General features: G+C 36.5%; 2 protein-coding genes across 4 annotated transcripts in view; one reads left to right on the forward strand and one right to left on the reverse strand.

Moving 5' to 3' along the window:
• Positions 1 to 316: 316 nt before the first annotated feature.
• On the reverse strand, positions 317 to 59,277 carry ATAD2 (ATPase family AAA domain containing 2). The gene is made up of 28 exons (XM_063079830.1): positions 59,110 to 59,277; positions 48,081 to 48,229; positions 40,125 to 40,174; positions 39,047 to 39,212; positions 38,497 to 38,599; positions 38,157 to 38,244; positions 36,752 to 36,997; positions 36,026 to 36,143; positions 30,523 to 30,630; positions 28,331 to 28,439; positions 27,955 to 28,070; positions 27,011 to 27,185; positions 26,002 to 26,090; positions 20,894 to 21,053; positions 19,778 to 19,868; positions 18,775 to 19,089; positions 18,304 to 18,436; positions 17,505 to 17,691; positions 16,634 to 16,819; positions 10,968 to 11,103; positions 9,775 to 9,971; positions 9,045 to 9,204; positions 6,916 to 7,038; positions 6,645 to 6,788; positions 5,600 to 5,995; positions 3,744 to 3,877; positions 1,361 to 1,489; positions 317 to 361 (listed from the first exon to the last, which is right to left on the reverse strand). The coding sequence occupies exons 1-28, from the start codon at positions 59,275 to 59,277 to the stop codon at positions 317 to 319; spliced, it is 4,221 nt and encodes a 1,406-aa protein (XP_062935900.1).
• An 11,003-nt stretch (positions 59,278 to 70,280) lies between these two features.
• The window catches only part of NTAQ1 (N-terminal glutamine amidase 1), a 16,827-nt gene continuing 15,018 nt past the window's right edge, over positions 70,281 to 72,089 (forward strand). For 2 of the 3 annotated variants that reach the window (XM_063079910.1, XM_063079908.1), the window contains exon 1: positions 70,281 to 70,464. In XM_063079910.1, the coding sequence (XP_062935980.1) occupies positions 70,382 to 70,464 (83 nt within the window). In that variant the 5' untranslated portion in view covers positions 70,281 to 70,381. Of the gene's footprint in view, positions 70,465 to 71,645; positions 71,812 to 72,089 lie in introns of all 3 variants that reach the window. The other variant, XM_063079909.1, reaches the window with a different exon arrangement.

The following is a 72,089-nucleotide window of genomic DNA, read 5'->3' on the forward strand; positions in this document are numbered from 1 at the left end:
AAAAAATTTCAATGTCACTTATTACTCTTAAGTGCCATAAAACTTAGTTCTCAAAATAACTTTATTAAGAGTTGGCCAAACTTCAACTACTATTATTACAGTGCTATGTTCAAGCAAACTTCCAATATTTATCAGTTATTTTATACATGTAATTTATGTTACACATGTACATAAATACCAGAAAAGTTTAAATACTTTTACTATTCTAATCTTTTTCTTAAAGATGCAGGATTCCATATTGCTTCAGTTATGTGGACATGACAAAAGTGAATTAAATAGGAACTGAATAATATAAAGAACACTCGATACCATGGCATCATGATCTGGAACAAGCGAAGTTTTCTACCTCTTGCTCCATTTTCTAGATAAAGGGTAGGAAGTGAAAACAGTAAGTTTCAATATGGAAAAAGCTAAATGTTATTTCATTACTTTTTAAAAAAATAAACAACCTTAAGGACATATACATATCTGATAGTGAAAATTAAAATTCAGTTCAGTATTTAAGACTATCATATAAACTGATTTCACTGACGGGACTTTGTTACTTAAATGCTTTTGAAATGAGTCTGAGGGGCCTGCCCGTGGCTCACTTGAGAGAGTGTGGTGCTGATGACACCAAGGCCACGGGTTCGGATCCCTATGTAGGGATGGCCGGTTAGCTCACTTGGGAGAGTGTGGTGCTGACAACACCAAGTCAAGTGTTAAGATCCCCTTACCGGTCATCTTTAAAAAAAAAAAGGTAAGAAATGAGTCTGAGGTGCATTCACTTATGTTAAATTCAAATAGTCATAATCAAGGTACTGGTGTACTTATAAACATCAATATTTAATACTTTGTAGGTACCAGTATTATATATACCTTATAGGTACCATAGTATACTTTAATAAGCATATTAAATATTATATATATTATATACCAATGGGTATATAACAAGTACCATTTTATACTTTGTAGGTACTGGTAATATATATATGCACGTACCATCCAACATCTGTTTTTAAAATCAGCACACTAACATCTTCTGTAAAGCGAGATTAAGTGAAAACAAATAGGCCCATCTTAAAAGGAACTACATATCTTCATTACTACACACAAAAATAATTTTCATAGTTTACAGATACTATAATTCCACTGTTTATTAGAGACACAATCTAATGAAGTTACAGATTTAAAAAATACTAAACTTAGTTGTACCTAGAAGTAATTCATTATCTACATGTTAAAAAATGGTCTTTAAATTCTTATAATCAATCATTTTCTTATATAGATTAAATCTTACATAAGTGATATACGCCTCAGCAATCTTATATAAGTGATATATTATGTGACGAGAGCATTAAAAAAAATTTCAATTATTTACCTGAATAAGTGTGGTTTTATCATAGTCTCTGCGATGCTGATAAATACACTGGCAGATTACTGCATACAAATTTTCCAATTGAAATATATTGTACTTTTCACCTTTTTTAACAACAGTCTTCAAAAGATTCTAAAAGAAAAATGTGAGTGTTTACATATATGAGACAGAAATTCCGTGAAACAGGATATTTGATTTTGCAGGTTTTGAGAATTGTTATCTCTGCCAAGAGAGAGGGCAGACCAAGCCATCTGATGAGTCATGGCAGCCTCTGGACATGGCTCTGACATTTAGCTGTAGTTAACTTTATCATCATTCTGTGATCTGTCTCTGCCCTGGTTAACTCGCATTCAAAAAACTATAACTGAGGAGGTTGCCAGTTTCAATTCTAGCCATAAAACTTCAAAGACAAATTAACAAAAAACCTTAAATTAGATTAACAGGAAAAAAAGCAATGTTTTTTTTTTTTTTTTTTTTGCAGGGTATTTTATGGCAGTATAAGTATATTATAATTGATTCCATTATGTGAAACTAAAAAAGATACTATATAAAAATGGTGAACTACCTCACTTCAGGGTTCTTCTTCTAATAAAAAATTTTTTCCGGGCTGGCCCCGTGGCTCACTCGGGAGAGTGCAGCGCTGGTAGCACCGAGGCCACGGGTTCGGATCCTATATAGGGATGGCTGGTGCGCTCACTGGCTGAGCGTGGTGCAGACCACACCATGCCAAGGGTTGCGATCCCCTTACCAGTCAAAAAAAAAAAATTTTTGTTTTCCATCTGCTCAGAGTTTCTTCTCATGACTAAAATGGTGGATTCACTGGATTTCTATAATTCTTCAATTCTGTCCCTACCAGACAGACTTGAATGGCATACCAGAATATGCCATTACCTTATAATTAACAAGAACATGCCATTACAGTTAAGTAAAAATCACCTAAAATGGTCATAGGTAATGGTCATAAAAACAATTTATGGAACCAATGATTTAGACCAGAATGTTAAAAACTATAAAGCAACACATTCGTTACCTCCAACTACTGCCTTTATGCAAATTATTCTGTAGCAAGTTTATCCTCTTATAAAAGGTCATTATTGCATGCCTAATGGATACACTGCATTACGACACAGTCCCTCTTTTGGTGGGTTGTTATGAGAAAAAGTACAAGTTGAAATAGTCTCAAGAAAAGGCTTTCTATAATTAACTCTAAATGATGTACCTGTATATTATATACAGTATACAAACAGAGCAGAACAAAGCTGTAAAAGTTATAAAAACTGATTAAGTAGAGCAATAATTTCTACTCCTAACTCCAAACAACATAGTGAACTATATACAAAGTTCCTATTTCAGTATTAGGAATACCATTGTCATGGTCATAAGATTTATAAGGGCTTTTGGTTTCACACATATTTTTAAAAAGACTTTTTCAGAGACTTAAATTTTTTTTGGAGGAAGTGCTCCAGGAATATTGCTGCTTCCTTCTCTAACAAGTATAAACATCAAGTTCTTAATAGCTCTGACACATTCAAAAGAAAAAGGTTTTCTTGAGCTAATGGCTGCTAGCAGGTTCAGCTTCTACTTAGAGCAGATTTTTCTAAAATGTTAAAACTCTTATCTATGTAAATAGCTTACCTTTGATAAATGTATACAGCTCTATACATCAAAAATCTCAATGTTCTCAGACTTGGTATGTGGCCAAAATAAAACAGGTAAATTGGAATTAGGACATAATTTTTTTTCTTCTGAAGGGTAAGGGCAAAAAATCAGTCTTATTTCGGATATGTTAAGGCAACTGTAACACAGTTAAGTTGTTAGTTGGGGAGATAAGATTGTTGTTTAGGGGTATCAGCACAGAGAGTTCCAGATGTAGGATCACCCTTACAAAGGTGATGGCTACTCCGAGGGTACAAAAAATGGTCAAGAAAAACGCTGAGGAGCTTATAACAGTAGTTAAAGTTAAGCATAGTTAATGATACAACAGTCAAAGAAGGAGAGTTACCAATAGTTGTCAAATGTTACAGATATGGCAGAAAAAAACTCAATCTAACAAAGGCAAGTATTATTAGCTATTGGGATGTCATTTTATTAGAGTGGTGAAGATGAAAACCCAAGTGAGGGGAATGGGTAGAAAAAAAAGAAGCAGGAACAGATAACCTGAATCACTCTGCTATTTCCCTCTGGTTCCTACCACAGATCCTCAAATATAATTCCTAATTTCGGACAGGGGAAGGAAAAGAGCAGTGCAGTAAAGGGAAGCTGGGAGGAAAAAAAGTTCTAGTTTCTCACGTAATTTCTATGTAGCCAGCCTGCCTCTAGTCCACAATCCAGTGTTTGGGGATTACTAATCTGCACAGTGAAAGCATTATGACTTCAATTTACATACATTTAGTCGCTCATGGTCCACAACAAGAGAGGGTGTAGGCTCAGAAAGAATTGCCAAAGCCTTTTCAACACTGATGAGCTGCTGTTGCTCTACTTGTGAACGTCTAGCTCGAGTCATTCGCAGAACACACATTTCTAGAATGAAAAATTAAATAACTATTATTTGGTCCACAGACATTATAATGCCTAAAATAAATAATAGGCAGATTAGATAACAGTGCATATTTACTAAGGATGCAAACACCAATTCTGGCTTAACTCTTTCTGTTAAAAGATTAAGACACTGCCACTTACACTCAAAAATTAAGGGCAGTTTAAGAAGTATTTCTCAAATCGAGAGTTTCAAGGGGATCCTCAACAGATTAGACTGTCTTCTACCTAGGTACAAGATTCACAGAATTCAAAAGCTAGAAGTAACCTCAATAACCTAGAACAAGGGTTGCAACCTACAACTCATTGGTGAAATGTGGCCAACCACTGTAAATAAGGTTTTATTAGAACACACTGACATCCACTTTATCTACTGTCAATGTGGTTTTCCTAGAGGGTTAAATAGTTGTGACAGAGACCTGATGGTCCCTGCCTAAAGTATTTACTATCTGGTATGTGGACCTTCAAATTATTCTAGATTAGGAATTAGCAAACTTTTTCTTTAATCACTGATAGATGAGAAAAATGATACCAAGAAAGGTGAGGAGACTTTTCTAAGGTCAAATATCTAATTGTTGTAAGACCCAGGACAAAAACCCAGATCTGATATCTAAGCAAGTGTCTAAATAGTGTCCTTTTAAAAAAGATAATGATGAAAGAAAAATAAAACTCTGACCCCAAACAAAACATACTAAATTATACAGCCAGAAGATTAACATTTACTGCATTCACATTAGAATGGCTATATCTGGGCTGGCTGGTTAGCTCACTTGGGAGAGCATGGTGCTGATAACACCAAGGTCAAGGGTTCAGATCCCCATACCGGCCAGCCACCAAAAAAATAAAGGAAGAAGAAAAAAAAAAAAAGAATGGCTAATGGCTATATCCTAGTCTATTATTGTTATGATTATTCAAACATACTAGAACTCATTTCAAGGAAGCCCTTGAAAAAAACTTAGTGTATAAGCTACTGAAGAAAACCAGTTTCATTAACTTGTAAGTACTTGTTTTTGATCAAAATAAATTTTTGACCCTGTTGCCCACCTTTTTGCTTTGCATGACTAAATAATGTTTGGCTTTCCCAAAAAACATACAAATCTACTGCCAAAGGTTCAAGAAGATCCAAAAGAAGACAATACTAACTGGAAAATTGGGGGAGCAGGATCATGGAGTAAATATAAATAATCTTGGACTTAACCTACAATCAGGGATAAAAGAATGATGGGGATGGGTAAGAGTTGTTCCTTATCACTCAGCAAGAATCAGAGCAAACTGCTTATCTTGCTTAAAAATGAAAGGGTATCCTGCCAGCTTCTTAAAGCTGTATAGCCAGGCCCCAGGCTACATGCTTCAGATGGATTATTTTATTCAGCCCTCAAAATATCTCATTATCCAGCAACTATCTACCCCAATTTTGCAGATGAATAAACAAATTGGTAGGTTAAGTATCTTGCCTGAGGTCACATGCTACTAAGTCATGGACTGCAGGATCAAATCCAGGTCTGTTTGATGCCAAAGTGTACTTTTAACAATAGTGATTTATTAGCTCAATAGTAAGTAAAGATAGTGCTGTTTTTTTTTTCTAATTAACTAACTCGTGCTCTGAAAGACAAGCAAAAAGCAATAAATTGAGATATAATCAGTAATTTTGGAACTTTGGGCAAAACATCTTTTAAAATTAGTAACTTGCTTTTAATTGAGACTTACCTTTTGCTTCATTTTCATCAGAAATAGCTACTATCTGAGAGCTAGAAGTATCTCCATTGCAAACAATCTTATCTTTTCTCAATTCTATACATGCTGTTGTCTTCCTAGATCCTTCAAGTTCATTCTCAATATTACAAGTATTTGAATTATTATTTCTCCATTCTAATTTGCTCTCAGAGAAATTTTGCTGCTTCTCATTTTCTTCCATTGAAGACTCTCCTGTGTTTCCAGTCTCATTATGGTCTACACTTGTATCTTGAGTTTCTTCTGTATCACTCTCAGTTTTGTCATCTGCAGCATTTTGGCTATGATCCTTTGCCTGGGAAATCTTCCTTCGCTTTGCTATGGTGCCTAAGTACCATTTCGACTTCTTGCGAATTCTTCTCTTCAACTGAGCTTCAAAGAATTTAAAGAAAAATGATGAAGGAATATTTGACAATTTTCTAAATTCTAAGAAAGATGGAAAAAAACCCTGAAATATGAGAGGATAAAGAGTTTGAGAAACCACAGTATGGCTGGAATACAGAAGTAGACAGAAAAAAGTAGAGAAGTGGGCAAGGCCTAGAACACAAAAGGACCTGTCATTCTAAGGAGTTTAGACTTAACCATGAATAACTTTTTAAAAGTATTAAATAATTTTAAGGAGGATAATGACATGATCTGTCTGATGCATAATTTAGGAAGATCCCTTTGGCAGCAGTATGAGAAATTAACTACAAGAATGGCAAGACTTAAAATAGCTTACACTTATTATTGAGTGCTTACCATATACCACGAACTACACGTAAATCACACTGCAGTAGTACTAGGAGAGGGGTAAAACCTAGATAGCAGAAATGACAACAGGAGAATGGAGAACAGATTTGAAAGATATTAAGGAAGGAACTAACTTACATTCATTTCAAGAATGCAAAGCTGTCTTAATACATGCAAAATCAATGTAATTAATGCATTAATATAAATTAAGCAAACCGAGGAAGAAAAAAATGGCATTAGAAGAGAATAAAGGTTACAATTTCATAAGTGAAATTACCCAAGTACTTACTAGGAGTGCTGCAAGCCATGGGAGTACTGGGAGTCTTTAGCTTTTCATTCTGCTCTGGATCTGATTTTTTATCACCAGCAAGGGTGGAATTTTGCTTTGGCATCACATGGTAGTAAGATGGGGCATATTTGGAGGAGCTACAACCTTATAAGTAGACATGTGGAATGTCAAAAAGGATTTCAAGATTTCAGAACCACATGAATGACTAATTAAAAGGACTCAATACATGACATCTGAAGCATCTTTTTCTGATGCCAAATCATTTTCCTACCTCTTTTCTTTCTAGATTCCTGAATTTCTTCACAAAGTTGCTCAAAGTCCTCATCAAGTTCTTCTTTAATTATTGCATAGGCAGTATCTCTTAAAGCACAGGCTCTATGCCTAATAAGACGATCTGAGAAATGAGTAAAAGAAAAATAATTCTTAATTTCCCCCTTTTAATAAGTTACCAAAAAATAAACTCAATGTATTGGGCTAAGACAGTAGTTATTACAATTCCTTTTTACTTTTACTGTGAATAGTAAAAGTTACTAGAATTGTGTTAGTTTGTTTTTGGTGCTTATCTAATGTTTTGGACATCTGATTCAATATGGCAGAGTAAACCTAAACAATGTTATTGTTCTGCCCTATTCAGGTCCCTTTGAAATATCAGAAAAAAATGTAAGAATCAATCAATCAATAGCAAGACTAAACAACAACAACAACAACAAAAAAGGGAAGGCTATTAGTGTCATTAGTGAAGCAGGAATGTGAAAGAATTTTGGAAGAGATATAGAGGATGTTACTGTATTGACAGAAAAACTAAACAAAGATGATGAAACAGCAACCCTAAATCCTAAGCTCAGAGTATAAGTGCTGCAAACTGAAATATGCTGTGAGGCAAAATGCAGGTATAATAAATAAAGGCAAGATCCCTTGAACTGCCAGATTTAGGGCAAGAGGCTTCAATACTCACTCCCAGGTTATGGCTGACATGAATAACTACAACATTGTATAGGATATTACAGGGGGCTTCTAACATGGCATTTGGGCCTGAAGAAAGGCAGGACAAAGTCTAAGCAGTGGTTCCCAAAGTGTGGTTCCTGGGCCCAGTAGCATCAGTATCATCTGGGAACTTGCTAGAAATGCAAATCCTCAGGCCCCATACCCTATACCTACAGAATCAGAAACCCTAGAGATGGGGCCCAGTGATCTGTAGCTTAAAAAGTCCTTTAGGCGATTCTGATGCCTACTGAAGTTTGAACACCACTGGTCTAATGTAATTTTACATTGCCACAATAAACAGAAAGAAAAGCAACAGTAGCAGCATGATTGCACTGGAACAGAAAAGGCCCTGTCTCTAGGGTAACTGTTTCCTTCTTCCTACAATTAAGGGGTGTTCCCAGCTTGCTAGCTTGTTTCCGACTGCTTACCTCCAGAATGCTGAACTACAGGGAAAAGCCTAGGAAGGTGGGGTAAAGGACTAGGAGGGAGAGACCGATGAGCTTTTCAATTGTTGAAGAAACTCCCAGAAGTTCCCCATGCTAATCAATCTAATTTATAAGCACCACCAATTTAAAAACAGAAAGCCAATGTAATGGAGAATTAATGAAGGAAACAGAACTATTTAAAAAATGTATTTTTTATCCACTGAGAGAGTTAATAAGAACTCTGCATCTATAAAACAATAATAGGAAGCTAGGAAAAAAGAATCACCTGAGAAAACATTTCTTAGAAATGAAGTTGCAGTAAAAGACATCGTTAAAGATCCTTTACTTTATAAACTTTTATTTGTTAATAGAGGAGGTAGGTGAGACTAGAAAGGGCATACACATACAAAAAGGTCTGGAAAGATATCCCCAAACTTAAGTGTCCACCTTTGAAGAAAGAAAATGGGGGACTTAGATTTTTAAAATATTACTATTAGTAACTGTTATACTATATTTTTGTAATATAAACTGTAATGGTCTTAACTAAGAAAATATTTTTAAACCTATTTTATTAGTGTCTATTTTTCCACTTTGAGAAAGAGCACTGACACACAAAGTAAACAAGATATTTTGTGTCTCATTAGAGAGTATATCATATACTTGTTAATAAACAGGGATTTTGGACTGAAAGAGCCCTGCATTCAAATTCTGCCTCTGCCTCTTCCTGGCAGCATGACCCAAGTTTTGTTTAGTTTTTTTTTTTTTTTTTGGCGCTGGGCCCTGAGCAAGGTTTTTAACCTCTCTACACTTCACTTTCCTTATCTGTAAAGTGGAGGCTAGAAGGGGGGAGGTGGGGCAGAGAAGGTTGTTGTGAGGATTAAATGGCATTGTGAATGTAAAATGTTTATTATATAGCACCTGACATAAAAATCAACTCTAAGTGTTAGCAGCCCCCACTCCACCCCCTGAAAAAAAATTCATTAATGCTCACCTCCAGGATCTCTATCTGGATTGTACTCTAAAGCATTACTACAGATTAGATCAATATCTCTCAAATAGTCTTTCACAGTCAGGTACTTGTGTAGATCAATTTTACTGATTACAGATGAAAGGTCCATTGGTTGCTTTATTACAGTGACATAATCAGGAACCTAAAATTCAAGATGACCGAATCACTAAATTAACTCTAAACATAAAAAACATATGAGTCAAGTTTCTCTGCCAGGGAATATAGGGGATAGATAATAAATACATATAGATAATAATAACATATTACTGTGAAACCTTTGATTATATCTAAGGCTGTTTGTGTTTTGTATTTATTCCTATTCTTGCTCAGCTATATTCTCCAGTAACATCCTATATCTCTTTCCTTATCCAACTGCCACCCATCCTTTGATATCAACTTAAGACCTGGCTCTCTATCTCAATTCCAACCATGTAGGTCACAGTAGCATCATGTGGCATTAGGACATTCTCACATTGCTTCTAGAATGTTTGGGTTGGGTGAACAGTTAATTGTCGATTCTCTGTATGAAAGGAAAATGTGTTACATAGCTCTTAAAGTCTCTATGTGCTTAGGACACTAAATTAGTACATCTTTCCATACAGAGAAAACAAGTTCAAAGTATAGACAGGGAACCATATAAACTATCTGAATATTCTCTGACTTTGAAGCATTATGGCTCAGAACACAATTGATCCAAAGATTAAATTAATACCTCATCAGGGTCAACAGGCTTAGTAAACACTCGGAATCGCTTGTCGATAGCAAGCCTATGTGTGACATTTCTTAAGAAAATCCTCAGTTCTCTAAATGTATTTTCTTCTTGTTCTTCTAGTCGTTTCACTTCTTCTTCTGTCAACGGTCTTGGCTCAGGTGGTGGTGCTACTGGGAGTACCTCTAAGGCCTGTAAAACTTCACATGAACGGATGATTTTACTTACTATTCCTTCATAATATTGAGGGTAACAGATGATTCAGTGCAAACACTGCCTGGCTTTGACGGGTTATCTTTCCTACATTTGCCAAGAATCCAAGAATTTGGAATACAAAAGTTCTGTCATAATTTCTACTCTTACATCCCCTCTAGAAATGATTGGTAACTTGTAATTTAGAATGTTAATTCCTAAAAGTCATGACCTCTGTTCCATCTTCAGATAATTTAAGAGGCTACTAAAACTTTGAAAATGCATCATTTCCAGGACAAGAATATTCTAACTATAAAAAAGTCTTCTTTACTAGTCAATTTTTGAACTAATAAAAAATTGTGATGTGTTTCAAATACAACAAAAATTTAATTTTGTTTAAACAGATATACAATGAGTACTCAGGATAAAAAAAGGAGTATGCCAATAAGCTGGCAATCTACTAAGGGAGTAAGACACATAATTATATCACTGTAATGTCATATTAGTAATACAAAAAAAGCACAATAGGTCATAAAGATAGAAACAATTAATTTTGCCTACATAAGCTAGGAATGACTTCATAATGAAGAAAAAAATAAAATGATTTATACTAGAAGGACAGTAGTTCTTTAGGTAGAGATGGGAGACAGATAAAAGCATTACTGACAGAGATCAGGCATTAACAAAACTGTGAAAGGGTAAAATGTGTTTTAGATGGTTTAAAGAGAGAGTGCTTTAAGAAAAGAGATTGGGGGCAGGGGTTGGGGAGGTGACACAAATGCCAAAAATGAGCTAGGAAAGACAGATTGGGCTATACAATGAAAGGCCTTAAGAACTTTAGTCCATTTTAATGAGAAGCACAGAGATTTTTAAGCAGTAGATGCATCGACCTCCTGACTGAAGTTTTGAATTTGCATTATCAGATAGATGTCAATGCCATTAACAGATATTTTACACCAACTGTCTCAAAATTATTATATATTAATATTGATATAGGAACTAACCTGCTTTTTTTTTTGATATAGGAGGCTTAGCAGCTTGTTTTAGAATTAAGTCCTCAAAAAATTTTGTCCGTTCTTCTTTACCAGGTAACTGGACATTAAAAATCTCTCCATAATCACGAATAAACAACTCTTGTACCTTAAAAAAAAAGAGCAATATTTCGTGTGTGTATATATATATATATGCAGTGTATATATATATACATATAGCATACACAATGCACATATCAATCATTTAATACAACAGAAGGTTATTATACAATTTTTTTTTTTTTTAAAAGATGATTGGTAAGGGGATCTTAACCCTTGACTTGGTGTTGTCAGACTCACGCTCTCCCAAGTGAGCTAACTGGCCATCCCTATATAGAGATCCGAACCCATGGCCTTGGTGTTATCAGCACCACACTCTCCCCCAAGTGAGCCACAGGCCAGCCCTATTATACACATATTTTTAAAAATTGTATAAAATAAAGAAATCATTTTTTAAAACAAGTCTTTTAAGTATACTGGATTTATGTATAAACCATGTATGCAATATATTAGAAACTAAAAAACATGGGATTACTTTTAAAACTCATGAATCCAAACTTCAATTAATATAGTAACCAACATGACAATATTTTATTTAAAAGGTTTGTTGAGATCAAGTAATTCACTTTCACAAGCCAAAGTGAGATGTGAAATATGAGAATAAGTGGTTGTTCAATAAAAATAAACAAATGTTGACAAGGATATGGAGAAATTTGGAAGCCTTGTGGTTTGCTGGTAGGAATGTAAAATGGTACAGCCACCATGGAAAACAGTATGGTGGTTTCTCAAAAAGTTAAACATAGAGTCAGTAACATGACCCAGCAATTCTTTTTCTAGGTATATATCCCAAAGAACTGAAAACAAATACTCAAACAGGCACTTGCACACCAATAATCATAGCAGTACTATTCACAAAAGCCAATAGGTGAAGAACGACCCAAATGTCCAACACCAGAAGAATGGATAGACAAAATGTGGTATATACATATAATGAAATATTATTCAGCCTGAAAAAGAATAACATCTGAACACATTGTACATGAGTGAAACTTGAAAACATTATGTTAAGTGCAGTAAGATAGACACAAAAAACCAAGTATTTTATGATTCTACTTACATGAGGTACCTAGAATAGATAAATTAATAGACGCAAAGGGAGTTATTGTTTAATAGGTATAGAAATTCTGCTTGGGATAAAAAAGTTCTGGAAATAGAGAGTGGTGATGATTGCTCAACATTGTGAATGTACTTAATGCCACTAAATGGCATGCTTAAAAATGATAAATTCTGTTATGTATATTTTACTGCAAAAAAAAAAAAAAAAAAAAAAAAAAAAAGCAAAACAAGATTCCAAAAGGATGTTTCAAGACAAACTTCTAGAACTTTCCCAGTATAATAATTATTATTATTTATTATTGGATAATGTTTATAACCAGTATATTTCTTGTGTACTTTGTTCAGGGTGTCTTTGATGTAGAGAAGTTCACATTTACGACTTTCGCATTTCCTGACTTGCACAGTTTTCTATGCTCCAAGATTATTGCTATGGTTGGAATATTTGTGTCCCCCTGAAAATTCACATTGAAACTTAATTCTCAATACAACAGTATCAAGAGGTGGGGACCTTTAGGAGGTAATTAGGCCATGAGAGATCTACCCTCATGAACAGGATTAGTTTCCTATAAAAGGGCTGGCAGGAACTAGGGAAGACCCTTTTTGCCCTTGCACCATTTGAGGACAGTGTTCGACACTTCTGCCATGAGAGGACACAGCAACAAGGCACTACCTTGGAAGCAGAGAGCAGCCCTCACCAGACACAGAACCTGCTGGTGCCTTGATCTTGAACTTCTCAGCCCCCAGAACTGTGAGAAATACATTTTCCACTGTGGATATACATTTCCACATATAAATTACCCAGTCTAAGGTATTTTGTTATAGTAGCATAAATAAACTAAGACACTTATGAAAATGTTTTTCTCTAGTACTTTTTGATATAAAAAATTTCCTCCTGTTGTTCCAATATAATTTAAGAAATGACTATATTTCTGCTAATTCATTTACTAAATTACAGTGTATACAAAGGTCTACTAATGCACTGTATAATCCATTAATTTATCCATTCTGGCTCAAATTCCAGTTTTAATTACTGTAGCTTTATGGTAGTATGCTTTGATATTTTGTGGACCAAGAACCTCATTGTTTTTTTTCAAAATTTTCTTAGAAATTCAAGAACCTTTTTCTTCTACTTTAAATTTTAGAACCCACTTACATTTTACAGAGATAGTCCTGTGCCTATTCCCCTCACTGTACAGTTGGGGGTAATGGGACACTTTACCCAGTTTACAATTGTATGCTTAGGAAATACTGCCCTAAGAAAAAAAAGAAGCTATCCTTTAAGAAAAGATCTTTTAGCACAGAATTCCTATATTCTCAATAAAGTTTCTCCAGATAAAAATGATTATATTTTTTCAATCCCTCTTCATTCATATAAAGAAAGTTCAGCTAGTTTGTTTTACTTGTTATGAATAGTATAAACTCATTATCTTTATTCCAAACTTCAAAATGATTAACAAAGTATTAACTGACAGTAAGCACAATAAGCCAATGTTATAATATGGCTACTAAATAGTAATTCTTCTTTACTCTGTGTTAATCAGAACATTGCTAAAGTACTTCATTCATTCTGCTGTGGTCTTTAAAAAGAAACAGAAAAAAATATTCAGTAGAGTGACTAGAATTTTGAAGAAATTTCAAATAGGTGTAATGTGTAGCAGAGCTCATTATTAACACACTTCATGTCCTCTTCGTTTGGCACAATGCTATCTCGTATTTCCTAGCCTCCCTTGCAGTGACATATGGCTATGTAACTGAGTTTTAGCCAAAAGAATGTGAGAAGAAATGATACACAGCACTTCCAGATCAGACGCACGCAAGGGCCAATTCTTTCAGCTGGCTGGAATGAAAGCAACTTTGAAAGTGACATGATGAAAAGGAGTGCTGTGGTCTAAATGTATGTTCCCTCCAAAGCTCATGTGGGAGCTTGATTCCCAATGTGGGAAGTGTTGAAAGATGGGGCCTTTAAGAGGTGATTAAATTGTATGGACTACGTTCTCATGAATGGATTAATCCATTAAGAGAGTAATGGGTTATTGGTTTAATAGGTTATCATGGGTATGGATTGGCTGTATAATGAGAGCACATGAAAGTGCTATAGCCGTTTTTGCCATGTGATACCCTGCATTGCCTTGGGACTCTGTGAGAGCACCCATGAAGGAGAAGGCCCTCACCTGATGTGTCCCCTGAACATCAGACTTCTCAGCCTACAAAACTGTAAAAAATAAATTTCTTTTTTTTTGTAAATTGCCCAGCTTCAGGCATTATGTTATAAGTGACAGAAAACAGACTAGCACAATAAGAAAGTCTCTCTTAGCCTGAATGTCTGAATGACTGCATGGTGAAGGGTAGACCCGCCTGTCTAGTCACTTGCCTAGTATTGTTAAGTGTGTTAAGACATAAACTTCTATTTCATTAATAACCTTAATGAACACATCATATCATACAAGAAATGATTAGTATGAAGAAGCCTGGCTCAGAGTACAGAGATAGAAAGGAACATTATATTTTTTGTGTGTGTGTGTGTGTGTGTGTGTGTGTGTGTGTGTGTGTGTGTGTATAAATACATCAAATATACAAAGAGTTGTCATGATCAAGACATACTAGACCTGTTCCCTATGCTATCTGGGAAACAAATAGAGATTAAAAAATGGAAGCCTCTCAAAATAAGTTTGATTTTTAGGAATCAGAGCTAACAAGCAGAACTGCAGAGTGTTTCAAGGTCGGATATCCACATAAAGGAGAGACTGTAAGGGAGAGTCCTGAACTAGATAACTAACTAAACTAGAAATCTTTAAGGACCCTCCTCACCCAAAGAGTCTACAATATAAACTTTATATTTATTTCTTGGCTTATTCAACTTTGTTTCATCATCAACTATTAAAACAGAGCCATCAGGGACATAATCTTGTCCTCCTCAACCTCATTTCTTCCTACATTGCCCCTTACTTACTTTCCTCTAGCCACCCTGACCTTCTTGTAATTTTTCTAAAAAGCCAGACACAGTTCTGCCTCAGGGACTCTGCACTTGCTTTTTCCTCTGTCAGGAGGTTTTGCTTCACAGATACCCAAATGATTCACTACCTTACCTTTTTCAGGTCTCTGCTCAAATGTCATCATCTTGCTGAGGCCTTACCTAGTCTATTTTTAACATTGTAATCCTACCCACACTCTTTTGGCACTACTTAGCTAAATTTTTCTCAGTCATAATAATTACTATTATATATTTTTAAAATTTATTTATGTCTCTCTCCCCCTCAGCTAATATGGTAACCCTATATATGTAAGGAGGATAAAGTTTTTGTCTATATTGCTCACTATATTTTCTAGATTCCCAGTGCCTAGAACCATGCCTGACACAGAGTAAGCACTCAAAAAAATATTTCTTTAGGAAGTATTTGAATTGATCTTCCTACTAATGTTTTAAAAACTGTGCAAACCAATTTTGTCAAAGGTAAGGAAAAAAGCACTTATTAAACCATTCATTAAAAGAAAATACACAGAAGTTCCCAATGTGTTTATTATGTATGCCGTGGATCAGAGGTGGGGAAAAAAAGTCCCTGACCTCACGTACTATACATTCTAACAGAAGAGACAGAGTCAAGCAAATCAATACATAATGGCACGTAGCAATAAAAATAAAGTAGGGAAAGGGAAAAAAAGAGTGATGGATAAAGGAGCTATAATTGAGAAACTGATCAAGAAAGACCTCTCTGATGTAATACTTGAGCAGAGACCTGACAAAAACAAAGGATCACACCAGCAAGTATGTAGGGAAGAGTATTCCAGATAGAAGAAGCATGAACTTTTTGTTCACTATTGATAGTTATCTAAATTGGCACAAACTTAAAGGAGAATAATTTGGAACTACTAAAAATGTTAAACATATACTCTTTGATGCAGCTACAGCTATTCCATTTCTGGGAATCAATACTAGAAAAATCCACATAGTAATGCTCATACAAATTAAAACATAAGGATGCCTACTATAGCAGTTCAATAGAAAAAAAATGGAAAACAACTAAAACACCTATCAACAGGGATATGAATAAATAAATTGTGCTACATCAAGCCAATGGAAAATGCCATGAGGCTCTTAAAAGGAAACTTAAGTACTGACAAATATACAAGACATACTGATAAGTGGATAAAGCAAATTGCATAATAATATGCATCACATAATTCCATTTTTGTAAGAGAAAAAAATTATAATGCATTCTTACTATATACATACACATATACACATACCATCTTAACCAATGAGCACATCCACCAAGTAGTTAACAATGGTATCTTTCATTAGAAAACTTTTCTTTATCATTTTATTCACCTTCTATAGCACTTGAATTTTTATAAAAGTTATTACTACTTTGGTACAAACAACTCTCTTTTTATTTTTTTTTGCAGTTGGTACAGGGATCCAAACCTGTTACCTTGGTGTTATAAGGCTGCACTCTAACCAACTGTGCTAACCAGCCAGCCCTAACTCTCTTTTTAAAGTATAATAATTTCCCCCCATAAATTACCTCTTCAGGCAGAGCAGAATGGGGTTTGTCAGAAGTTGCAAGTAGTAAAACTGGAGCAAATGAAGGAATATTCTGTAATAATGTGGTAAATGTGGCTTTGAGTGTTGGTCCAACTATTTCCCACCACAAGTGAATATGTGGAACATACACTATACTTGGTGCTGTTCTCTTAGCTTCACGAATCATCTAGCAGAGGGGGAAAAAATCATATTCAGTTAGAGAGTTGGCACATTAGTAATGCTAGTTCTATTAGTCTGAAACAATGTTTAACCTCCTGGAATTATCATATAAAGCCCACAAGTTTTTTAAATGCTTTCCCGAAATCCCACAACCTTGTTTTTAAGTGTTTCGCAAAAGTCTAATTTTTTAGAAAACATAACTACTTTAAGCAACTAGAAAACAGCTCAAGAAATCTAAAAGACTTGTTGTGGTAACCAAGGTTAAACAAAAATAAAAATATAAAATACTTTACATAAAAAAATTAAATATAAAAAATAGCAAAAACAGAAACCACAGAATATCTGAATGACTACTAAGGAGCAGTTACTATTTTGAGTACTTTACTCATCTAATTCTCACAACAGCCTTCTGGGGTAAATACTGTTATCATCTCCATTCTGCAAATGAGGAAAAAGGGACAGAGAGATATAATAACTTTCCTAAGGTCACATAAACATTAAATTATGGCCCTGGGATTTAAACCCATATTCTTTAATAACTAAGCAATTCTGCATAGTTCCATCTTAGAAACCTGAAGTTAGAAATCAGAAAGACAAAAAAACACAATGCAAAAAGAATGCAGCAATTCCAGATTTTGTCTCTGAAGACTGCTTTGTCTTATAACTTATTTGTTTGGGCAACAATGAATTACCTGAGCACATGTTTCTTCAGGAGATGTAGTGCTGACTCCAAAAAGAACAGGAATATCTAATGTATATACAGTAAATTTTTCCAAAGCATGGATGACAGCTGGTGCCAGGTGAGAACCCTGCCCAAATCCTGGTTCTCCCACTATCAATATTCTCGGTCGAAAAGACATAGGTTGGTAATAAGCATTTCTGAAAGAAATGATTAAGAAGATATGTTTAAAAAAAAAAAAAGCTTAAATGTTTCCCCCAAGTTATCAATTATGAACTTTCACAGGTCAAAAGTCTATATGGCCAGTCAATCATAAAAACACGGTTCAAACAGTTTCTGGAAACAACTGAGCCCCCATAGATTTTTTATTTTTAAAAGATGACCAGTAAGGGGATCTTAAACCTTGGCTTGGTGTTGTCAGCACCATGCTCAGCCAGTGAGCGAACCAGCCATCCCTATGTAGGATCCAAACCTGTGGCTTTGGTGTTATTAGCACCACACTCTCCCGAGTGAGCCATGGGCAGGCCCTGCCCATAGATTTTTAGAAATACTTTTTTTTTTGGTGGCTGGCCAGTATGGGGATTCAAATCCTTGACCTTAGTGACCCTTACATCCAAACCCTTGGCCCCACACTCTAAATGAATACTTTTTATAGTGAAATTTCTACTATAGTGACAACTGTAACAAAAAAATTTGATATTTTAACTTAAATAACAAGCAGATTAACTAGCATCTTTTATCTTTTCAACAACAAATTCATTTATTTTTAGCTATTTACACACCAAAAAAGTTCATTTGCAAGGAAAATATACCTATTCAAATGAAGAAAATTAAAATTTTCTTTTGCCTTATTAAAGGATTTCTGAGAAATCCCATTTTCATAAACTGATGGAACATCGTCATCACTATATGCCAAGTCACTTTCTAGCAGAGGACAAGAAATATCTACAAAATAAAAAAATTACACATTATTAACTTTTTTGATTGCAATATAAGTCTTCATGTAATGCTTCAGTTAGCAAATTGGCATACTTCAACAAAAATTTTTTAAGCATCAAAATATTTGTGTAGATATGAGTAACAAAGTAAATATAAAAATGCATTCCAAACTTAAAAGAGATTAAGGGTAATCTGTGAAGTAAATTTCCTTCATATATCCCAGGTTAAAGCACAACCATTGTTTTTAAGATTCTTTTACAAAGAAACATTTCTGGGATATATAAAACATGTTTCATTTTACTAATTATGAAAACGAATTTTAAATGGTCAATCAAGTTTTATACCTGAGTCTAATGCTTTATTTGTTCTGATTTTCGCATGTGGAAATACTTTGTGCAGGGCTTCTAAGATCTTGTGAACAGTGCTTTGAAGGAGTGGTTTCACGATGGTGGACAAAGCCTGCCCAGGTGATGTTACAGCTCTTTGGGAGGCCGGTATCATCTTTTGCATAGCTACCTCAAAATCCTTAGCTGAGATATTAATTGAAGAGAGATCCAACTGTAGTTTCTCACTAGTTGTATAGATCTGTGGATAGCGTCGACGTAGAGCACATAAAGCAGCTTCAGTGCATATTGACTTAATATCTGCACCACAGTATCCTGATCAAAGCACAGGAAAAAATGACCAACCAAACAAAAAAATCCTATTAGCATGACCATGCTTGAAAGAAGATTAAAAGTCAGCCTAGCAATATAGTAACAAAATATTTAGGAGTAATAAGACTAAAATCTCTCATTTATCCAGTAAACTTACATAGTAGCAATAACTAACAACAAATAAATCAACTTTTGTGAGTGAAATAAGCAAGCACTACGTATAGCATAGGTGTCAAAAGCAAGAGTTTTAAAATCAGATAGACTAGGTTCAACTTCCAGTTTGTCATTACCAGCTGTATGATCTTTGGAGAATCACTTACGCTCTCCAGCCATTTCTGCATCTCTAAAATGGAGATAATGCCACCTACTTCACAGGACTAATGTGAAAATTACATGAAATTATATATACATATATATATGTAAAATGCTTAACAGGATGACTAGGAAAACATAAACGATCAGTAGAGGAGAGCACTATTACCACCCACATTGCTCTCAAATTCCCCCGATGGATGGCCAACTTGTCAAATGTCTCTATGTATGACTTTGTGAGAAGAAAACATGCCACAAATAAGAGCTGAGAAACACATATAACCTTGTATTTCTTTAAACATAACCTTGCAAGACTACAACTTTTTCCATCTCTGAAATGAATATAATATTTCTTTTAACTGCTTAAAACAATGTTTACCAACACAGTTTTCTGCTAGCTCTTCCAGAAATATGTCCAGTGGTTTGGGATTCCAATCTCTTGTGTGAATCTTTAGAATCTCTTTTCGTGCCTATGAATAAAAACGATTTTTTTATGACCATAAAAATAGTGCTATTCAGATTAGAATAATTTCAATTTAAAAACTTTTGCTTATCTAAAATTTAAAGTAATCAATACCTAATATAAACAGAAATATGAAACAGAAAATGAGAAAAAAAGATGTATTTGTAAGAGATTAAAAAAACTTAGTTTCACTGTTAAACAGATTTGCATTTATAGAACAAGTTATATTTATCATAATTGTAAATGAGAGAAATTAAATTACTAAAGTAGTTCATTCTGGTGAATATTAAGACCTATTTTTTAAGAATACTGATAGCTCTACCCATATTTTCTTGCTTGATTCTTAAAAGATTAAGGGGCTTTAAAATAACTGGGTCGGATTATATGATGGTATTCATCAAAAAGCCAAGGCTAACAAATTGGCTAAGAATTGATTGTTCATTAAGCTGCATATTCTAAAGCAAAACTGACAACATCCAAAATCTGTACTCAAATTGGAAGAATATGCCACCAGAAGACCCACAAGCCCCCAAGCCAGGGTGGGTGGGGGGCTGAGGGCCTCAGCCATGCCCAGCTGATGTTGGCATCCAGCTTGACAATGACCTACCTGCCCTTAGAAGCCCCCCAGGCTCCTGAGCTGGCGCGGGGGAAGCTGAGTGCCTCAGCCACGCCCACACTCTCCACAACCAGGCCAGCAAAGGAGCTGGCCCCCTACCTCCACCTTCATTTCTCTGCCCCCCTACCTACTCCTCCCACTGCTCTGCAACATCTTTGAATGTAAAATAATAATAAATTTTTTTAAATTTTAAAAACAAACAAAAAATTGGAAGAATAGTAAGAGTAATTTTAGGGAGGCATTATTATATTTAAAGAAAAAAATAAAAAATTATCCCCTACTTCTTCACTATCAACTATCACCTGGTAAGATTATGATACAAAATTCAAGAAGCTTCAATTTTTTACTGTACTAAGACTTGTTAATAATAAAAAGCAACATATTTTGTCAAAATTTAAGTGATGTTAAATTCTTACATCTTTATCAGGTAGGCTAAAAAGGAACTCCCTGTCAAAGCGACCAGGCCTTCGTAAAGCAGGGTCTATAGAATCCAGTCTGTTGGTAGCGCCAATCACCACAATTTCTCCTCTGCTGTCCAATCCATCCATAAGAGCTAGCAGGGTGGAAACGATAGAACTAAATTTAAAAATAAGAAAGAAGAGATTAATACTCTATAGACATAGAATATATTATTCAATAATAATTCTTCTTTTGGTAAGATCTTATGCATTAAACATGTGAGCAGATTTTCTCAGGGCACCTCACTACTTTCAATGGATTAAAATCTGGGCTGCCTGCTTAGCTCAGTTGGTTAGGGTGCAGTGTTATAACACCAAGGTCAAGAGTTCAGATACCCATACCTATCAGCCATCCTCCTCCCCCAAATTCTGTAAAGTAACATACTAAATGGCACATAGAAATTGAAATCAGGACACAAAGAATGGTATGGTAACAATGAATAAGCTAACTATCCTGATCTGACCATCACACATTGCACACAACTATTGAAAAATCAACTTTGTACCTCACACATATGTATAATAAATTATCTTTAAAAAAACAACAGAAAAAGGAGTGAATGAGGTTAGAAAAAAAAAAAAGAAAGAAACTGAAATCAATGCAAACCAAAGATGGTCTTTACAGCCCCACAAATGGATCTGGAATCCATCTCATAAAGTTAATTTTACAAAGGAGCTTGAGAATTCCCAAACATGGATGTAACATCAAAAAAATACTAGTAGTACTGGGTAGGACAAATAGTATCTAAAATTTTATAATGTTCCAGTGTATATACGTTATCAAAGGACACCAAAATAAAGTAGAATATACATAAAGCATAAAAAATAGAATTTTAATTACACATTAAACTTTTTATTATGGAGAGAGAATAGTAAAATGATCGCCATGTCTTCATAACCTAACTTCAATAATTATAAATATTATTTGATATCTCCACCCAATTGCTTTCTAAAAGAAAAAAAGAAAAGCAAATCTCAGACACATTGCTTAATCCAAAAATATTTCATGTTAAGTATTTCATTTACGTACTTCTAAGAGAGAAGGACTTTTAAAAAACCCACACTGGTTAGAGCACAGCCTTATAACATCAAGGTCACAGGTTTGGATCCCTATACTGGTCAGTCGCCAAAACAAAAACAAAAATGAAAAAACCCACAATGTTCTTACCCCAAAATAAACGACAATAATTCTTTAATATCATCTAACACCCAGTTTTCCTTGATTGTCTCAAAGTACCTTTTCACATTTGATTTGTTCAATCCAGGATCCACACAAGATCTAGGCACTGCACTTGGTCATTTGTCCCTCAAATCCTTAACAGCTCCCACCATACCCCTTGCTTTTCTTCCCTCCATGCCATTTATCTGCTGAAGAAACCGGGTCATTTGTCTTGCAGAATTTCCTTCCCACCTTCTGGACTGGGATGATTGCTTCCTGGTGGGATCATTTCATTTTTCCTCCTGTCTTTCATATTTCCTGCAAATGGGTAGCTAGATCTAGAATCTTTATAGAGCAGGTTAAACTGAGATAGCATATTTCATAGGAAGATACCATGTACTTTCCTATTGTATTACTGTAAGAGGCACATAACACCAGTTTCTCACTTAAGATCTATCAGTGGGTTGGGTTTAGGTGAGGTGTTATCAGCTTGCTCTGCCCTTTATAAATTTCCCTATCAACCTTTTTACTACACTGTTTTAGCAACCATTGGTTAATTACTGTTTAAATCAAGGTTTCTCAACCTTGGCATTATTGACATTTGGGGCCAGATGATTTTTTGTGTGAAGAGCTGTCCTGTACATTGTAGGATGTTTAACAGCATCTCTGGCCTTCACCCACTATATCCTGGCAGCTACTCCCCACCAGTTGACAACCAAAAATGTTTCCAGACATTTGTCTCCTGGGGAAGGGGGTGGGCAAAATCACTCCCAGCTAAAAACCACATACACTATTTCATAAGAGTTTGCAAAATAGTAATTTTCTAACTCAATCATTCCTCTTGCATTTCTTAGCTGTGATTTTCCTATAAAGAACTATATTACTTCATCAACTATTGAATTACCCTGAATCATGACCTGTATAGGACAGGAAAAATAAATGTTTGATTCTTTTCCTTTATCAATTTTCAGAGTAAAAAGTCAGTGACTCAGCAACCTCTGGGTTGACCAATAAAAATTTTTTTAAAGTCATCACTGAAAAATAATCATATGCGTTTGATGCATTTCAATCTATTGTAGTCATTATAACTGTCCTATCTTTAGTCAATGGGAGCCCCTTCCAAATTGGCTCCTATGTCATTTTCATATGATCTTGGTATTCTTTGATTGCTTCCTTGCTCCAGGCATTTCAAGATGTTCCAGGACTGTCTTGCTTATTTCATGCTTAGTGCTGTAATTTGCCATCTCTCCTGAGTCCTAGTATTTACACACCACATTCTGGGGACTAGGGATACTAATTGCTACTGGATTGTGATTGTTTCTAGGTCTTTTCAGTGTCCCAAGTTACATATTTTTTCTTTTAAAAAAAAATTTCATCATGAGTTCATATTAACATTTCTAATTCAAAGTAAAAGATTTAGGGTAAACATTTCTAATTCAAAGTAAAGGATTAAACTTATTTATTTTATATTTATATTCTTTTTCTCTTAGGCTGACAATCTTATTTCCTAATGATATTTACATAATTATTTATTTGCATTACTCTACAATATTATTACTAACAATAAGATATAGATACAGTTTAATCACCTTAAATGTGCTAAATTTCAAAAAAGCTTAATTTAACAAAAAGGTTTACTCTTAGATTTTTAACATCTTTGGTAAAAAAACACTTGTGTGCTACACTTCTCTTAAAAATATACATATATTTGAAATGGCATGTTTCCTTACTAAATTATAATTTTTTTGCTAAAATTCGTCCAATCCCTTTATAACTGTTGCAAAATAGAGTAAGTACTCAATTTACTTGCAAAGTGATGGTAGTATCGTTAAATATGTTTCTGCCTATTAACACAATATAAAGAACTCAAACAACTACACAGTTAAAAAAAATCTAATTAAAAAATGCGCAAAAGAGATAATAGACATTTTTCAAAGGAAGACATACAAATGGCAAGTGGCCAACAGTTACATGAAAAAACGCTCAGCATCACTAATCATCAGAGAAATGCATATCAAACCTACATTGAGATATCATCTCACTCCTAGACCAGCCATTATTAAAAAGCTTGAGAATAACAAATGCTGGTGAGGATGCAGGGAAAGAACTCTTGTACACTGCTGGAGGAACTATAAATTGGCACAGCCATTATGGAAAACAGTATGGAGGTACCTCAAACAACTACAGATAGAACTACCATATGATCCAGCAATCCCACTACTGGGTATATATCCAAAGGAATGGAAATCATGTCAAAGGTATACTTGTACTCCTATGCTCACCACAGCTCTATTTACAATAGCCAAAATATGGAACCAACCTAAGTGTCCATTGACAGATGACTGGATAAAGAAAATGTGGTATATATACACAAAGGAATACTACTCAGCCATAAAAAAGAATGAAATTCTTTTTCATGGCATGCAACATGGATGAGTACAGATAAAATTATGTTAAATGAAACAAGCCAGGCAAGGAAAGAGAAATACCACATGTTCTCACTCATAACTGGGTGGAAGGAAGGGAGGGAGGAGGGAGGGAGGACAAAAAGGAATGGAAGGAAGAAAAAGAAAAGAACAATACACTGAACTTTCAGAAGGAGAGAACAAACCTAAGGATACTAGAGATGGGTGGAGGGAGGGAGGGGGTTTGGGGAGAGAGAGGTTGGGTAAAGGGCATAAAGAAAAATCATGATTTGTAATAATGAATATACTAATAATAAAAAATAAAAGTTAAAAAACCACAATGAATACAGTATAGCTGATAACGATATGTGTCATATATAAAAAGTTTGTATGATTACTAATAGGACAATGCAAAAACAAAACCATTTTTACCACAATACTTAACATTTTAATTTACTCACAGCAAGAGATGAAATTATCTATCATTAAGTAAAGAAGGGCATTAGAATATAGTAAATATTGTTAGATGTTAGAAAAGTCAAAACCTACCTATCAATCACATACTATGTCTTGTTCATCTTCTATATTATCTACAATATAAAACGATACTGGCATATATGAAGGCATACAAACATTTATTTTAGGGTATCCCAAATTAATTAAGCAACTACACATACCTCACGAGACCATTTGAAAAGAAGCTCTGAAAAACTGAAGATGAACTGAGACCAAAGTAATTTAGATTCAAGTTGGGACAATGGGCTAGCTGATTAACTCACTCGGGAAAGTATGGTGCTGATAACACCCAAGGTCAAAGACTTGGATCCCTGAACTGGCCAGCCTCCAAAAAAAAAAAAAAAAAAAACTTGAGACAGCGGCACTAGGAAAAGTGCTCCCTTGGATAAACAACTAATCATGGGGGGAAGGATGGTGGTGGTTATACAGTTTTCTTATCTTTCAAATGAGGAGTTTAGTCTAATATTAGAATCTTAATCTAATAGTAATGCCCTAAGACATAGTTTTTGGGGACCAGGCAGTGTCTTGAAAGCATCTGAATTAGTTGTCAACATATAAGATGTTTAACAATTTGAATATAAAATTTGAAAAAGTAGAAAATCTGCTTTTCAAGTCTGGTTCCACTTCTGTACCTCAATAATAAGTTGGCTATGCTCTTGTGATAGGACACTAAGCCACATTCCCCACCACAGCCCCACTCTTACATTGGCTCACCTCACTCATTTCATTTGCTGTATCTCACTGGCCCATGGACATTTGGTTGCATTATGAGTTAAATCTTCAGTAATCAAGACTTTCAAACCGAGTCCTGACATTCAGAACAGGTTCGCTTTTTCATTTTGTAGTATATATTGGGGTACTACTACCAAAAAGGAAACTACTAATTTGTAAAGTTTCTTTCATCATTTAACATTCTATCCCTTTACAATGTCAATACAGCTCAGAATATAGGAAGAAAAGTAGAAGTGCCATCAAGCAAGTTTTACCTGTGAATTTGATCTTGCCTGCTTGACCGTACTGGAGCCAGACCATCAATTTCGTCAAAGAAAATAATTGATGGGCGCATCTGATAGGCCTAGAAAGCAGGTCCAGTGGTCGCGTGTTATCATAAAAAGCCTCGAGTATGTAGACAATATAAACCATTTTAATCCAGTTTCTTCAAATTTGCTTACCAGAATTTATAACTATTTATAATTCATAAATCTAAATGTAAATTCCAAGAGCTACGTCTGAAGGATTGACTAAGTTACAATAACAGTTTATAATTTTATTTGCATTTTCAAATGGAAATATTCAAAATACATACTCCACTGGTTATATACCTTAGATTTCATACAGCTATAATTACTGGAACACATAAAATAATATCTATTAACGACTAACTGTGGAAACAAGACAAAGAATAAAAGACAGATATATAGTCTTCTTGCATGTCAGGATGGGAAAACATTATTTAGCAAGATACCTTAGTTTTTATCAATTTCAATGAAGATAAAATAAAGAACCTCAGAGAGTTCCAAAAAGAGATTTAAAAATACTTGCAGCAATATGCCTCAGTAGGTCAGAATGTATTATCTGACAACGTGCTGTCAATACAATCTGGAATATGAAACTGAAAGCCACTCTAGGGCAGAACTACTCTTCATCTCCCAAACTGAGAAATAATTGACTATGACTATCTAAGTATGAGACTACCACATTCTCCCTCGGTATGAGCTCTAAAACAGCAAAGAACTTAGATCCAATTATTCCTTTCTCTTCTGACTATAAAACTGTTCACTGTACGTTGGTGTTATCTTAATGTACAAAAGAAAATATTCTAGAAAGATTACGTTGTATATTTGGCCTAATTCTTGTTCTTTTTTTTTGGGGGGAAGCTGATTTCTGAGTTTATTTACATGAAAAGAGATTAAACATAAGATTTATCTAATCCTTATACACTTACATCTGCATACATTATAGAACTATCTATATAGGTAAATTTTAATATCATACCTGATCAAATAGCAATCGTAGTTGTCTTTCAGATTCCCCTACCCATTTACTCAAACAATCGGCACCTTTCCTCATGAAAAATGCTACTCTTTTATCCCCTTGACTGCACTCATTGGCAAGTGCTCTAGCAACCAGAGTTTTTCCAGTTCCAGGTGGACCATAAAACAAACAACCTCTGTAAAATAATTCATTAAGTTTTTTAGTACATTAAAAAGTAAAACTATTTTTAAAAAATTAGAAATCAATTTCATGAATTCACTTAGTGAATAAAAAGGTATAAGACAACTGAAATGTAGTTTCATTCCACAAAGCACAACTTAAAACCTAGGAGTTAATATTGATACTATAAAATTAATATTGAAACTATAAGTAAACTTATTTTATTAAAATAAATATTTTATTTATTTTTATTTCGAACATATTTTCTCTTATTCGTTCGTCATGCTTGTCATATCACCTTACCCTGTATAAGCAATCATATAACACAATCATATAAATCAATTTTTATGGGGGGAAAATGTTTGTTTTAAAGAATGAGAAATGTAAAGAGAAAAATTCAAGGAGTGTGTTGTTTCTTTCTGAATTCACTAAATTACTTTAAATAGGCATTGCCAACATTTCCTATAAGAAGTAAATGCTATTATTTAATTAATATCTTTCTGACTTTTTAAATTATAAAATTTATTTAAAATTCACCAATGTTTAACTGTGATTGATTTATGATACATTACTTTTATAATGGAAAAGAAAAAAGTTTACTAATTTTAAAGTTTATTTAAATCAGTATTTCTATAGTGGTTGACTCAGGGAGAAAAGCTGTATAAGGAAAAGGGAATCAAGAACTAGGGTTTAAAAATGGGTTCATAAGTAAGATACAAGAACAAGAAGAAGCAACGGTAGTACAGCACAGATTCTGGCTAAAATTAAAAGTATAATTAAGTTACCTTGGAGGTTGAATTTTGAACTTTTCAAAGACTTCCGGATAAAGTAATGGAAACACCACCATCTCTTTTAGAGCTGCAATATGATTGGACAGGCCACCGACACTATCAAATCGTACCTGGGAATGAAAGTGAACATTGACATTCTCAGATTTGGAGTCAAAATTAAAATGTCACCCCATTCTTACACTATATATAACCTATACACAGTCAACCAAGCAACAGTATCTTAGTTGTGACCTAAAGATTTTTAAAAAATCTGTAAAGGTTAAAGTTAATGATTTTAAAAAATCACTGGTTTCTTTTTTAACTTTAAAACTAAACTAAAACAAAGAACAATATTATAGTTTAAGCACACATTTCAAAACAGAGTACTCACTGAAGTATCTAGCTGCATTGGATCAACATCAGCAAGGCTTGCTCCAATTTTCATTCGATCTTTATAAAAGCCTTTTAATTCATCTTTCCGAAAATTTAGTGGGAGGCACCTATTTAAAAAAGATTATAAAACACATACACACACCCCCATCAACTCGCCTTCCTCCCCAAATTCCATGTTAGAATATGAACATTTTTTTTAAAAATTAAAAAATATTTAAATTTCAACTGGCACAATCTTGGAGATCATTTATTTCAATTTCCTTGTTTTCTTTATATGTCCAGAACTTAAGTGTCAGAAATATTTGTCTGAAGCTTTATTATTAGAGAGATACAATCAAACAAAAATATCAAGTTATCCAGATGCCACAAGCAACATTAAGTAATTCATGGTGGAGAATTCAGATAGCACCAATATATATTATAATACTTGGGTCTAACATATACAGAGTATTTACCATTTTCCAGACACTTATAGTTTTAAGTGCTTTACCCATATTAAGTCATTAAATCCTCACAATAGTCTTATGAGGTAGGTATTTATCAGTTTTCTCCTTAAGAAAAATCCCAAAGCAAAGAAAGGTTAACTAATTTGCCTAAGGTCACTCAATTATTAAGTGGCAGGGCCAGGAATCAAATACAAGATCTCCAGAGCTGTAACAACTCTGCTATAACACCTCTCAGCAAAATATTCACAGTCCACCAGCATTTAGATCCACATCAATCTTCTCAAGCAAGAATGTACCACTATTTTCCTAACTACTTTCAAAAACAGTTATGGTAGGATGCAAAGAATATACAGTACCTAAAAGAACCTGCTCATATTATAGATGGAAAAGTGAAAACTGCTTATGTTGGAGAAAGATACCTGTACCAGAACACCTAAGCAAAGAATGACTGCTGCAGCTGAACACAAGTAAAAGCATACCATGTTCACCCCAAGTGACAATTCTTGCTAGCCTCAAACTCCACGAGGAATTTATACTGTGAAATCTAAGAAGGACAGGTTTTCAATTGCTGCTTCTTAAAGGGAATTTCTTAAATAATTCTTAAAAATATATAAAATTGAATAATATAAAATACACACAGGATTAGATGCACATTTCTATGAACTAAGGCAAAGAAAAATCCAAGTAGTCTACATATCCAGCTTTTGGATGATCTCATTCATTGTTGTCCAGTAGACATGAAATTTAAGCCACAAATGTAATTTAAAATTTTCTATTAGCCACATTAAACAAAGAAAAAAAGTAAAATTAATTTTAAGAATATTTTATTTTGTTTATCAATTCAACATGCAATCAATTATTTTTAAAAATTGAGATATTTTACTTCTTTTTTTGGTGCTGTCTTTGAAATCCAAGGATGTATTTCATATAACAACTTGCAGTATAACTCATTTCAGACTAACTACATTTCAAGTACTTAACAGCCACATGTTGCCAGTGGCCACTGTATTGGACAGGGCAGAACTAACATGATAAATAAAAGAGCAAAGCTTAGGGATACAATGAATGATTGGTTTGCATGCCCCTTCAACTCTTATATTCCAATGATTTTGTCAAGCATTATCTTCCACTCTAAGAATCTTTTTTTTTTTTGGGTGGCTGGCCAGTATAGGGATCCAAACTTTTGATTTGGTGTTATAACACCACGCTCTAACCAACTGAGCTAACCAGCCAGATAACTCCAAGAATATTTTATTATTAAAATCCAAGCACTGCATTTTCATTCACCACCCACATCTGTAAAATGAGAACAATCCTTGCTTTATCTATTTCATATAATTATTATAAAAACCAAATGAGTTGGTTAGTATATGTGGACTTACATACAAGAAGTTATAAATGAGTAAATCCTTCAATTTTACTTAAGAGTTCCACAATAAAAATGTGTTATTATAATAAGCAGAAACTTTTTGAAATGAAAAATAATTATTTCCTAAGTCAGTGTTTCACCAAGCAACATTTTGGGATTTATAATGGTTTGGCAAGAAATTGTAACCATATGTTCTAACCTATTATTTGTTTCAACTGCAGATATTTCTAACAAGACATAATCTGGTTTATACATTATCCTGTTGTGCAACTTTTTAATCAGCCAAGCTGTACCTATTCCCAAATTATTCTGTTTTCTCACCACTTTTTAAAAAAGATAGCTGTTAGTTTAAAAAAGCATCAATACAGCACATACCTATTGATAGCTCTATTACGGCTCCTTTTTCTTCGCCTCTCAAAGTGTTGTTCATCTTCAGAAGAGGAAGATGAAGTAGAGTCACTACTGTGGATTGCATGCCTTCGCCTAAAGAGAAAAATTGAAATCATGATTAGAGAGGACAGGAAAAATAAGGCATAAGATGCAAGCACCAGAGATACCTAATGATCCAAAAAGGTTTATCATAAAAGTAATACATTTGCTGAACCACTGAAGTAAGCACTGTTGGTTGAATCTTTTGAAAGGAATAAAAGACTTGGATAACTGAGAGAAAGGGGAAAAAAAATAGGAGGCTGTGGTAGAGCTGACCATCAAATGTTCATTAAGACAGGAGATAATCGAGGCGGAGCAACTTCTTAGTCTTGCTATATATCAGTTATTCTCAAGGAAAAAGGTGAGATAAAGAGGGTATTAGAATCTTTGGAACTGTGATTTGAAAAACTCTTTTCAATATTATACTATACATAATTTAACATTTGGGATGAAATTGCCTATTTTGAAATGTCAAATAACTTTAAAAGAAGGATATGAGTTTATGTGAACAAAAGGGGATCAGGAAAGGTTAAAAAAAATGCTGGGAAACAGGGAGGAATAAGATGGGCTTTTACCTATAGTGTATCATCAACTGTAAATTCACAACTTGTCACTTAACAGCTGTGTAAATGTGGATGAGTTACCCAACCAATATGAATTTTCTTACTTACAAAAAAATAAAAATACTATCATATTCTTAGGCTGTTAGTAATATCAAATAATATGCCAAGTGCTATACATATACAAAAAAATTTCGAATCACCTCTGCCTTTCCACAGTTGCAAAAGACTCCCAGAAAAAAGAGACTCTGGCTGAGGAAACCTTTTAATCATTTTATTGGCTCAGAGACTAGAACTCTTCCTGAGTGAGAGTACAATCACGGTAAGTAGGTATTTCCAAAAATATATAAAAGGGTCAAAATCCATTATCTGCATAAGGTAGGTCTGGAATCTCATATCTAAACAACTCTGAAAACAAGTTTTTTCATTATTGACTTATGACCAAAACATGACCTGAAATGGCACAGGCAATTTATAGTCCCAATTTGTCCCACTTACTAAAATTATCCATATGCTTTACTATAAAATTATTAATGTATCTGACTACACAGTGCTAGCTCAGACAACCCTAGAGAGTTAATGTTACCATACTACACATGTTACATGTTGTCTTTGTAAATCCACCCCAAAAACCTGAATTCTGAAACACAAATGACCCCGGGGATTTTGGATAAAGGGTTGAGGAAACACAGAAATAAATGAAAAAATAATCCTCCACCCATCCACCTACCAAAGACCATTTCTGGGATCAGTCTAAACTAAAACTATGTAGTGCAAGTCTACAATTTTATATGAAAGACTAACTTATTTAACATTACCATTAATGTTATAATACATTCTAACACGTATACATAATTCACATAATTGTATATGAATTCACATAACTAAAACTAACTTCACAATTAATAAAGAGGACTAAGACTTACTGACTGCATCCTATACTAGGTACTCAACATATTAACTCATTTAATCTTCTTTTTTCCCCCAAGTTTTTTATTTTATTATTTTTTTAATGTTTTGTTTTTGTTTTTTATTGGTTATGATTATTCATGGGGAACTCATTTAATCTTAACTAATACTTTGGACAGGTACATTATTAAGAGGCTCATTTTATAGTCTGGGCCAATGTGGCTCACAGGTTAAATTACTTGCTCAAAATATCAGAATAAGTCACTAAAGGTGTCAGAATTCAAACTTTTGTCTATCTATTCTAAAGATCCACATTATATACACTACTACACTGGTGATTTTGAGTTTTTTATTTCACAAACCAGTAAAGTTATAAGCAAACAACAATAAAACCCTGTGGACCAAGATAAGGTTTCCAATGTTTGATTTGCTGAGTAGGGATTACATTTAAATTTCAAAGTATAGTTTAATAGCAAACACATAAGCACTTAACATGTGACAGGTACTATTTTAATGATTTACATGTATTAGCTCATCTAATTCTGACAAAACTATGAGATAAGGCTGTTTGCTCCATTCTACAGATCAAAAACTGAAGCACAAAGAGGTTAAATAGCTTGCCAAAGCTCATTACTAAGTGCAAGAACTGAGCTCTGAATCTAGACAGTACTAGTCATGGATCCAGGTTCTTAGCTCTATACTATATAAAGGCCATTATTTCAGTATTAAAAAAATTCTAAACACATATATCCACACCTGCTCATTTCCCCCCCATTTTATTAAAAACCAGTGAACCATCTGGCACAGACATGCACTGGACAAGCACTTTAAACTTAACCAGAGCTTCAACTTCTTGCCAGTTCTAGTTCTTTGACAACAGATAAGGAGTATTTTGAAATATTGGTGAAGCAATTGTGCTATTACATTACCTTGCTGTTCAAAGGGACTAGGCTTGTTCCAGAAGCTGCAGATTGGAGCAAAAACTAAACCTTGAATTACTAGAGGTTAGCAACCATAAAGGAGAAAGAATCCTGCTTAAAGGCAGCATTCCTGAAACTCTCCTATAATAAGTGTGCTGAGAGACCCTTGGAAGATCCTGCATTGTAGTTGAAAGGTTTCTTGACCACTTGCCATCAATACTAAGAGCAATGTTCAAATGATTCTTTGTATATGTGCTTTCTTTCCATCCCTCAGTAGTTGAAGTAGTACATGAGCTATAAACAGAAGCTGGTCTCTTCAAGAAAAAGTCAAAAGGCTAAGCAAAATGGCCACTTTAAGGATGCTAGAAAGGATGAGATCTTCATAATATCTTAGCCAGAAAGTTAAGGGAAAAAAAAAAAAAAAATGGTTTAAAGGGCTACATTCAAAAGGTCATGTAGTAACAAGTGCTGGCAAGGATGTGGAGAATTTGCTTGTGGGAATGTAAAATGGAGCAGTCACCTTGGAAAACAACCTGGTGGTTCCTCAAAAAATTAAACATAGAATTAGCATTTGGCCAGGCAATTTCACTCCTAGGCCTATATATACAAGGGAAATGTATATACATATGAAAACATATGTCCACACAAAAACTTGTACACAAATCTTCATAGCAGCATTATTCATAATAGCCAAAGTGGAAACAGCCCAAATGTTTATAAGCTGATAAATGGATAAAAAATATGATATATCCATGCAATGGAATCTTATTTGGCAATAAAAAAGAATGAAAGAATTAGTACAACCTTGAAAATGTTACACTAAACAGGAGAAACCAGTCACAAAAGATTCCACTTATATGAAATACACAGAATAGGCAAATCTTACAGAGACAGAAAGTAAATTATTGGTTACTTAGGGCTGAGGGGGATGGAGAGATTAGAGGTTGATAACTAAAGAGTCCGGGGCTTCTTTTTGAGGTGATGAAAATGTTCTAAAATTGTTCATGGTGACAGCTGCACAACTCTGTGAATATACTAAAAGCCATTCGTTTAAACAGTGTACTATATAATGGGTGAACTGTATGGTATGTGAAGTATATCTCAATAAAGATGTTACCACACACAAAAAGTTAAAAACAGGTTTTCTAAAACAACACCAGAAAGGTCAGCAAATCAAATAATGTGACTCAGGGGACAGTTTAATCTCTTATTTCATACTTCAATTTAAATATGTCAGAATCCTCCATTAGTCTACGAGATCCAAGGGCAGGAACCCTGCCTTAGTCATTTTTATATCCATTATGCTTGGCACATGGTACTATAAACATTTGTTAAATAATTGGACGGGGAGAAATCCTGCACTAGGGAGCTACTCAAATATAAGACATTTTCCATAGGGAAAGACTGGACACTGTGAAGCAAATACAGAAGCTCATGAGCACTAAAAAGGGGCAAAAAAAAAAAAAAAAAAAATCCTATGTTTTTCAAGATACATTGTATGTGGCAGGTAACTGCAGAGATAGCCAGTCAACGAGAATCTTACTTCTAGGGCCAGCCTGTGGCTCACTCGGGAGAATGTGGTGCTGATAACACCAAGGCCACGGGTTCAGATCCCACATAGGGATGGCCGGTTGCTCACTGTGTGAGTGTGGTGCTGACAACACTGAGTCAAGGGTTAAGATCCCCTTACCAGTCATCTTTAAAAAAAAAAAGAATCTTACTTCTAGAAGCATAAATCCATTAAAGATGGGAGAAAAAATTAAATCTCAGAGTAACTGCCAGCCTCTTACTTTTGTGGGATCAAATAGAGGACTGCCCCTTGATCCAGGTAACCAAGTTGCTCTTGTCCTGTGCTTGATGGTGGTGGGGATTCCAGGGAACACTATATCTTCCTCTCCTTTTCTGAAGATCGTTACATTTCACTACCAAAACAGAGGTCTTTAACAATATCCTAAGGGGCCTATGAGAATACTGACAATGCAGCCTCCCTTTAAGTGCAATTGATCTTGGAAAGCCCTGACAGGTTGAGTTTGTCTTCATGATCCTCCATCCTTCTGGGTCCCGGTCATGTGAAAAGGGATGATTGAACAAAAAATCTAGAACGTTCATTTGTGATGCTGACAATGAAATTAAAAGACCCAGGGACACAGTAGTATTTCTTACTTTTCCTAAAAGAGGTAAATCTTCAGCACTTAAAAAGGTGCTGCCTTCCAAGACCTAAATCAGATTGTCTGCTTCCCCAAGGAGATGTCCAAGAACTGTTCAAATAGTTGAACTCTTAAGTCTTCAGTCTTCTGAGCAAATTAATATTAGGACAAAGTATACTTTCCCACACCAATGTCATTTTTGATTCTGACTTTTTAATCTTCTCTCTCATTCATGAACTTCCATAATGTTACTATTACCCCAATTGTTGCAATGCATCAGAAAATGTTTCATTACTTAGGAGAATGAGGAAGTATTAAGAATTACCTCTTTGGGACTTAAATTTGACAGACAAGCAACAACTGTTGGGATGAAGAAAGAGAAGAAACCCACAAATAATTTAATGGTCAAAGAAAATGAATTATTTTCTACAGTATAAGAGAAATAAATATAAAATAGATCCAGAAAAGGATAACCAAAGTCATGAGAAGTCTAGAAGCTACGTAACTTAGAACATTTGACATAGTAGGAAAATATGTCTGTGAAAGTATGTGAAGAAAAGACTAAACCTATACTGTAATTTAATGTGAAGATTAAAATGAAACAATCTACGTAAAATGCTTAACACAGAGCCAGGAATACAGTAAACACAGAATGAATGATAGCTCTAATATTAAAGTATGGAACAATGGAATAAACTACCTTACCAAGGTAGTTACTAAAACTTCCTATTAGTGGAAGCAAAAGCAAAAACTAGTCAGTGGGATTAGAGCACTAAAGGCATAGAGCTAAGCTCTCCCAAATATATAATTCTAGAATTCTATCCTAGTACACCCAATCCTAAGACTCTAGAATCCTGCCCTAACATAGCTACAATTATGTTGTCATAAATCAATCACTCTTTCAGAACCAAACCTGTTCATCTGTTTACAATAAGGACTTCTTGGTCCCGCAGAAGATAATCGATATCTTGGTCTTGCAGGAGAAGCTGGGCCACTATAAAATATGTTGGGCTTTCTCTGATGACGAGGTTCTAAAAAAAGAAATACATATATAACATATAAATACATATAAAGATAATTTTGCTTTCTATTTAAATACTTACAAAGGTGCTGTCTTCCATGACAGTACTAGTAAATATCTCCTATGGAATATTTTACTGTCTATGTTTTAAATCACTTATGTCTGCAGGGTTGCTGTTGAAAATATGCATAGCACAGACACCAACCAACCAAAACACACACTGGCCATAAACAACCATTGTGATTGCACAGATGCCTAACAGATGATTATCGGCCATGCATGTAAAATGTTAACAGTACTGAGGTACAATGTTAACATAAATCAGAAGTAGTCCTGCCTATATAAACTGACAAAATAAGTAGAAAACTGTGCAATCTAAAAGACAGACATGAAATGTCCAAATAGCCCAATTATTTGCTTTGGTCAAGGCTAACATTTAATTTTCTTTGGAAGAAATGACTTCTTGCAAATTTAGGATAGGTTAAAACAGCAATCATGAATATTCAGCAAAATGAAAATATCAAAAATACCAAAAAACAAGAATAACAGAGAAGGGACAGTAAAGATAAAGATAATATAGTTATATCTTCTCCTGGAAAAAATATGTACAGCACTTACTTTCCAGTGGAGCCTGGTAATAAACAGTAGCTTTTCTCTGTCTAAGATAATATCGTTTCTGATTATCTTCCTCTCCATCTTCTTCATCTTCTTCATCTTCTTCATCATCTTCTTCTTCATTGTCATCTTCTTCATCGTCATCATCTTCTTCTTCATCGTCATCATCTTCTTCTTCATCTTCACCGTCGTCTTCTTCATCTTCACCGTCGTCTTCATCTTCTTGGTCTTCACCCTCTTCAGATGATTCTACAAATAAGAAACATTTACTTCCAGAAGGACACTCACCCAAATGTTAATTTTTAACATAGGGGAGTTGGGACAAAAAGAGAACCCCTTCTTTTCAAATTTATCTACTCCTAGATTGTTCACAGAAAGAACTTGTAATTCTTTTGCAATATTAAACGGAGATTTTTGTAAAATGAAGTTAAAAACTGCAGAATTAAAAACACCTAGAGCAGAGTAACAGTTAATTTATCAGATGGAGAGAACAAATCTATGGTTATTAGTGTGGGGAGGGGGAAGAGGAGAGATTGGATAAGGGGCATAAAGAATAAGTATGATTTGTAACAATGAATATGCTAATAAAAAATTAAATTTTAATAAATAAATAAAAACATTTAGAGGAAGGAAAAAAAAGGAAGTAGAGAAAGAATTTTGAAGGCTGTTTGAGTACCAAACTAAAATTTACAGTGTCCTTTGAATTTTATTAACATAGGTGACTATACTTAAGCTTCCAAGTTAATGTAACACGTTGACAAGTGTTTTTGTCTCCTCACTTAGCTTTTGCCTTTTAAACGTAATACTCCATCCAGCTCTTCTGGCTGCCATAGAGTTACATGCAGCAAATAATCTACTTATGATGATGGTAAAACACCCTCACCAAACATTTAAAATGTATTTCAGAAAACTGGTTTTCACTGAAGAAAAGATCTAATAGATTATGGTAATAACTCCCAAATGGAATAGCAAAACTTAAAGTTATTTACCTTTTAACTAAAACGGAGAGATATGTGATGTGTTGTGTGTATATGAATCATACAAGCAAACCAATGCTATTTGCTTTAGAATTGTTGATTTCAGAGGGCTGGCCAGTTAGATCAGTTGCTTAGACTGTGGTACTGATTAACATCAAGGTCCAGGGTTTGATCCCTGTACTGGCTGGCCAGCCACCACAAAAAAATGAACAAAAAAGAATTGTTGATTTCAGTCACCTTCCCAAGCAAAACATACTATCCTTTTAAGCCTTCCCCTGCCCCCACTTTTTTCTTTTAAATTATGACCAATCCTCTGATTTTTCACAAACTACCATAAACGTCACAGCTTCTGAATAAAAAGGCTACTTCCTATTAAATAAAAAGTACTTAAATTCAAACCCAGAAGAAAGAGAACAAGAGAAGAGACTAACCTACACTGCCTTCTTGATTATCAGTTGTTTCTTCATCAGTTCTTTGAATACCTTTTCGTTTTCCTCTTGTGTACATATTAAGATTGCCCTAAAAGTATTTAAATAAAAGCCATTAACATTTAGTATATATTTATTTAAAAATTCAGTAGGACCCTCCAATCTTGCTTAAAATGAAGATATTTATAGCTATGAACTCTTAAAACTCTAGCAGTACCTAGTGACTGATCAAACAAATGCTGAACAAAGTGATGAATAATTTAACCAAAAATGGATTAGGTACCATAAGAAAAGATCAAACTGGAAATTATTAAATCATCCCCTAATGGAAGAATATATTTACTTCTTCTGTTGCATTAAATGCTCCCAAGTCTCCAAGTTCTCTCATTCGTTGTCTACGCATTTTCTTCATGTCATCCATTTTTTGAAGTACAGCTTCAGCAGTGCTTTAAAAAAATTGATATAAAAACTAAAATTGGAGAAGAGTAGTAGATTTTTAAAAACTTAAAAATTTTTCTTCCATTTTAATCTTTTGATGCTAGAGTTTGAAATATTTCTATAAGAAGCATTGATTTACTTGTGTAAAAATATTTTAAAATTTATTTCCAAGAATTTAAACATATAGGAGAGTATGAGGATATGGAAGTTATCTGGGACTTCTGCTCAATTTCTCTATAAACCTAAACCTAATATAAAAATAAAGACTATTACTTAAAAAAAAATAGAATTTAAACATATATAGAATCATTACAAAGACCTGTAATAATAATTTTCCTTTATGCTTTACATAAACTGAATGAATTAAATGTTTAGGCTGGTCGAAATTCATGATCTCTCCCCAATAAAAAGTTTTTGTTAGATAAATCATCTTGATCTAAAGAATTTTTACTTACTTTGTTATAAGTTTGTTAAATAGCACGGATTGGTTAACAGTACTATAACGACTTCTAATCCTACAACTGCGGCGAACTTCAAGGTCACCATTCTCTTCACGCAAGTGTCCTGTAGTTTCAACAATGTTTCTAGTTCTCAATGACCGAGTAACTGGAATCACTTTGTCTTCACACATATTTACATAAAAATAAGTAGAAAGATTTGAAATAATAGTATTTATAAAACAATTCTAAAATGAAAAATTGAATAGCTATACTTTCATGTAAAAAAAAATTATAGTATCTTAATCTTACCTTTCTTAAAAAACATTAGAAAACAAAAATAAAGTTACAACATACACCTACCATATGATCCAGCCCTTCCACTCCCAAGAGAAGAGGAAAGATGTAATACAAAGATTTGTACACAAATGTTCAAAGCAGCTCTGTGATAGCCCCAGACTGGAAACAACCCAAGTCTATCAAAAGATGAAGAGATAATCAAACTGTAGTTTATCCATATAATGGAATACTATTCAACAACAAAAAGCAGCACCATGGATGATACTCAAAGCAACTATGCTGAGTGAAAAAAGCCAGACAAAAAAGAAAGTATAATGTATGATTCCATTTATATAAATCTCTACATGATGCAAATTAATCTATAGTGACAAAAAGCAGATTGGTGGTTAATCAGGAATTGTGTGTGTCGTGGGGGGATACTGGAGAGCGAGGAAAGGAGCTGGAAGAACCTGAAGAGATTATAAAGGAGCCTAAAGACACTTTTGGGAGTGATGGTTACCTTCACTATCTTGTTTTGGTGATGGTTTCATGGCATATACTTATGTCAAAACCTAACAAATTCAGGCTGGCCAGTTAGCTCTCTTGGTAGAATGTGGTGCTAATAACACCAAGGTCAAGCAAGGGTTAAGACCCCCTTACCGACCAGCTGCAAAAAAACCCAAAAAAACAAAAACAAAAAACCTAACAAACTGTACACTTTAAATATGTACAGTTTATTGTATATACCTCAGTAAATCTGTAAACAAAATACTAATTACACGTTTTAAAAATCTGAAATGCCTTTAACATTTCTTACCTTCTTTGTACTCTTCTTTTTTTTTATCAGCCTGTTGTCTGGCCAACTGCCTATATAAAAATACATATATAAAATAATTCAAAATAATTGACATAACTTTAAACACTATATTCTATAATACCACAAACTATGACAAAAAGTTAAATCAGCCTGGAGAATAAATACTCAGATACCTAAAAACCTAAAAAACACTGACAAAAGCAGCTTGAGAATATCTATGCTTAAGTTACAACTAAACAAAGTCTAAGAAACCTGTGTTAAAATTCAGTGATATATGCATTAACCTCTAGCTAAACAGAATTAATCAAATAAAAGTACCTTACTTGAAATAAAAAATGAAGTCCTTAGCCTAAGTATTTAAGTATAATTGAACTAAGCATTAAGCAAAAACAAGACAATGTGTTTTATGCCACAGAGATATAGCACTCCGGTATCCTTAAGAAATTTATTATATAAACAGAACTAATGCCCCTTAGTGATACATTAATAGTCTTTTAAGAACATGTGCTGGTTACAATCTTTACATGACAAGCATTATTATTATTCACATGTAGAAACAGTCCCATTTGCAAATCAGATATCCCACCTACAAACTGGCAGACAGAATATACCGAATTGGAAAGAACATTTTCCAAACCTTGAAAAAATGGTCCCCTCACCTTTTTTCAAAAACCCACTGAGCAAACAAAACTGAAAGACCAGAGGACCAAGACTTAGAAAAACACAGAAAGATTTGAGTAACTATGCCATGAGGGCAGGATCTACATATTTCTTTGATTCTGGGGTTCTTAACTAGGGTCCAGTGATCGTGGATGGTCTGTAGGGGTGCACAAAACCTCTGAAGTAATGTTTGAACTTGAGTGTATACGCAATTTTCTAGGGAGAAAATTAACTTATTTTTAGTGACTCAATTCTTGGACAAGCTGGATCTGTTAATCAACTTATGTATCAAGCTATTTGCAAGCTGGCTGGTTTATACATGCAGGATTTCAAATATTACAATTTAAAATAAAATGAAACCATCTTATCCAGATGAGTTAACTCATATAATCTCATGACAAGTAAATCATCACTAATTCCTTACCTCTCTTGGAATACTGGTAAGAACCAAGAACAAAATTAAAACCTTTGAGCAATCCATCTATAGGGTCAAGGCTTAGTTCATTCACAGGCTCATAGATTTTTTTCATACAGGAGCCCCTCTTTCCACATCATGTAGGTCTGCACATTTTCTAAACCAGGCCCCTCTTAGATGCTAGGAACATAATGATTAAAGCAGTATTTTTCTTTTCCTTTTTTCATCTGCATGGGTAGGGAAGTGCTTTTATCCTCACAGGGGCTGGTAAACTTTCTTAAATCACTAGTTGTAAATATTTCAGGCTCCAGAGCCATATATTCTCTGTTACAACCACCTTACACTGTAGCGTGAAAGTAGCCATAGACAAAATGAATGTGCATGGCTTTGTTCCAATGAAACTATTTACAAAATCAGGTGGCTGGACTTTGCCAACTCCTATAAATCTGATGAAAGCCATGGATCCTTTTTCTCTAGAAAATTGCATATACACTCAAGTTCAAAAATTACTTCAGACATTTTGCGCCCCCCCCCCACAGACCATCCATGATCACTGGACCCTAGTTAAGAACCCCAGAATCAAAAAAACATATAGATTCTGCCCTCATGGCACAGTTATTCAAACCTTTCTGTGTTTTTCTAATGATCTTGGTCCTCTGGTCTTTCAGCCCCAAATAGATTGGAAACAAAGGGTGGAAAAAATAACCAGAAAGGAAAGAAGGAAAAATATTACTAAAGTCAGGCATACTGAAAAGGATAAGAAACAGGAAACGTAAAGCAGAACTCAAAAATACTGTAGGCCATTTTATATTACACTTACACAAATCAATCCTGATGTTACCACTATATAAAATAATAAACAGCCCGTACTGGCCAGCGGCCGAAAAATAAAAGTAAAAATAATAAATAAATAGGTAATAATATACAGTATTTGTAATAATGATCTCAATACAGGGAGATGATTTTTATATGGGAATTCTTCTCACAGAAGACATACAAATGGCCAATAAGCACATAAAAAGATACTCAACATTACCAGCCATTAGGGAAATGCAAATCAGAACGACAATGAGATACTTTCACTCACTAAAATGGCTAACACCAAAAACAGATTATGACAAATGCTGACAAGGATGTGGATAAATTGGAATCCTCATACTTGCTGGTGGGAATCTAAAATGGTGCAACTGCTATGGAAAACAGTTTGGCAGTTCCTCAAAACATGAGTATTACCATTTGACCCAGCAATTCTACTCCTAGGTATATACCCAAAAGAATTGAAAACCTATGTCCACAAGAATTTGTACACCAATGTTCATATCATTATTCATAATCGCCAACAAGCAGAAAAATCCAAATGCCCACCAACTAATGAATAAATAAACAAAATGTGGTATATCCATATGATGAAATCTTATTCAGCAATAAAAAGAACTGGTATTGATAGATACCACAATATAAATGAACCTTGAGAACATTATACCAAGTGAACGAAGCCAGACACTAAATGCCATATATTGTATGATTCCACCTATATGAAATATCCCGTCAAGTCCATACAGACTGAAGGTAGGTTAGTGCTTCACAAGGGGCTAGGTGTTGGGGGAAGCTAATGGGTACAGGATTTCTCTTTGGGGTGATGAAAATATTTTGAAATTAGATCACAATATTGTCAATATATTAAAACCACTGAATTGTATGCTTTAAAATCGTGAATTTTATGGTTAGGTGAATTATCTCAATAAAGCTGTTTTTAAAAAATAATAAAAAATAGGACAAGGGTTTGGATTCCCAACTGGCCAGCCACCCCCTCCCAAAAAGATACGAATTCAACATATTTTAGAAGGAATCTACTTAAAAATACCAAGTCACTCATCTTTAAATCCAGATCAAAAGGTGCTTATTGTAAATACACTCCCTTAATACCCTTCTAGCATAAAGCCCACCACACTGTTTTACAAACCTGAATAATGTACAGATCCTTTTAAAGGTAAAAACTTTGAGGACTTAATAATATTAAATCTGTTGTATGACTATGTAAAGCCAAACAAGATATAAGTTCACGTATAAGTTTTATACAAATAAAACTATGAAAGCAACCACCAACAAAAAATATTAACATAATATTGAGATTGGCTGAAATGAAATAGCCATTTGCTATGTGAACATAGTACTGATTACTGTCAGCTTCTCTTGAGTTTGGCATGTTGTGTATCATATTTGTTATGCACAGCTGTGTATCATGATGACTCAACTCATCCACTTCTTTTTATCTGAAGTGCTCCAAAACCTTCATTTAAACAGCATATCATAACATCACATCATGTGGCCTTCTCTTGGAAGCAGATGTATCACTTGTATATAAAGGTATACATCATGAACCTGAGATAACTAAAACAGTACTACTTGCTGCCAATTCAATTGTAATCACAAATACAGGGCCTGAAATTTTATGGCAATTCTCTATAAGGTAGCAATTTAGGTGATCCAGAATGTTTATTTTATTTTATTTTCACAAAGAGGAATGGTGGGGGTGGGATGAGGGTAGCTGAGGTGGGGAGGTAGAGAGGAAAGTGGGCAATCCAGGAGGGAGGCTAGCAGGGCCTGAGGACAAGAGTTTGATGTAGAATGTTTATTTTTATTTTAGATCATGAAAAATAATTTTTAAATTCTCATAGAGAATTCGTAGACCACTCTCCCAACCCCAAGAATAAACTTGAAGAAGTCAAGTTTCAGAAACACTGGACTAGCTCATATTGTATTTCCTCAATTCTAAGTTGTACACTTCCCCCCCATTTTAACATCTCTGAAATTCGAATGTCTTACAATTGATGGCATGTCACAGTTTAACTGTCAGTGTTTTTTCCTTCTTAGTGTCTCATAAAACCATGTTATATGTTTCAATTGCTGTTATTGTGGATTTCATGAAATATAGTAGTAAACACTCCATAAATAAGATGCAAATTAAAATATATATATAATAGACTGATTAAAAATAACAAAAACTCAGAAACTCCTTTGCTGCTGGACAGCTTGCAGGCGGGGATGTACCCAGACCACCAGCAGGTGAGCTTCAGAAGGTGTGGGAAGCTGAGGGGGCCTGGCATTGTCACCCTGCAGTGCTCTCAGTCTTTCTTTCCTTTCCTAAAATCTTCCCAGGTTGCCAGAGCCAGGCCTTGCCTGCTCCTTCTAGTTTTGAGCCAATCCAGTCTTGCCAGCCAGAGGGAAAGTGTGTGTGCTGGGATGAGGGCCAGGATCTGGGGCCCAGTGGGCCAGCCAGGTGGCAATGCCGTCCTGTACTTCAGGAAATGCCATACTTAGGAGAGGCCGAACCTGATCCCTTGAGCTTTAAGCTTCTCCCAGAGAACTGGCACTGGGGAAGAGGTGACTTGTCACCTTACAGACCTAGCCCCACCTTTACAAATCAATTAACATTTGTGATGTAGATGGAGAACATTCAAAATAAAAAGTTTTGCACAGTGCTTACTACCAACTAGGGACTGTTTTCTCTTGCAGGTAGATCCAAATGAAGTGTGACATCCCTATCTCCAACACAGCAGTCCTACTGGGAAGACAGGGTTAACAAACATCAGACTGTTAAGAGACAAAGAAGGTCAAGATGAAGAGAGACTTCTTTTTTGTCTAACTTTTATTTTGATATTTGCCTCATAACTTTTTTCATCTTCTTAGTTTTAACTTTTTTATATGCTCATATTTTATGTGCTGGTGTAAATGATATATCACTGGAGATCTTTTTTTTTTTTAAATCCAAGCTGACAGTTTCTCCCCTTTGATTTATTTTATTTACATTTAGGTTTATTGTATTCACATTCATCGTCACTACTGAGATAACGGTTCAGGTCGAAACCTTTGTAGTCATCCTTGACTCATCTCACATATAATCAGGAAATCCTATGGACTCCACCTTCAAAATCTATCCAGACTCCCAATCCCTTCTCACCACCTTCACTTCTCCACGTTATAGTTGTCTCTCACCTACTTTACTGCAGTAGCCACCTAACTAGTCTCAGCTTTTACCTCTTTCATTCTGTTCATATCACAGCATTTAGCATGAGCCTCCTAAAGAAATAAATCAGATCATCTCTTTTCTCTCAAAAAAAAAAAAAAAAAAATCCTTCAAGGTCTACCCATTTCACTCAGAGTAAAAGCCAAGTCTTTAGCGTGGCCTCCAAGGTCCTATATGACCTGGTCCTCTTTCACGTCTGATCTCATCTCTTACCAGTCTCCCAACTGCTCTACCATATAGCCTCCTTAAGTACATCCTAGGCCCAGGATAGCTGCACTTGCTGTTCCTTTCCCTGAATGGTTTCCCCCCATATGTCCACATGGTTCAATGCCTTACCTCCTTCCTATTTCCTGGAATATTGCCTTCTCAGTGAGGCCTTCCCTGAAAAGCCTTATCATATCATATCCTTCTTAACACATCCATTGCACTCATTGTCTTTGTACTTATCATAATGACATGCCATATGATTTACTCATTTATCTGGTTTACTGTGTTTCTTCCCACCAGGATAGAAGCTTCATGAGGGTAGGTATTCTTCTATGCTTTGTTTACTGCTGTATCCTTAGTGCCTAAAACAGTATTTGGCTTTTAGTAGGCATTCCATAATATAATTTTTGAATGAGTGAATTTGGGCTTTTTCTACCATCTTACACTTTACATATCCCCCCTTTCCTTTTTTAATATTGAATTTTTGGGTTTGTTTTGTTTTGCTTTCTCTTTTCACTTCCTCTCTTCTACTATACAAACTCTATTTCTGTTCTTATAGTGGTTAACCTTTTAATTTTAATTTTTTAAAAAAAGATGACCAGTAACAGGATCTTAACCCTTGACTTGGTGTTGTCAGCACTATGCTCTCCCAAGTGAGCTAACCAGCCATCCCTATGTAGGGATCCGAACCCATGGCCTTGGTGTTATCAGCACCACACTCTCCCAAGTGAGCCACTGGCCGGCCTTTAACTTTAATTTTTAATTTTACTGTGCATACTTTATTGAATCTAATTAACATCTTAACCCTGTGGAAGAATATTATTTTTACCTTTACACTACTGATTTTTTTTTTTTTTTTTTTGTCTTTTTCGTGACCGGTACTCAGCCAGTGAGTGCACCGGCCATTCCCATATAGGATCCGAACCCGCGGTGGGAGCGTCGCACTCTCCCGAGTGCACCACGGGCTCGGCCCTACACTACTGATTTTAAACAGACCTCTTGTAGCATCTCAGTACTTAATTAGTTTTATAAGATATGAATATTCAACAATAAAACTAATAGTTTGTACTAAAAAAACAAAAAAACATACAAAAAAAGACTCCCTCAAATTTAAAAGGGCATAAGCTCATTTATCTGGAAAATATGTTATACAAAATAAAAATCAAAATTCTATTTAAGAGTAGGTGGGGTCTAGCTTTCTAAATCATAACAAATAATTTATGAGAATTAATGTAAAAACAATTATTTCATGAAACAAATTTTATTCTAATTGGGGCTCTCCCCCATTTATGTAAGGTGCAAAGTGGGGGAAAAAGTGAAGGTTTTGAGCTTATTAAAGTTAGATTTAAAACTGCCCTGAAACAGCACAGAGAGAAAAATACTGCATGTCCTCACTCAGAGGTGGGAGGGAGGAAAGAGAGGGAAAGAGAGAGAGAGAGAGAGAGAGAGAGAGAGAGAGAGAGAGAGAGAGAGAGACAACAATCACAATAATAGGTTGAACTTTCAGAAAGAGAAAACAACTGGTTATTAAGAGGTGGGAAAGGGGGTGGGGGGTTAGTGAGAAATTGGTTAATGGACACAAAGAATGATTATGTTTCATAATGATGACTATGCTAATATCCTGATTTGATCATCACATATTGCACACAGGTATTGATAGTCAACTCTGTACCCCACAAATATGTATAACAAATTATGTTTCGATAAAAATAAATCTTCCCTGAACCAAACTCCAGTCCTATGAATTTAAATAAACTACCTAATCCACTGAAATCGATTCCTTAAAAATGGGATTCATGCCACCTACCTCAGGGTTCTCAAGATGCAAAATTTAAACATGTATAAAGCATCTAGTCCCATTAGACCAATTTTAAAAAACAAAAAAAAGCACATGTTCTGCTTCCTTTGTGAAGACTGCTTTATGGGCCGACCCCGCGGCGCACTCGGGAGAGTGCGCGGTGCTCCCGCCGCGGGTTCGGATCCTATATAGGGATGGCCGGTGCAAGCCAAGGGTTGCGATCCCCTTACCCGTCACACACACACAAAAAGACTGCTTTAGAAGCACAATAACACAGAGAAATTCATAAATGACTGAGAACTGAGGAAAAACTTGATAGCAAGCAGTAAGAAATAGAACTACTATTTTGAATAAAGGCTTTGTATAGACTATGAAGAACCACATATCACAAGCAAGTTACAATCACAAGTCTCTTTAGATACTCAAATACCATAAGAGAACAGATCCTGCATCAACCGACCTCGTCAGCTGCACTCACATGTATCACAAATACCGTTTATGAACAAGCAAATAAAAACAGGCTGGCCGATTAGTTCAGTTGATTAGAGCACAGCCTTGTAACACCAAGGCAAGTGTTTGGTTCTCCATACTGGCCAGCTGCCAAAAATGAATAAATGAATGAATGAATGAATAAATAAATAAATAAATAATATGAACAAATTTTACTGTGTACATATATTAATTTTTAATTCAATAATATTCCATTGTGGAAATTTCATTTAAAATAAATTACATTTTACAACCCTGGAATCTTGATAACTGGTCAAAACACATTTTAAAAATTAAATGCAAATCCTAAATTACTGCTTTAAAACTATTTTGAATTAGTGTTCAACCATCTTGTATTACCTTGTAAAATGCCTGTCATTAGCATGCTTCTCCGTTATTTCCACATTCTTATCAAAACTAGAATCTGAAGAATTCTGTGCATTTTTTCTCAAAGACCTTAAAGCACGTGTCCGGTGGTAGGTTTCAACTTTCTTAACCGAAGAACCGTCCTTTAAGAAAAATTAAGAAAGCCATCTAAGTTTTTCTTTAGTTAAAACTCTGAATTTAAATCCCTAAGTTTTCTCTGATTACAAGTTAGTAACAATTGCTTTCTGTGCACAATCATTTTGTATCTCCCAAGAAACTACAATACTTAATAACTGAAATACATATCATTAATGATAAACAAATATCAACAATGTTTATGAAATAGCTAATATAAGATTTACTAGTGGTTTATAGTTCTATTTCATAACAAGGAGTAAGAGAATGAAGTTTTCCACCGCTGATAAAAAAAACTGATAGTTCATAATAGTAGGTACTCATTTATTCTAAGACTACAGAAATTAGAAACACCTTAGAAAGATACATGTGAGCGCACACACACAACACACACAACAAAACATTATCTGTCACCCAACAACTGGCAACAACTTTAAAATAACTGGACTATCAGAATTGTAATTTTGTGGAACTGAGGCCACCAGAGGTGGGAAGGGGTAGGAGGTTAGCAAGAAATTGGTAAAAAGCCACAAAAAATTATTACATTGTGCAATGATAAATATAGTAATAATAATAAAAAAGAACTGTAATTTTGGCTTGGACAACAAGAAGGAGCTATTACCATATTTTGTGAGTTTCACCCAGGTAATGGACTGATTGAATTAAAAAAATGTTTAGGTATGTTAAGCCACAGAGCTCTACATAACTTTCCTTTTGCTGAGCAGACTAGACTAGTTCTCTAAGTTAGTGTGGTCTTATGAGCTTAGAGACTGTGTCACAAAGTATTCAAAAGTTCATGCACACCTCCCTGAAACTGTATAAAGGGTATTTTTACATCAGAAGTCAGAAGTACCTAATAATTCTGTAATTTGATGCCTTACTACTCTGAAAACTGATCATTTTAGAAAAACAGGCAGTGTTTTAGGGAAAAATGAAACATTTTAGTTCCCATCCCCACAGACCTCCAGGCTGGCTTTACTCTGTGTTTAACTTTGTTTTATCAGGGCATTTAATTTTGTTTTGGACAGACTATTTGGTTGGTTCACAAGTAAAATAAGAATACTTACACCACAAGGATTTGTGTAAAAATTAGATAATTCATAAAATATTAAATGATGTGTATGATTTGTCATCATCTTTATTTTTTTTTATTTTTTATTTTTTTTTAAAGATGACTGGCAAGGGGATCTTAACCCTTGACTTGGTGTTGTCAGCACTACGCTCTCCCAAGTGAGCTAATCAGTCATCCCTATATAGGGATCCGAACCCGTGGCCTTGGTGTTATCAGCACCACACTCTCCCTAGTGAGCCACGGGCAGGCCCTTGTCATCATCTTTATCAGTATAATTACATTTAAGGATGTTTGGAAAAAGAATATCTTCAACTTACGTAGGTAGGTTTATTATTATTATTATTATTATTATTATTATTATTATTATTATTATTATTATTATTTTGGTGGCTGTCTGGTACGGGGATCCAAACACTTGACCTTGGTGTTATCAGCACCATGCTCTAACCAACTGAGCTAACCAGCCAGCCCCAGGTGTATTATTTTTAAAATGAATAGCTACACCTTACATCAGTGTAGTGTAACGTGAGACTTTCCAAGGAATATTTTAAGGGAATCTATTTCCAGATTCTCAACTTACATATGTACTTTTTCTTAAAACTGATTAGCCTGAGAAGGCACAAGGCATCCCATTCATCTGCCTTTCTCCCATTTCACAAAAGAAAGCCGTATCTCTCACCCACTCTGAATTTTATTATTGTGAACTGCCTCAAGGCATTAAAAACCTTCCTAAAGCCAGAGAAAAACACTGCTGTAGGTGTTAGGAAATTGAATGACTAAGCAGGACAACGAATCCTTTCCCTTTTTAGGTGGTTTCCAATTCTTTCTTTTCAACAAAATTGAAAGGAAACCTAATAAAGCTAAGAGATCATTAAAAATCATTTTCAGCAAGTGATTTTTTATGCATAAGCCAGAAAAACTGAGTGGTACTTCTAAACAAAACTCCTTTCATTACTACTTATTTATATGAACAATTTATCAGTGCTTACATTGAAAAAAAAAACAATGGAATTGATGCAGAACAATGTCATCAACAAAATATGAGAGTACTTTAAAAGGTTCATGGAAAGATTCATATGATTTTTAATTCCATTTTTCCATAAACTTTTTGAAGTACCCTCATACATCCATAGATGTATAAACTAATTGGGTGGGTAGAGGGACTTCAACCATATGAAATCTAATAAAATCTTACATTCTATGTTAATCAAAGTGGACAGTGTTTTTATTGTTTTGATTGACTGAGTATTAATAACTATGATAACTCAATCCATGATAATTTTATTTCTTGGAGCCCTATGGGCACAGAAAAGTGGGGGGGGGATCAAATTTTGTTTTAAAGGTACAAAAAGATAATTGATAAATGACTTCCAAGCATAAAAATATTTTACATCAAGATAAAATGTTGTTAGTTAAATGGACTGAATGCAAATTAAAAGAGAAGAAGAATCAAGGTAACATTTGATTGCTAAAAGAGCTTGCTCATGTACTATTTTTTAACATACCATGATATACCTAATAACTATGTTTCTAGATTCCAGTGGATACACATAAAAGTCTGATGTTATAGTTTTATTCTTTTTAACTGTCAACATCAAAAGATGACAGAAATTACATCCTTTGTAACTATTTAAACCAATGGGGGTGGGGGCAGAAATCATAGATAGTAACTTAAAACTATACAAGAGAATATAGAGCTACAAAACTATTTAGGAATTTCCAGAAGGAAACGGGGAAAACTTCATGACATTGGATTTGGCAATGATTTCTTGGATATGACAATGAAAGCACAGACAACAACAACAAAAATACATAAGTTAGACATCAACAGAATTAAAACCTTTTGTGCATCAAAAGACACTATCAACAGAGTGAAAAGGCAATCCAAAAAATGGGAGAAAATGCTTGTAAATCATATATCTGATAAGGGGTTGATATCCAGAATACATAAAGAACTTCTATATTTCAACAAAAAAACCCCCACACAATTAAAAAATGAACAAAGAACTTGGAATAGACATTTCTCTCTCTCTCTCTCTCTCTCTCTCTCTCTCTCTCTCACACACACACACACACACACACACACACACACACACACACACACACACACACACACACACACACACACACGGCCAATAAACATATGAAAAGATACTCAAAGTCACCAGTCATTAGGGAAATGCAAATCAAAGCCACAGTGAGGTCACCCATTAGGATGGCTACTTACAAAAAAAAAAAAAGAAAGAAAATAACAAGTGTTGGTGAGGAGGTGGAGATAATGGAACCCTTGTGCATGGCTAGTGGGAATGTAAAATGGTGTGGCAATTCCTCAAAAAATTAAACACAGAATTACTATACGATCCAGCAATTCCACTTCTAGTATATATCTAAAGAAGCAAAAGCAGGGACTCCAACAGATTTTTGTACACCATGTTCACAGCAGCATTATTTACAACAGCCAAAAAGTGGAGGCAGTAACCCAAGTGTCCATCGACAGATGAAGGGGTAAATAAAATGTGGTACATACAATGGAATGTTATTCTGCCTCAAAAAAGAAAAGAAATTTTAACACATGCTACAACATAGATGAACTTTGAGGACATTATGCTAAGTGAAAGAAGCAAATCACAAAAGGAAAAATTTATACAATTCTTCTTATATGAGTTTCCTAGAGTAGTCAAATTCAGAGACAGAAAGTAGCACAGTAGTTGCCAGGGAATGGGGGAAGGGAGGAACCAGGAGTTAGTGTTAATGGGTACAGAGTTTCAGTTTTGGAAAATGAAAAAGTTCTGAAGACAGATGGTCGTGATAGTTGCAGAACAATGTGAATGCACTTAATGTGTACCCTTAAAAATAGTTAAAATAGTAAATTTTGTTATGTTTATTTTGCTACAATAAAATAGAAAGTAAATGCCACCATATTCCTGAGTATAATAAAAAGACTTGTTTCCATGGAGGGGAGTGTATAATGGTGGAAAAAGAGATTCTCTGAGAAACTTGGAAGACTTCATCTTATAAGTAGTACAGGTCTGAGCATCCCTAATCCAAAAATCCAAAATCTGAAATGCTACAATGAGCATTTCCTTTGAATGTCATGTCAACATTCAAAATGTCTTGAATTTTGGAGCATTTCGGATTTTGGATTTTTGTATTAGGGACGCTCAACCAGTTAAGTACCTGCAAACATCCCCAAATCCAAAACACTTTGGGTCTCAAGCAGGGATACGCAACCTGTATAAGAAATGTTTTTTTTTAAATTTAGAAATGTTCTTGAAAATTACTGATATTTTTAAATTCAGTGTGCACCTCTATATTGGGAACTCCCCCCAAAAAACTTTTTTTTTTTTTTCTCTACACCGTTGAGGATAGCCTTTTTTGCTGCTTGGTGCTTAGAGAGGAACACAAGCCACTCGCTATGCAAGTCAAAGATTCTCTTATACAATAAATGCAATATAAAAATACAAGTAATGGGCCGAGCCCGTGGCGCACTTGGTAGAGTGCTGCGCTGGCAGCGCGGCGACGCTCCCGCCGCGGGTTCGAATCCTATATAGGACTGACCAGTGCACTCACTGGCTGAGTGCTGGTCACAAAAAAACGACAAAAAATAAAATAAAATAAAATAATAAATAAATAAATAAATAAAAATAAAAATACAAGTAATACATGCCCATTATAATTGAAAAAAATGAAGAAATGCATGATGAAAATGTGCAAGATGAAAATGTCACCCTTAATTCCATCCATCTACAGACAACAACCACTATTAACCTCATGGTGCATAAATCATTCTTTTCCAATGTATAAACACTCACTTGATATTTAAATTGAGATAATACTATATATGTTTTATAACCTTTTTTCTAGTAATACATTTTTCCATGTCATTAAATATTATTCTAAAAATCTTTCAACATGAATCAATAGTATTTCAGCCATTACATGAATCTGTTTAATAAAGTGCTTAATGTATTATATTTAAGTTGTCTGCAATTTTTTCTGATGTAATAAATACCACTAGATGAATTATCTTGTGTACATCTCATTTCCTAAGGAAAACTAGCAGTTATTAAACCAAAGTCACATTTTAATATATCTAATTAAACTAATTCCCAGGAGATAATTACTGGATGACAGAGAGAGGGACTTTCACTTACTATTTTTTATATTTTCACAAGAAAAAAAATTCTTAAGAAGTAAAAAGAAACAAAGGGTAAACAAACAATCTGAAACTAAACCTGGAGCGGTAGTGTCCTCATTTACTCTTTGGCTAAAATCTTCTTAAATACTGACAGCACTGATAGTTCTTTAATAGTGAAGTTTTAAGAGAGGAAGAAAATACATTTTGTTAAATTTTAAGTCTGTTATGACCTTGCAGAATCAGTAAATTAGTATAGAGAACAGGCAACAATAGAATAACAAAAAATGTTCCCAAAAGGAGGCACGATTGCACGATGGACATATTCTATGTTATTTCTGACAAAAGACCAAGCTTATTAAAGCTTTAAATTCATAACAAAAAAACATGGGAGGTGGGGCGTTGGTTAAGTCAATTCAAATATCAATTCAACAAATGAGGCTTAAATAATATTTTTAAAACCACAGTTGTAATACCGACTTACAAAATGTACTTATCCAGACTTAGGGCTCCTTAAAAGCTTGAACAGAGCATATTTTAATGCACAATAGTATACATTTTGTAACAAGCATAGTTGTGATATCCCTCTTTAACTTCCTCTTTAAACATTAGAGTGGTCAGTCAATTCCTCTCCATGTAACCATTTCATGAACTTCAGCAATTTGATTTCTATCTCTACAGCTCTCTCAGTAGATCCCCATAGCTGAATCCAATGGCCTTTTCTCTACCTCTCTGACTTCTATGGAGTTGATCACTCCTTTTTATAAAATGCTTTGATCCCTTGATTTTCATGATACTCTTGGTTACATGATTCAACCTCTTCTCACCTTTAAAATATAGCAATTGATTCAGATCTTAATTCTTTTTCTGTTTTGCTCTTTTCTATTCATACTCAGAGATACTAACCTATTACCAAACTCTGGCATAATATTCCTAACGGTCTACTGCTCACCTCTTGTTAGGAAAACAAGTCTTCCTTCCCTGTATCCAAACAACTCTCAGACACCTTGCTGTATTCTTTGGCATTTTTCTCTCCATTTCTACTAGTATCACCTTAATTTAAACTGCAATTTTCTGTTTTGGTCTATTGTGATAACAGTATATTAAGAACCCAAACTCTGGAGATAGAGTGCCTAGGTTTGATTGTTGGCACATCACTTAGAGCTGTGTAATCTTGTGCAAATTACATAAGGTCTCTGTGCCTTAGTTTCAATATCTGTAATAAGGATAGTAGTATTTACTTCATAGGGCAAATGTACATGTCTGTCTGTTAGGTATCATTCCTGGCACATAGCAACTGCTATATAATAGTAGCTATTACTATTAGAATCTTTTAACTGGTCTTCAAGGCTCTAGATTTGTTGACTATAATCCATCCTGAACTCTATCTCATCAGATCCCCATTCTAGCTCCTCACTGCTTCCTAAATAAAGTTGTAACTTCTAAATCTAAAATCAAGGGCCCTTTCTTGCTTATGCTTGAATGTAGAGCTGCCATGCATATCACCCAACTCCAGGAAGCACCACTCATCGCCACATGTCGAAATCTCCCTATCCATGCTTCAAAATACTTTGCATTTTTCTATGTTGTGTTATACTTCAAGTTTTTAAAAATCTCCTGTATGTTGTACACATCAGCGTTGAGTTTGGAATACCTTTCCAGACTTTAAAATAAACATACAATTTTAGGAAGTAGTACCTTCTACATACCACGGCATGTTTTATTTTACCTAACAACATATGGAAGGATAAAAACGTAACAACACAAAAGTAATATTTAATCATCACCAATAAAAAAAAACAAAAACCCTACTATCCATTTGTAAGTGACTCTTCAGCATGAGAAACAACTCTACATTTACGGAAATCAAAGAGCCTCAGAGTAGTGAACTTATGTAAATAGGCAATGGCTAATCTCTGGAGAAAAAGAAACCACAGAAAAGACATGCAAACCCACAAGGTAGGATGAAATAAAAGTTTAAAAAATAAACATCCCACTTTTAAAATTGGGGCAAAAGGAAACAAACAAACAAAAAACACACACCACCACAATAATTGGGGAATACATAAAAGTCAGGAAAAAAACAAAAACACAAATTGGTAAGCCCAGCTAAGTGATGTCATATTCAAAACGTAAAAGTAGGATGTAGTTAATAATTAGGTAACTTTGGGTACCTTCAGAACTTGAAGATAAGGTCAGCCTCTGACATTAGACTAAGAAAAATTCAAATTAATGGATTAGTATGAATAAATTTAACCATCTATAAAAGTAACCTACAACAAGAAATGCTGTTAATAAATATGTGGCTGAAGAGACAAGGAAATATTCAAATAAGATCAAGGAGTTAAGTCTCTGAAATGCATGACTGATGTTTTAAAAAAACAAACAAGGCAAGGTATAATCCAATCAAATGTATGTACTGAATGTAAAGTTCCCAAATTGGAAAATATTCCAATCACAAAAGTATGTTTCATTTTTGGTATTAATGGGCCTTTGTCAGTATGAATAAAATACACAGTATTACCTCTCAGGACTATCCATTTCTTTTAGTCCAATCCCTTTTTGCCTAAGTAAACTTCTGATTACAATTTGATCTACATATTTGACTTGATTTATAGAAGGGAGGAGTACTTTGTCTCAACAAGGTATAAGACTTACTAGGAAACCCAGGCCTGGGAAAAAAAATTCTTTCCACCCTATAATGTCCAGCTAAGAGCATTCTAATTGCTCAAACATCATATACCATTAATATGGCACAAATGGCAAATAGTCTCTGCTGTGTTAGGTCTCCTCTGCTGGACTATGTTTCTTTAGAGCAAGGACAATAAAAAACAGTATTTATTATGCATGTACTACATGCTAAGTTCTGTTCCAGGTACTAGGAATACAATACTGAACAAAAAGTAAAAATCCAAATCCCTAAGGAGTTACATTCTGATTTGCAGAGAGATAAAAATATTTTAAAAATTAGGAAATTATATAATATCTTACAAGGTGATAAATGCTAGGAGAACATAAAGCAGAATAAAGGGGCATGTCAAGGGGAGTGGTTGTAATTTTAAATAGGGTGTTTAGGGTAAGCATCATTGAAAAGGTGAAATTTTAGCAAAGACTTGAAGGAGATAGGCTCCTAAATTTGAATCACAGTTCTACAGCTTACTTTAAGGTGAATTTAGGCAAATTATTTGTTATTTTATTCTAAAAAAACACAAAAGGAAGTCAAGGAACAGGTCATGCAGTATCCAGAGGAAGAGTACTCCCAGCAGAGGGAGAGCAAGCGCAAAGGTCCTTGCATTCAAGAAGCAGCTATGCCAGCATGGCTGGAATAGAGTGGGTTTTGTAAAGGGATAAAAGAGGATGTCATTATAGAGATAAAAGGAAGAAGGCAAGGGGGCATAGGGCTGCTCCCAAACTTTTAAATTTTTACTGTTAGACAGGGAGTCACCAGAGGATTTTTGGGGTTTTTTTTGTTTGTTTGTTTGTTTTAAAAAGATGACCGGTAAGGGGATCTCAACCCTTGGCTTGGTGTTGTCAGCACCACGCTCAGCCAGTGAGCAAACGGGCCATCCCTATATAGGATCCGAACCTGTGGCCTTGGTGTTATCAGCACCGCACTCTACCGAGTGAGCCACGGGCCGGCCTACTAGAGGATTTTTGAATAGAGGAGTGATCAACTATTTTGACTTTTTTAAAAAATCACTGTATTGAGAACTGAATATTGGGGGAAGGGGGCATAATAAATATATATAATGGTGGAAAACAGGGTGGCCAGTCAAGAATCTATTTTAATAATCTAGGCAAGAGATAATGGCTTGAACCAGCATGGCAACAATGGAGGACATGAGGAGTGGGGTCAACAGAATTTGGTAACACATTGGATGCGACAGAAGTCAATGATGACTCTAAGGTTTTTGGCTGAAGAACTGAAAAGATGGAGTGGTCATTAACTAAATATGACTATAGTCTCAATAGCTAGCAGTGACTGACAATCCTAACTATATGCCAAATGTTCAATTAATCTTCTTACATGCATGATCACATTTAATCCTCACTACACTTGTGGTGGGTATCACCCCATTTAACAAGTGTAGAAACCTGCTGATTATTGGTAAGCTTGGTAAGCTGCGATTCAAAACTAACAGCTCTCTTAAGAGCCTATGTACTTAACCAGTATTCAATACACCATTAAAGTCACAGGATCTAGCATTATCCTGAACATAATAAACATTCAACACTTATTGAAATAATTAGCTTTTCTGAACACAGGTTAATAAATCAAGTGACCTGAGTTCAGTGCAAAATTGTTTGGCCTCTCCAGATTTCTGCCAGTTCTTGCGAATGATTGAGAAACAAATCCTGAAAGTCAGGAAATTGTCTTTTCAATTCAGAATTATAATTTCAGAGACTGAAGTGACTATAATCTTTCAACCCATTCCCCTTGATAGAGGAGTAATCAGTAGGGGGCAACCACAAAAGATACTGACAATTAATTTCATACAGTGATCTTAACACAAGGTCTTAATAAAAGACCTTAATACAAGACCTTGAAACAGTCTGTCTGGACTATTGAGGACTATGCTTTGTCACTCCCACCACTCACCTCCCCTAAGTCTCTCACTCTGACTTCCAAGTTCCGGGTCCTATTTTCCTACTCCCAAGCCTATCCTCACTCCAACACCTTCACTCCAGCTAGACTATACTACCTACAGCCTTAACTTTACTAGTGTTGTTTCCTCAACTTCTCCAACCTTTTGTGAATGATGTCTCCTCCACCCATGCCTTTTTCAGCAGCTGGGATGGGGAGGTGGATGGGAAGGGGAGAGACTCTCCCTCAGCCTGAACTCTGCCCATCAAAAATCCTATCTGTACTTCAGACCCAGGAGAAGCACGTCTTTCAAGAGGACTCTACTCCCTTGCAAACTGTTTTATAACAGTTTATAACTGCAGCATGATATAACAGAAAGGGAAAGATTTGGGAAGCAGAGAATCTAAGCTCCAATTTTAGATCTACCACTTACCCTAACCTTTCTGAGTCCGCTTCTTCAACTGTCAAACAGATATCATTACTATGCATTCGGAAAGGGTTGTTATGAGTCTGAAGTGAAGGAAATGTACACGAAATGTTGGTCTTCATCCCAACATTATGCAACCTGGTATGATTCACTGCGCTCTTATTACAGAACCCCTCTGGATCGTAACTGGAAGTCAGAGAACCTGAATTACAACCTGTCTATCTCGTAGCCCCTAAAACTTTTGGTATGCATACAGCAAGCAGTCGGTAAACGTGTGTTGCACTCTACCGACTGATGCGAACCTAGGGCAGGAGCCTGGGCGATTGGTCAGCTGGGGGTGAGGGGCAGCCCAAACCACCACGGCTCAGCCCCAAACTGCACTCCAGCTCTGGCGGGCTTCGGTTTCCTCTTGCGTAAAAGTAGGTGGTAACCAACTGCTTAGGCCGCTTCCAGCCAGCTCAGTCTCTTCGACCCGACCCACACCCCGTGGGGCTCCGATTACGAGAAGCCTTCTATTTCACTTGTCCTCCACCAACACACATACACACACACACAACCCCTAACAGTCACCCCGACCGGTGCCGCCCACCGCAGGCCTCTCCGGGCGCAGCGCCACGGGCAGTCCCCACAGGCACGGCCCCAGGGGGCCCGCCCCAGGCAGGTACTCACGCCCGCGGCGGCCGCGGGGACGGCGGATTTCGCTGCGGCGCTGGCCGAGCGGAGCCTCCTCCTGCCGACCTCCTCCAAGCTAAGGAACTCGTTGGACAGGTCCAGAGAGTCCGTGGCCGAGGTAGCGGAGGGGCTGTGCAGCTCCAAGCTGCCGCGGAGAACCACCATCTTCTCTCCCGGTCGGTCCCGGCGTCCGCGGCTGGAGAGGCCCAGAGTTCCGGACCGCAGCCTCCCAGGTTCTTCCGCTCTCCGAATTTTGGCGCCACAAGCTCCGCGCCAGCAGCCGCAGCGCATGCGCCCGGAATCCCTCCGCCGTCTGCCTCGCTCGAGCTGCCATCCTAAAGCGGCGGGCTCGAAATTTTCTTCCCATACGTTAAGCGAAGGAGGCCGGGTCGAAGTGGAAAGGAACACATGCCGACAGTGTCGAGGACCTGGGCGGAGAGAGGAGGGAGAACGCTGACTTCTTTTTTCCTTATATAGTTCCGGCTCGCTGAACTCGGCGGAGGGAGACAGCAGGAGCGGTGCGCAGTCCTGTTTGGATATTTGGCGCGTGGAGGGCGGAGGGGGAAGGGAGGCCTCCGCGCGCTCTGATTGGCTGGCGGGGCTTGGCGTCTCCTCCCCGCCCCTCCCGACGCCTGCCAGCTGCTTCCCGCCTTGTGGGATTCAAAAGCAAAATGCTCTGTCCTGGACTGGAGGGAGATAAGGCACGTGGCCTTTTACAGGTTCTGGCTTTGAACCTTAAGAGCTTTCTACTGATGGCTTAACCAAAACAAGTCAACTACCAAAAAGAAAACAAAACGAGCTAAGAGCGAGCCAGCAGATTGCAAGTTAAGGACGCAGGCTCTGTACCCAGCCCTGCCATTTCCCACGTAGAGATGATCTTGAGCAAATTATTCCCCTCTCCGGGTCCTAATTTCCTCATCTGGAGAGTAATTATAATAATAATACCTAAGTAGTAGTATTATATCGTAGAACTGTAGCAATAAATGTTTGCTGCTATCACAGAATTACAGAAAATGGCTTCTCTAAAATGACAGCAGTTACTTGACTACTTTGAAATAGGCAACAACATGCACTGAATGATCAGAATGTGAGAGGAGTCCTAGTGAAAAAAAAAACAAAAGCTATTGATTGATTTGGATAACTACAGTTTATTAGTTCAACTTTTGTTAAGTGTTTATTGAGCATCTATCATGTGCTGGGCATTATGCTAAGCACTGCAGATGCAGCAGTGAACAAAAAGAATAAAAATATACTCATGGATATTAAATTCTAGTGGGACGAGAAAGACAATAAAGCAAATACATATGTTTCTTAAAAAGTGGTAAGTGTTACAGAGAAATATAAAGTAGAAAAAGGGAAGGGAAGAATGCAATTTTAAACAGAGTGAGAAATCTGAGCAAAGGCCTAATAGACATTATATATATCTGGGAAAAGAGAGATGCAGGAAGAGGGAAGGGGAGGACAGCAAGGCCAATGAGAACAGAGACACTGGGAGCAGATACTGTGGGGCTGTGGCCTCAGTTTGAAGTTTTTTGGCTTTTATTATTAGTGAGATGAAAAGACATCACAGAGTTTTGAACACAGGAGTGACTTATTGTGGCTTTTAAAAAGAATCCGTCTGGCGATGATAAATACTCAACTCTGTCACAGTAGTGTAAAAGCAGCCACAGACAATATAGAAAGGAATGGGCATGATTGTGTTCCAATAAAACTTTATGTAGAAAAACAGGTGGTGGGCTGTATTTGGCACAAAAGTCATAGTTTTCTAATCTCTGATCTATACTGTATAAATGTGTATTTATTTCCCCCTTATTTACACAAATGGTTACATATTGTGCACTCTGTTCTATACTGTGCTTTTTCATTTAAGACCAAGTCTGACTGATCTTTCCATATGAGGACAGAAAAGGCTCCCTCCCTTTTTTCAGCTATGTAGTAGTCCATTCTGTTGACATAACATGGTGTATTTTACTAGATCTCTATTGAACATTTGTTTCCATTCTCTTGCTGTTGCATAACTGCTATGAATAAATCAGTTCAAATGTCATTTCACACACAGGGCACTGTAGATGTAGAATAATTTGTAGAAGTGGAATGACTAGGTCAAAAAGTATGTACAACTATTATACCCAATAGCAGGGATAAATCTTGCAAACATAATATGAAGCAAAGAAGCCAGATATAAAAAATATATAATTCCTTTTGTATTAAGTAGAAAAACAGATGAAACTAACTTTTTCTGTCAAAAGTCACAATATTAGTTATCCTTTCAGTAGTAAAACATGAAAGGGGTTTGATCTGGATTTTGCTTACTTAAGTCTATTCAGTATGTGAAAGTTAATAGAGGTGTACCCTATGATATGTGTACTTTTCTTTGTGTATATTATGCCTCAATAAAAAGTTATAAAAAGAACTTCCACTCAAAAGACATACGCCTTTGTGATTTTGTTAGAGGTTACCAAATTGCCCTCCACAGAAGTTATAGCGGTTATTCTAGTTCTTGTGTGTGTGTGTGTGTGTGTGTGTGTGTGTGGCTGGCCATACAGGGATCCGAATTCTTGACCTTGGTGTTATAAGACTTTGCTTTAACCAACTGACATAACCAGCCAGCCCCCTCAGTTCTTTTAAAATAAGCAAAGAAGTAGAAATTTCAGAGTACCAAGAGACAGGCAACCCAAAAGATTTTCTCTATTGCTTTATTCTCTACCAACAATATTAAACATTAGAATTACAATACTAACTTCAGCTTTTGGTTGATGTGGTGGGTGGAATTATCTTCCCCATAAAGATATGTTCAAGTACCAAACCTCAGTATCTGTGAATGTGAACTGATTTTGAAATAGGACCTTTGCATATATAATTAAGATCTTGAGATAAGATCATCTTCGTTTAGGGTGGGCCCTAAATCCAATGAGTGAGTGGTGTTCTTATAAGAGGAAAGAGAGAGATTTAGCACATAGAAACATACAGAGAAAATGGTTATATGAGGATAAAGGCAGAGATTGGAGTGATAGGCCTATAAGCCAGGAAGTACCAAGGACTGCCAGCAACCACCAGAAACTAGGACAGAGGCATGGAACAGATTCTCCTTCAGAGTCCTCAGAAGGAACCAACCTGGCTGACACTTTGATTTCAGACTCCTAGCCTCCTGAACTGTGAGAGAATAAACTTCTGGTTTTTTAAAGCCTCCTAGCTTGTGTTAATTTGTATTTGTTATATATGGCAGCCCTAGGGAAATACATATGCAGTAGTTAGTATGGGATTGGTCTTCTGCTGGTGAGATTTCTTTCCTTTCCTACTCTTAACTATTCTAGATGGAAATGACCTGATTCAGAAATGACCTGAACAGAAAAGGCAGTAGAAACTGAGATTCTTGCCCACAAACTCTGACTGCTTCAAAAAGGTTCAAGTGTCCTTCTTTCATCTGTCACAGAAAAGAGGTTAAAGTAAGAGCTAATCATAATTTCATGACCTCATTTGGGATGAGGTCATAGGTTGGTCCCTTTCTGTTCTTTGATAGCAAAGTTAGAAAGTAAACGTTAATTTAGACAGGGATTTCTTTTAGGAATTTTGTAAATGTGAACTTACTTCAATTCCATAGCTAATCTCATTGATTTCCTACAAAAGAGAAAAAAACATTAATCACGTGGAGGTGGTGGGGTCATAGTTTGACATTTTTAGCTAATCTACGTTTAAACAGACACCTCCTCTAGCTGGTAGATTTTTCTCTTTGGGTGAGTTTGAGCTAGGCAGGGCCCAAATTCCTTCTATGGAAATCCTACAGGGACATACATTTTATTTCCCTAGTAACCTGGCAACTAGGGTTCAGGCATGTGACCTTGGTCCAGCCAAATGGGCTGTTCTCGCCTGGGACATTTATTGCCTCTTGAAGAAGTGACCCAAAGATGCACGGGCAGAGATTATTTGTGGTGGCAGAGCAGAGGGTATAGAGGCAGTGGCCTTAATAGTGGCAACTTAACCAGCTTATTTTTAGATTCTTAGAGCATTACCTCAGTGTAACCTGGTCTGTACTTCCTTCACTCTAAACCATGCCCAACTTCCTCCTTACCCATCTTTCTAGTAAACTTTATTCTGCCTAAATTAGCAAGAAATGCTTTCTGTTGTTTGCAACCAAGAACACTGACTGATACACAGGCTTCAGGCTGGAAGGAGGGAGTTTCACCAGTGGTTTCCTAGAAAGGACATTGACAAAACTAATGTTTGGAGGCCATGTGAGACAGACACCCTTTCAGATCTGGGGGTTGGAGGAGGGGTAGAGAGAGAGGAAAGAGGAAGTAAGAGGGGAAGATATATTATATTCTTATAATGTGTTCTTCAGGCCTTACCTCTTTACTGGCCTTCCCGTATACTTTAGTTTCTCATTTTTCCCACGTAAAGTGTGGTACACAGCAGTGAGTCTAATACCATAGGTATGGTCTAGCTCATGCAGAGGACCATGGAACTATTGCCCCCTTCCCATGCTAATCTGAGTCAGATGGGTCTATTATTGTGTTCCAACCCAGCAAACTCCCCACCCCCAAAGGTGAGGTGCTCCCCACTCTGAGCTACCATAGTACATTGCTGCCATAGCACCATTGCTTTGCAATGAAATTATATCTTTAACATGGGAAAAAAGTAATCAGATAAATGCAAATTAAAATAACAATGGGAATGTCAGGGTATTGGTTGTTTTGTTTTGTTTTGTCTACTTTTTGTTTTTTAATGATAATCCTCAATGTAGTAGTCAGGGATGGGCTCATTTCTTGAAAACAACATAGCAACATGTATTGGGGAAATGTTTGAAACTTCTGGCCCAGGAATTCCACTTCCAGGACTTCATCCTAAGGTAATAAACAGAGATGTGGGCCGAGATTTATGCACAAATATGTTGATTGCAGTTTATTTATTTATTCCTTTTTCTTTTACCCCTTGAAGAACTCAGTCTAGTTGCAGCTTTATTTATAATAACAGGATCTGAAAACAAAGTAAACAAACTGAAACCAACAGTGAGGAAAATTTAAGTGAACAATAAATAGTCTGCTCATGCAGCTATTTTTATTATTGTTGTTAAGTATGATCTTTTGAGAAATATTGTATATTTTAAAATTTGTTATTACAAAGTAATATGTGTAAAAAATTCAAGCAGTTCCAAAGTGTAAAACATGAAGGCTTATGTTCTGTGAGATTGCTATGAGAAAAAAGAAGCTTTTTCCTTCCACTAGCTGAGCCTGGAAAATATGAATATGGAGCTGCCAGTGGCCATTCTCCCCCCAGTAAGAAGTGAGAAGTTATCTCAGAATGGAGCCAAGCAATGAGAAGCAGATTTAGAGTGGTGAAAAGGAAGTAATGGGGAAGTGGTCCTGGTTCTGGTCCCTTGAGACCCTGGTTTCTGCAGCTCATTCTTTGCCTCTCAGGGACACTTCACTATCCTTCCTGTTATGTGAGGCAATAAACAGCCTTTCTGCCTTGACTTTGAACTGAACAAGTCATGACTAATACAAGGCCAGCTGCTTTGTTGAAATCACGATGTATTCTGTGCTATAATCCTATTCTAACAATCAATTAATTCTTCCAAAAATTATTAATTCATCAAGAATTTATGCCAGTCACCTTTTACAAAAATAGTCATAAATCATCGTGGGAATAGATGTCAAGTTTATGACAAGTATAGTGTCCGAAATACATATTTTTTTCTTTTATGAAACTCAAGACAGCAAGTATTCATATTTTCTCATATGACCTTTCCTCTAACATATTTTCTCGAAGATCCATAAGAGAGGCTTTTGGGTCATAGTCTAAAGCTCTTTCAGCATTCTAGGCTATAACTCTTGGGTTTGAAGACTTTAACCCATTTAAGACAAGTTAGTGCTTTCTATCACTGCACCTGTCTTGGACTTTAATTTCCTCTTCCTGCTATTCTCCTTATTTTTCACAGCTTGAGGATCATTTTTCTTTGACAGAGAAAATGCAAGCAAAGTAAGCATTGGGTATTTCTGTTTTCTTTCAGTTGTCTGATCACATCATATCATATGGTTCCAAGCAATAGGCTTATCGCTTCCTTTTTCTAGCTCTTACTATTGAGCATTAAAAATGCACCCCCCAATAAAAAAATAAAAACCTCCTTTTGTTATTAAACCTCAGTGTACTGTGTTCTATAGATTTCCTGGATCTCCCCTTACATGTCTGTGGCCTTTCTTACACTTTCCTTTGTTATATGTCCCTCCTCTAAACTCCTGCCCTTTAACATCCTAATTTCATTGAACACTGGCTCTTTTAGTGCATCTCTTATTTCTTTACTATTGAGATCATTGGAGTTTACAAGTCAGAATCTGGTTCTAAGCACCTCCTATTCCTCTGAAAACACATTCCTTTTTATAGTCTTTACTATAGGAGCACATGTATTTTTTTCTATGATCAATTTTTTTTTCCATTTTAAAATTAATTCCTGCTTGTTAGAGAAAGTTTACAAGCACAAAGAAAGCACAATATGGATTGGTGATGGAAAGAATTGCACAAAACACAACTAATCAGAGATGACCCCTAAAGCAGAAAAATGAGCTTCCTTTGTATTTCTACTATTTGAGGGGTATTGGAGATATGACTTTTAAGAAGACAGTAACTTCTTAAATGAAGTATTATTTAAGTATGTAAATAGTACTAATTATATACAGCAAACACGAAATTGTAGTATTAGAGTTATGTTCTTTGTGCCATAATTTTAAAATTATTACAGCATCTAAAAGAACCAATTTTAATAATAGGGCGATGGTAACTGCCTTTTTAAGAAAACATCTATGTAGTAAGCATAGTTGTGTTCTACTACTCTTCCCAAGTAAAAATGTTATTTAACCCTCAAAAAAAAAAAAAAATCACAATATGGCAGAGACTGCTATGTCAATATCCACTCTCCCCTTCCTTGAGACACTCAAATGTTAGCTGGGCTGCCTAGAATAAACCCTATGTTTCCTAATCTCCCTCGCACTTGGGTGTGACCACATGAGTATCTCTTGGTCAGTGGGAGGTAAGCAGAAGCAATGTGTACAACTTGCAGATTTTGTCCTTAAACCTTCCACTACTCCTTTTTCCTGGTTTTGCTAGCAAGAAGGCAATCTCAGTAGATGTGGTGGCGAGCCATCTTCAAACATGCAGTCCAGTGTGAGACTCCAGATATAGCCTTCCAACAAAATATCAGGAGCCTGGATAACAGATACTGTAGAGATACAATATCAGCTCTGGAATGAATACGCTCAGGCTGTTACATGAGAAATACATTTGTATCTCATCTAAGTCACTTTGTTTTGGGGTGGTTTCTTTTGTTATAGCAATCTCTCCTGTATCCTAATTTAAAAAAAAAATTGTTCATTCAACAAGGATGTATGCCAGTCACAATGCTTATATTCTCCTCACAGAGATATATAATAATAATAGTCATAACTATAAAACTATGTAGTTGTCAATTACATGGGGTACTGAGAACTGCAGAACTCTCCGCACAATTTTGTCCAAACCCCTGCACTAAAAGACTTGACCAAAGTCTAGAATATCTTTTAGCAGTATAAGCTGTGTCCCTAGGATGACCTCAGCCTCTCATTAAAATGGGAGAAAGCTCAAAGTGCCACAATTTACTATTTGTTCTTGCCAGCACCTGATGATAGGCCTCTGACCACCCCTTCTTAGAGCATTTACTAAAAGAGCTTAGGATTGTAAATATGTATCTCTTGCAATTCAGAAGTCTCTCTCAAGTATTTGAGAACCTTTGAAAAGTAATCAGGAAGGTTAGGGCCTCTGTCTTCCAGTCCCTGTGGGAGGATAGAATCCTAACTTAGATAAGGGCCAGCTAGCAGACAGCCGGCCTAATCCTGTTTACACTGACACCCTTTGTAATTTTCATTTCTCTGACTGTACTGAGTCCTTGCTCTCCCTCCCCCTCGTTCTCGCCTTAAAACGTCCATATTACCTCACACAAACAGAATGCAGCTCAGCTCTTTCTCCTACTGTCAGTCGTTACTGAATAAAATCTGTTTTCCCTGCTTTAACTAATGTCTGCCATGTTTATCATTGTTAGTACCTATGTTGTGCAAGGCACTATGCTAAATGTTTTGCACAGATTGGTTTATTTAATCTTCGCTATGGCACTCTATTATTATTTCCATTTTACGAAGAAATCGATACACAGTAAGCTGGTGACTTATCCAAGGTCTTACGGGATAGTAAATAGCCAAGATAGGATTTGAGTCCATCTTTCAGACTCTAGCACTGTTATGCTGTTCTACCTCTGAGGGCCCTGGAGGAGCTCTTGGCAGAGGTAGAGACAGATAGTTTGGGTTACTTAGCATGATACTGCTATTAAAGACACATGAATAAAGAATTGTGACAAAAATGGGGGGAAAAACTGTGGAAAGACTGTAGGCAACAATGAACTCTTCCTGGAAAAAGTTACAAACAAGGAGTGTGAAGGAGCACATCAGACAGACGGTATATAAATCTTGTGCCAAGGCTTGGAGTGTCTAAGGAATAGTAAGACACTCGGTGACAAGAATATAGGGTATACTGGAAATAATGAAGTGAGATTATACCAGAAATTATGGTTGCTAACATTTATTATGTGCCAGCAACTATTCTAAGTGTTTTATACACATAAACTCAATTAATTCTCGTACCAACCCCATGAGGGAGGTAGTATTATCATTAACTTCATTTTACAGGTGAGGAAACTGAGGCATAGAGGGGTGAAATAACTTTGCTCAAGACCACACAACTAGTAAGTAGTAGTACCCACCCAGTCTGGCTTCAAAGTCCTGTAGTAGTCTGGGTCCAATCAGGAGACAAGAAACCAATCAGCAGATTAGGCAAGAATATGAAGAATTATTATTTATTTTTGAATATAAAGAATTATTAACTATAGTGAAAAGCACAACTGTAAGATATGAGTATAAAAAATCTCTAGGGCCGAGCCCTTGGCGCACTCGGGAGAGTGCGGCGCTGGGAGCGCGGCCATGCTCCCGCCACCGGTTTGGATCCTATATAGGACTGGCCGGTCCACTCACTGGCTGAGTGCCGGTCACGAAAAAGACAAAAAATAAAAAATAAAAAATAAAAATAAAGAAACTCTATATGGTACCTAGGGCTGACGGAGAATACCCAAGAAAGGACAAACTTGAAATATTTGTCTGGGAGCTGGAGCTGCTGGGCAAACAATAGACTACCCTCCGTGTGTGTGTGTGTGTGTGTGTGTGTGTGTGTGTGTGTGTGTGTGTGTGTGTGTGTGTGTGTTGACAGAGAATACCCAAGAAAGGACAAACTTGAAATATTTGTCTGGGAGCTGGAGCTGCTGGGCAAACAATAGACAACCCTCCGTGTGTGTGTGTGTGTGTGTGTGTGTGTGTGTGTGTGTGTGTGTGTGTGTGTGTGTGTGTGTGTGTGTGTGTTGACAGAGAATACCCAAGAAAGGACAAACTTGAAATATTTGTCTGGGAGCTGGAGCTGCTGGGCAAACAATAGACAACCCTCCGTGTGTGTGTGTGTGTGTGTGTGTGTGTGTGTGTGTGTGTGTGTGTGTGTGTGTGTGTGTGTGTGTGTGTGTGTGTGTGTGTGTGTGTGTTTGGGGAGGAGCAACAACCAGAGCTGTGCAGATGCAGTGGGAGTCTTGGAGGCAGCAGGGGCAGAAGGCCTTCAGAATGCTGGGTCTGGGGGTGGGGGTAGGGAGGATGGGAGGCTGGCAGAAGAAACCGTTGCTCAGTGTGGGACCCTGTTGGCCACAGGTGGCTGCTTGCAGGCCACAAAGGGCTTGCTGAAGTATGGGCAAGTGGCTGCCTGTGGGCCTCCCGGGGCTCTGGGGGCTCTGTTTCTTCTGTTGAGAGGCTGAAGAAAGGCTGTTGCCAGGCTAAAGCTGCAAGGTCACAGAGGGAGCTCGTGACTCCGTTGGATGTTCTCATGACCACACCCTTAAGTCTGGTCCCATCCCAGAAACTGCAGGAAGTGTCTTCCTCCTGCAATATCCCTCCAGCACTCTTTACTGTGAAGGCTTAATATCGTGCTCACTTTACAGGAGAAATGTTTAATGGAATTCTGTTATTTAGCACAGAACCTATATTGAAGTGTGTATTTGGAGGTGAGAGACAAATAAATTGATAACTGACACAAGGACTATGCTCAAAGACTTTAGGATTTATGGGCTTTGGGACTCATGAGATTGAAGAATCCGACTGTGGATGGTTTATAAACCAACCCCAAAATATCAGTTTTTATAATAGGAAGTACCCTGATCGGCTTATACCTGTTCATTGCAAATATAAACAATTCAGAAGGTATCTGTAAAGTCTTCAAAAGTGAAAGTCCTAGATACAATTCATTCACCAGATATAAACACTTTTAACAATTTTAGTGTCTTTCCTTACAGACTGCCAGCAGGTAAACAAATACATGATTAACACAAAAAGGACACCATGCAGACGCTTTTTAAACTTTTTTTCTTACTATATCAAGGAATCAATACATCTTTCCAAGCCAATATATACAGATGGCCTAATTTTTAAAAATCAGGTTACAATATGGTGATCCCTCTCTAACGCCGTCCTCGATGTGGCCATATCTGGAATTAGCCCGCCCCTCCCTCATCTTCCCCGGGCTCCCGCGGACTCCAGGCCGACAGTGCTAAAGCTTCGATTTTCACACACAAATTCTCTTCTTTCAGCGTCTCATCTGGTTCCTCCACAGCTAGCTGGCAACCCCAGCCCGGGGTTACAAGAGTGTCCTCCGGAAGATTCCCACTGAAAGTCCATTCCCGGTCGGCGGCTACCCAACTCCAAGCCTTCCCCTAGTTCCTCTCCCGGGCGGCCGGCCTAAGACCTCTCTTCTCATCACGGTGGCAGGCCCCGCGGCCACCGCGTCGCCCCCGCACGCCGGCCCCGCCCCAGACCCCGCCCACCGAGAAACCCGCGCCGCCAGCCCCGCCCCACCCCGGGCTCCACCCACCCGATCGGGCTCCTCCTATCCGGAACACGCCATTCTCCTCGTAGGCTCCGCCCACCGGAATCCCACTCGCCCCGCCCCGGATCCTCCCACTTCACCCTGGCCCCTCCCTCCCTCCTGGAACCCGCCCCGCCCGCCCCGAGCTCCGCCCGCCCCGAGCTCCGCCCACCAGATTTCGGGTTTCAAGCGCCAGGAACTTGCGCGGCTGGTACGCCGGGGCCACGCCCCGGGAATCCGGGCGGTCGGCTGCACGCCGGCTCCTTCCTGCGGCTGGTCCTGTCGGCCCGCCTCATCCGCCATGGAGGGGGTTGACCCCACCGCTGCCCATTACCAGCCGGCCAGCCCCCCGCGGGACGCCTGTGTCTACAGCAGCTGCTATTGGTGAGGGGGGGCGGGCGCAGCCCCCGGAACCTCCCAGGCTTGCCGGGCCGTGGCGTCGCAGCCGGGCCCCGCCTCTTCTCGGCCCCTCCTCGCCGCTCCGGGCCTCGACTGGCGGGCTTTGCTGTTTGGGGGAGGAGGGACCTCTCTTGAATGGAGCGTGGGCAGTCGGTGGTGTATTACCTCTGCCTGGCTTTTTCAGGTGGACTTGCTCAGCAGATCTCAGTGCTTGGGGGCGAGGAAGGGGTGTTGGAGGCGGAGGATGAAGAGCAGGAAATCTTTGGAAATAACTCTGCTGAAGCCTATTTGGTTTCAGACTGAGATGAAGGTCATTTTAATTTTGGAGGAGAATGGAGGCACAGAGAGTTTGAGGTATCTTTCTCGAGGTTAGCCAGGAGTCCAGTTCAGGCCCTGGGCACCAGAAACAATAATCTTAACCACTGTGCTGCCATTATAATAATGGTTACGCTTACACAGCACTTGCTGTATGCCAAGCATTGTTCTGAGTGGTTTATGTAAACTAACTCATTTGAGCCTCACAATAAAACTAGGAGGTAGGTATTGTTGATATCCCCATTTTAAAGATAACACTGGAGCCCTGAGGGGTGTAAGTAACTTGCCTAAAACCACGTATCTTGTGAGTGTAGGAATGGGGATTCACAGTCAGAGTCAGGCTCCGGAATCCAGGCACTGCACCCCGTCCAAGGCTGAAGCACCACCCCTCCCTTGTTGGTCCTTTTCACGCCCACATCCACCCTTCCCTTTCCTGAGAAATAACTTCTTCCCCCAACTTTCAGTCCCTGCACAAGAAACCTCAGGGCTATCTAAAACTACCCCTCCTCTCTTCGGTTGGTGACCAAACCAGTTCCAAGAGCTTACTTAGCATTCGTTCAGCTCTGGCTGCATGTTAGGCCCAGTGCCAAGTGCTTCCAATAGGAGGTAGGTCCTATTATTATCATTATCCTCATTTTACTGATGAAAAGACAGCCACAGAGAGGCTGTTGTTTGCGCAAGATCACACATCTAGCAAGTGGTGGTGGTGAAACTGGATCCTCTGTGTGATGCTGGAGTCCATGCCTCTTAACTACTGCACTATGTTTCCTCCCTGTATCTCCCCTACATCCTGTTACTTCTTGTCCTTAATGTCCTTTCATTGTTTTATTCATTCAATAAATGTTTATTAGGCACTTGCAGTGTATGGCACACGATTCCAGGCACTGGGGATACAGCAGTGAACCAAATTGACAAATTACCTCGTGAGATCTCATGGTTCTTAATGTATCAGTTGGAGGAAAGCAGACAAAAACAAGTAAACCATGTTTGGGTGGTGTTTGAGAAAAATAAAACAAGGTAAGGGATGGTGACTCATACTATTTATGTTTGGATATTTAAGGAAGACATGGCTGATAAGGTGATATTTGAACATAGATCTGAAGAAAAAGAGGGTGGGAGCTTTGTGGATATTGGAGGAAGATCATTCCAGGCAGGGAGAACAGCAGGTTCAGAGGCTCTGAGAAGGAAGTGTGCTGTGAGTTTTCTGGGAACAGCAAGGAGGCTGGTACCATTGGAGTGGAGTGATCTGGTGGAAGAATGGTAAGAGATGAACATCTCTTTAGTAGAGCCTTCCC

Source organism: Cynocephalus volans, chromosome 15 (genome assembly GCF_027409185.1).
Source record: "Cynocephalus volans isolate mCynVol1 chromosome 15, mCynVol1.pri, whole genome shotgun sequence".
Classification (NCBI taxonomy): Eukaryota; Metazoa; Chordata; class Mammalia; order Dermoptera; family Cynocephalidae; genus Cynocephalus; species Cynocephalus volans.

What these genes read in the sequence shown, in the direction of transcription:
- ATAD2 (XM_063079830.1), bottom strand. Translation starts at nt 59,277, where the DNA reads ATGGTGGTTCTCCGCGGCAGCTTGGAGCTGCACAGCCCCTCCGCTACC. An exon ending in GGAATCTAGAAAGAAAAGAG is followed by an intron (nt 6,789 to 6,915) that starts GTAGGAAAATGA and finishes TCTACTTATAAG; the next exon opens with GTTGTAGCTCCTCCAAATAT. An exon ending in ATAAAACCACACTTATTCAG is followed by an intron (nt 362 to 1,360) that starts GTAAATAATTGA and finishes CCCTTTATCTAG; the next exon opens with AAAATGGAGCAAGAGGTAGA.